At 33.1% G+C, this 71,295-nt stretch overlaps 7 protein-coding genes and 1 long non-coding RNA gene across 9 annotated transcripts; 4 read left to right on the top strand and 4 right to left on the bottom strand.

Moving 5' to 3' along the window:
* Positions 1-9,122: 9,122 nt before the first annotated feature.
* LOC123889835 (protein DETOXIFICATION 21-like) lies at positions 9,123-12,977 on the bottom strand. The gene is made up of 8 exons (XM_045939341.1): positions 12,655-12,977; positions 11,716-12,254; positions 11,304-11,390; positions 11,002-11,058; positions 10,251-10,489; positions 9,590-9,708; positions 9,394-9,480; positions 9,123-9,312 (listed from the first exon to the last, which is right to left on the bottom strand). The coding sequence occupies exons 1-8, from the start codon at positions 12,907-12,909 to the stop codon at positions 9,229-9,231; spliced, it is 1,467 nt and encodes a 488-aa protein (XP_045795297.1). The 5' UTR covers positions 12,910-12,977; the 3' UTR covers positions 9,123-9,228.
* A 5,610-nt stretch (positions 12,978-18,587) lies between these two features.
* On the bottom strand, positions 18,588-22,817 carry LOC123892514 (protein DETOXIFICATION 21-like). Its single transcript, XM_045942321.1, has 8 exons — positions 22,314-22,817; positions 21,394-21,932; positions 20,950-21,036; positions 20,628-20,684; positions 20,038-20,276; positions 19,377-19,495; positions 19,181-19,267; positions 18,588-19,098 (listed from the first exon to the last, which is right to left on the bottom strand). The coding sequence occupies exons 1-8, from the start codon at positions 22,566-22,568 to the stop codon at positions 19,015-19,017; spliced, it is 1,467 nt and encodes a 488-aa protein (XP_045798277.1). The 5' UTR covers positions 22,569-22,817; the 3' UTR covers positions 18,588-19,014.
* Positions 22,818-25,238: 2,421 nt separating this feature from the next.
* Positions 25,239-29,438, bottom strand: LOC123890150 (protein GrpE). Of its 2 annotated transcripts, none has more exons than XM_045939703.1 (3): positions 29,053-29,438; positions 26,783-27,301; positions 25,239-25,883 (listed from the first exon to the last, which is right to left on the bottom strand). In XM_045939703.1, exons 1-3 carry the CDS (start codon positions 29,305-29,307, stop codon positions 25,647-25,649), a joined length of 1,011 nt encoding a protein of 336 aa, XP_045795659.1. In that variant the 5' UTR covers positions 29,308-29,438; the 3' UTR covers positions 25,239-25,646. The 2 variants fall into 2 exon arrangements, with proteins under 2 accessions (XP_045795659.1, XP_045795660.1); XM_045939704.1 differs by having other exon boundaries at positions 25,239-26,300; positions 29,053-29,401.
* Positions 29,439-40,566: 11,128 nt separating this feature from the next.
* Positions 40,567-42,078, top strand: LOC123889223 (presenilin-like protein At1g08700). Its single transcript, XM_045938460.1, has one exon. It carries the CDS (start codon positions 40,567-40,569, stop codon positions 41,845-41,847), a length of 1,281 nt encoding a protein of 426 aa, XP_045794416.1. The 3' UTR covers positions 41,848-42,078.
* A 3,641-nt stretch (positions 42,079-45,719) lies between these two features.
* LOC123889224 (GDSL esterase/lipase At3g26430-like) lies at positions 45,720-50,629 on the top strand. Its single transcript, XM_045938461.1, has 6 exons — positions 45,720-45,836; positions 46,605-47,085; positions 48,838-49,053; positions 49,197-49,366; positions 49,450-49,720; positions 50,224-50,629. Exons 2-6 carry the CDS (start codon positions 46,830-46,832, stop codon positions 50,484-50,486), a joined length of 1,176 nt encoding a protein of 391 aa, XP_045794417.1. The 5' UTR covers positions 45,720-45,836; positions 46,605-46,829; the 3' UTR covers positions 50,487-50,629.
* A 3,569-nt stretch (positions 50,630-54,198) lies between these two features.
* LOC123890486 (eukaryotic translation initiation factor 3 subunit A-like) lies at positions 54,199-59,745 on the top strand. The gene is made up of 13 exons (XM_045940101.1): positions 54,199-54,257; positions 54,673-54,742; positions 54,838-55,319; positions 55,570-55,779; positions 55,872-56,207; positions 56,306-56,335; positions 57,192-57,410; positions 57,502-57,663; positions 57,888-58,109; positions 58,207-58,518; positions 58,692-58,772; positions 58,865-59,033; positions 59,117-59,745. The coding sequence occupies exons 2-13, from the start codon at positions 54,700-54,702 to the stop codon at positions 59,383-59,385; spliced, it is 2,535 nt and encodes an 844-aa protein (XP_045796057.1). The 5' UTR covers positions 54,199-54,257; positions 54,673-54,699; the 3' UTR covers positions 59,386-59,745.
* A 5,063-nt stretch (positions 59,746-64,808) lies between these two features.
* LOC123889846 lies at positions 64,809-67,047 on the bottom strand. The gene is made up of 2 exons (XR_006802652.1): positions 65,249-67,047; positions 64,809-65,168 (listed from the first exon to the last, which is right to left on the bottom strand). It is a non-coding gene; the product is annotated as an uncharacterized LOC123889846 (long non-coding RNA).
* A 131-nt stretch (positions 67,048-67,178) lies between these two features.
* LOC123888814 (eukaryotic translation initiation factor 3 subunit A-like) lies at positions 67,179-69,393 on the top strand. Its single transcript, XM_045938003.1, has 5 exons — positions 67,179-67,440; positions 67,566-67,644; positions 68,123-68,203; positions 68,288-68,414; positions 68,554-69,393. Exons 1-5 carry the CDS (start codon positions 67,217-67,219, stop codon positions 68,667-68,669), a joined length of 627 nt encoding a protein of 208 aa, XP_045793959.1. The 5' UTR covers positions 67,179-67,216; the 3' UTR covers positions 68,670-69,393.
* Positions 69,394-71,295: the final 1,902 nt, after the last annotated feature.

Below are 71,295 nucleotides of genomic sequence, written 5' to 3'. Positions count from 1 at the left end.
CAGACTAAGTCAAGTATGATTTATTAAAAAAATAAAATCAAATAATGACCAAAACGATTTCACCAAATCAAATATCATCGCAAATAAAAGTAATAAAATTATTTTTCTAATAAAACATTGCTTCATATAAAATTTTGAGACACAATTAATTAAAGACTTTCGGTTGGCCCAGCTTTTTTTAAGCTTATGCAAATAGTTTATGCAATTTAAATTAAGTTTTATGCTATTTTATAAGTTCACGCTAGTGAAAATTGTAATTTTATAAGTTATTTTATCATAACTACCTTGACAAAATTATAATAATATATAAAAATTGCATAAATTGTTTGCATAAGCTCTAAATAAAAGGAAAAAAGTCGGACCAAAGTATACTTTAATATATATAAAGTTTCATGGACACCCACCTACCTAATTTACGTCCATTTTTATTAATTTTTAAGCAAATTAAACAACAACCAGTCAACTATTTTTTTAGTGTGGACAATTGTAGCAACAACAACCAGTCAACCACTACTAAACATTTCCTGTTTTCTTGCAAATTTTGACCGGAAATTTACAGGAATACATTTTATGTGGATTTTTTCAAGGATTTTGGTTCTCAGCTAATATTTTTGTGCGTAATTGTTTCCTGTGATTTTTGGAATCTTTAGGAAACTTTCCTGCAGAATTTACCGTCGAAAATGAGAAAAAAAATCAGCAGCAAATTTTCTGCAGGTAATTCCGTGGGAAACATGTTTCTTTTCTGCAGCTAATTAATCTGCGGGAGATGATTTTTTTTAGATTCAATTTTTTTTTGTTTGACAAATATCATTTTTGTTTTGCTTTTATTAAATACCAAAATGCTCTTTTTTTTTACGTAAAATACCAAAATGCTTATTAAAAAACATTTTTACCCAAAATATTTTAACTTGTTGAATAGTTTGAATAATTCTATACATAACTTGTTAATTTACACCAAATATTATTTCAAAGTATATTTGAATCAATCTATTGAAAAGAACTACATAGTTCATATCACGTTTACAAACACATAGAAAATATATATAACCAAAAATTTTACTTATTACACACTATATCACAACCTAATTACAAATAAAAATACAAAGTAGTTGCTCAAATCGAGAATGCGAACATAGTCGAGGAAGGAGAGTGGCAACATATCTTGCAGCACTTTTGGTTCCCTTTGGTCTCTTGTCTCGTGGATTGGCTCCCCTTTTGTGCTTGCTCAGGCTATTCTAGATCACTTTGTTCAGTTTTCTAGTTCAGTTGGGGGTTCTCGTGCACGACGCTCTTTGATGCAGCTCATATGGTTTGCTTGCGTGTCGGTTGTGTGGACTGAACCGAACAATAGATTGTTTAGAGGCTCGGCAAATTCAGTACATCAGATGTTGGACAAGATGAAGTCTTTCTCTTATAGGTGGTTGAAAGCGACAAATAGCACTTTAGCTTTGAACTGCCATATGTGGTGGTCTAGTCCTATGCTTTGTTTGGGCCTTGTATAGTTTTATGGTTTTGTTTATTTGTATTATGTACTCTCTTATAACTTTCTAGTCTCCCTTGACACGCCTTGTGCTGAGGAGATTATTTTTTCTATATTTGCATATCTCATTTTGGCTTGTTAAAAAAAAAACTTTTTGTCCGAAATACAACTTTTTTTTTTACGCATCCACAATACAACTATAAAAAAAATACTAAAATACCCATTTTATTTTCGAATATAAAAAAATTATTGTCATATATCTTTTCAGTACAAGTTTATTATGTCATGTATTATCTTATTTTGTCCTGTATTATTTTGTCGAATTCTTACTATTTTAGGAATCAAACGCACCCATATAAGCTGCCATATACTTATTTCAAAATTTCTTTTAATTAATGTATAGTAAATAAATAAATTGTACTAGTACTATACAGAATACAGTATTAAATTGGATTTTGTTTGATCTATGATTTTTGTGCCGAAGGAATGACTTTGTCGTGTTTATAAACTAAACTAATTAATAGTATAGTACTAAAACCAAAAAAGTTAGTAGTATGGCTGATACTAGCTAGTCCCCTCTTGTACATGAATCTGTCGAATGGAACTGTAATAGTAATAGGCAAATAGTCCAATATACGATCAATAAATATAATGAACAGTATTCAAAATAAAATTTGGTACTATTATTATTCATTAATTATCATATGGAATTAAGGATAAAGTTAAGCTCTTAGAAAGTAACATATTGTCTCCATTGTTCATTTTACTACATACATGATATGAAAACCAACCATTGCTATTAATTATGTCAAAAAACTAATATAAAAACTATTGATAAATATTGATATAATAACTATAATATTGATAAACATTGATATAAAAACTATAATATTGATAAATATTGCTATAACGTGAGACTTCCCTATAAATACATTATTATAAATAGAGTCACGATCCGTTGACACCAACTAGTTTGACACCAAATGTTACACCTCTCAATAACGTTTTAACCGATATAAATTTTATAAAATCCATCGTTGGATTGAAAGTTTACATCATATAGATCATTTGTGTAAAATTTCAGACAAATCCAAAATCATTTGATATGCTATTGAGACACATAAAGATTAACGGCATTTAAAAAAATACAAAAACCGTTAATTTTGATGTATCTCAATAACATATCAAATGATTTTGGATTTATTTGAAATTTTACACAAATGATCTATATGATGTAAACTTTCAATCCAACGGTGGATTTTATAAAATTTATATCGGTTAAAACGTTATTGAGAGGTGTAACATTTGGTGTCAAACTAGTTGGTGTCAACGGATCCTGACTCTTATAAATATTGATATAAAAAAATTTACTATTACTTTTGTCAACTTATTTTTAGGCCAGAAAAAAAAAATAAGAAGAAGAAAGGAAAACAATAGATTGTTTATTAGGATGAAGATGTAAGAGCTTTTTTTTGAAAAAGCCAAATGAATAAATATATTAAAAAGTGTGGTTAAGCGCACAAGGTGTGCTTAACAAAACAGTTTACACAAGAAATAAAGAGAACAAAAAGCCTCAAAGCTTAACCAAGTCAATTTCTAACCTCTAAACAAGCTAAAGGGTTAGACCGCCACAAGTTAAAATCATAATCGAAGCCATGTTTTCGGGTCTTTAGCCACCACCAAGAAGTAATTTTCACTTTCTCTACCAATGCATATGGGCAAACAACCTGTTATTTCTTTCTTTCCAACCATACCAACAACAAGCTAACCATAACACTTGAAACCCAATCTGCACCTCTTTACCAACGGGAAAAATAATGCAAAATTGTGATACATGATCGGTTACAACATTCGGTAAAGGGCCAAAAATACCTAGCCAATTTAAAATTTTAATCCAAAGAGACAAAGACCTCTCAGAACCAATTATCAAGTGATCAATAGTTTTGGCGACTCCACATCCTCCTAGACACAACCTCGAATCTTCAAGATGCATCCCACGATGAGTCAGGTTGTCTTTCGAAGCTAGTCTGTTATTGAGAAGTCTCCACGCAAAGAGGGATACCTCCAACAGAGCAACTTTATTCCAAATAACATCCTTGTGTACTGTCATCATGACCGGAACCAGGTGCGTTAACAGATGGTATGCGCTTTTGACCGAGTGGGAGGACGATACATCCATTTAGTCAAACCATCAACCTGCAAAAATAAATTTTCCAAAACAGCACAACACTACAAAACCAAATCCTCCTCCCACGCGAAGAGATGTCTACGCCATCTCCATCCATTACCCCCAACAACCCAACCTCTCTGATGACAGTCAATTATATGATGTTTTTAGTAGTAATTTAGGGTAGTTCTAATAGCAATTGAAGCCCAAAAGCAAGCAAATACCTGGAAAAGTGAAGTTACTTGGCCTAGAGGCAAGAAAAGTGGAAAAAGCAGCAAAAAAAGCAAAACCATAATAAACAGCGCAATTCATCGTACCTACGATGAGATCCAGCGTGGTGCGATAAGAAGGCGGTTTAAATCGAAGAAAATCTGCAACAAATCTTTATCATCGTACCACGATGACTTGTCATCGTGGCACGATGAAAGGCGGTTGAAGAAAACAGAAAATCTGGAGAAGATCTTTCATCGTACCACGATGTGATCCATCGTGGCCACGATGAGGCAAAATTACACGACATCGTGGCCACGATGGGTGCGATGGACGCGCAGAAAAAGCCTAAACCCAGCTGAAAAACTATAAATAGAGTCTTCCTCCTTCACTATTATTCATTCCAAAATATTCAGAGACATTGAATATTCACTCTAGAGTTAGGAGAACAATAAGGAGGAGGCAAGGAGGACCAAGGAACTCCAAGGCCAATAAGGTTCTTTTCTTTATTGTTTTTGTAATTTATTTTTCCTAGGTTAGGTGGAGTCGATGAACTCCCTTACGAATGCTTGGTTTTGTATAATTTAGGTATAAATTCAGTTGTTGCTATTGAAACTGTTTTATTGTCTGGTTTTTATATTTATTTTAATACTGATCACATTAGAATAAAATCTAAGGAAATTAGTGGATATTAGATAGGAAACGAAGTTAATTATCCCGAACGAAGGACGGTGTGCTAAGGTCCAACATAAGACCATTAAATTCAGTATCAGAGGTCTTAGTATAGGATTAAAAGCTTAGTCTAGAATGATAAATTCTGCCTGAAGTCAGAGTTAGGACTAGTTTGAGGAACACGTGACAGCTTGCGACACATTGAGCCTTAAGGGTAATGATACCAAAGTTTAAACGAAAAAGTGGAACCGACTGGGGCGAGGATATTTAAGCAGAGTAAAGGCAACCCTAACTAGGCTCTGACCAATTTGTAATAGAAATAGGGAACAAGTGCTTCCGAACCTATTTTATAAGACTAATCCTGATTGAGGGGAACAATGGAATTAACCACCAAGAAGGAGTAAGGGAGAGATTCAAAAACACTTAACCACCCCGCGTGGATACACACACACTTTTACTGTATTTTTCAGTCATTTACTTTCTTGCAATTTACTTTTACCCGCACAACTATCTCCAAACAAAGCGAATGCAAAACCATTCATAAGCGAAACTAGTAATTTTGGCACATTCCCTGTGGAGAACGATAACTTATCATTTTATTACTTGGTTGTGATTCTGTGCACTTGCAGAGCCACCATCACTCTCCTATACATATCAGCCACCGGTGTAATTTGAGTAATATTACACCGCTCAATAACGCTTCAAGGAATAAAAAATTTACAAAATCCACCATTGGACTGAAAGTTTATATCATATAGATCATTCATGTTCAATTTTACAAAAATCTAAAATCGTTTCATATGTTATTGAGACCGATCAAGATTAACGCTTTATGTGTTTTTATTGAATACCGTTAAGCTTGGTCAATCTCAATAACATATCAAACGATTTTAAATTTTTAAAATTTAACATGAATGATCTATATGATATAAACGTTCAATCCAACGGTAGATTTTGTAAAATTTGTATTCGTCGAAGCGTTATTGAACGGTGTAACATTACTCAAATGTTACACCGGTGTAATTTGATCTCCTCCTCTATATATATATATATAGGGTTTTGCTAACGTACACACGCTTATTTTTAAGAAGGTGTGTATTAGCAAGTTATAACTAAAAAGTAGTTAAATACACCCTAAGGTGCATGTGGTTAATGCACACATTCTAAAAAATAAGTGGGTGTACGTTAGCAACTCCTATAGGCATTTGCTATAATACATCTACTTTATTTTTAGAAGGTGTGTGTTAGCAAATGATAACTAAAAAGTAGTTAAATACACCTTAAGGTGTATGTTGCTAATGCATACCTTCGTGTGTGTGTGTATATATATATATATATATATATATATATATATATATATATATATATATATATATATTTCACTATATTATTGTTATTATTATATATCTTTCTAAGCAGGTCGTTTTTAAACCCAGGTTGAATATTAATCCAAATTTTTTGTAGTGATCCTTTTATATTTTTTCGAAGAAGTCGGATAAACACAAAACGATCCAAGTCATTGTGTCGTCTAGTTTTTTTTTTTTTTTTTTTTTTGACCGAAGGAAACTCATGACATTTCATTAGCAATAATAGAATCGATACAAGAGGGTACATCAATGAAAATATGGAAACTAGCTAGAGATGAGGCCACATTTGCTAATATATGAGCGGCCTCATTGGCTTGTCTCCTAACAAACTCAACCCGAGAGTTTCTAAAATGAGAGTTATGAATATATTGACAATCTTTAATGACATCTCCTAACCCAGAAATATCTTTTGCTTTGCTATGAAACTTTGCAACAACATTCTTAGAGTCAAGTTCAAAGTCTACATTCTCCAATTGCAACTCTTGGATCCACTTCAAAGCATGGAGCAAACCTACCGCTTCTCCGGTGTCGACATCGAGAATGGGGGAAAACCATTCAGTTTTTGCAAGGACAAAACTCCCTTGATCGTCTCGGATACAAATACCAATCCCTGTCCTATTGCGCCTTGTAGAGAAAGAAGCATCAACATTACACTTATATCTTCCTACAAGTGGTTTTGACCATACCGAGTCAACATGTTGTTGTTGCGGAACGGTTCGTCGTTGTTGTTGTTGTTCCTGTGCTACATTCCACTCCATGATTAAGTTTCTTGCTCGGTCACACACCACATGTAGTGTTTCACTATGATTCTTCCATATTTTATTATTCCGTTGCTGCCATATACTCCATAACAACGCTGCAAAGAGAGAGCGTTCAGCTTTTCCAAGAACCTGCAACACAGAAAAAATTGTACCAGTAATTTCGGCATTATTATTAATGTGTTGTTGTATCATGTTCCACCAGCCCACATTCCGCCACAGAGATTCACTATTTTTGCACAAAAAGAAAACATGGTGACTGTCTTCTAAGCCATCATCACATAGCACACAAGAATTTGGACAATTAACCCCTTTTGCGTTAAGGCGAACTCTAGTTGGAACACAGTTACGACATAACCTCCAAAGAAAATTCCTTAATTTAGGTGGAGATTTTATCGTCCAGATTAAATTCCAGTGTCCCGGAATTTGTAGGTGAGAAGTATCAATAGCATCCACAACGCAGTAACGATAAGCACTTTTAACAGAATAAATACCATTCTTCTCATATCTCCAAATAATCCGATCATTCTGAACCGACGCAAGAAGAGGAGTTTTGAGAATTTTTGTTGCAGTATTGTCATCTACAAGGTCTTGAATTAAAGGGGCATTCCACCTTTTTTCATTGCCTATAAAGATGTCAGATATAGTCATATTTGCTAGTTCCTCATGCAAATTTGGTGGTGTTGGAATCATTGAACCATCTGAAATCCACCTATGATTCCACATAGGAATGTCATGCCCAGACCCAACCACCCATTGGTAACCATTTCTCACTACAAACTTTGCACTCCAAATGCTACGCCAAACGTAACTTGGGTTGTGACCAATGCTTGAACTAAGAAAATCACTTTGAGGAAAATATTTAGCTTTGAAAATTCTAGTGATTAAACTACCTGGATTGGTTAATAAGTTCCAGGCCTGCTTACCAAGCATTGCATAATTAAAAGCGGTAATGCTCTTAAAACCCAAGCCACCAACATTTTTGTGCATCGCTAAGCGTTCCCATGATAACCAATGAATACCTTTAGCCTGCTCCTGATTGTGGCCCCACCAGAACGAATTCATCATCTTCTCAATTTCATCACTAAGAGAGTGTGGAATTAAGAAAATACTCATAATGTAAGATGGAATAGATTGCAGAACTGACTTGATCATAACCTCCCTGCCTGCTTGAGAGAGACAACAGCTGCTCCAAGAATTAATCTTTTTCCAAATTCTATCCTTAATGAACTTGAAAGTGGCCTTTTTACTTCGACCTACCATAGAAGGTAGTCCGAGATATTTTCCAGTCCCCAGAACTTGTTGCACTCCTAATAAATTAGCTATTGAATTCTTGATAGGAGATAAGACATTTCTGCTGAAGTAGACCTCAGATTTAAACAAATTTATTGATTGGCCTGAAGCAATTTCATAAGTAGAGAGAATGTTCTTCATAACTAAAGCCTCATTTTCTTCTGCTCTAAATAGCAATTGGGACGCCCTTTTTGATAAAACCAAATAGGGATCTGTATAATGGAAAATTCTCATTTTATTTTGATGGAGGTTTTTTTTTTCTTCATAAAATTTAAACTAAATAGCGCAAAATTGTATTTATAGTCAGTTTGGATTTGACTTATTTTTTAACTTATGAAAATAACTTATGCAAATAAATAAACTTTTATGTTGATTCATAAGTTTTTAATGACAAAAGTTGTATCATTATAATTTGTTTTCTCATAAACTACTTTTAAAAGCTTATGATAATACATAAAAACTTATTTATTTGCATAAGATGTTTCACATAAGCTCAAATATAAATCAAGACAGACAACACCTTAATCAATCTCCAAAAAGGTGTAACAAAAAAATCTCCAAAAAGAGATAGAGACCTAGTAATCTATAGTTAAGTCGCGACCAATAATTATTCCCACCAAGAATCAAACCTAGATTCTCTCAAACTAGAATAAAACCTTGATGGAGTGGTCCATATAGTTACTCAAGTTGATTTCCAATTTTCAGTTTCTATAAGTCAAACCCCGACTTCCTTGAATTTTTTCGCTCTTCTACATTTTTTTTGAATAGTAAATTATATTAGTATGCTAATTGTCATGTTAGTATTTATTTTTCTTTTTGTCGGAACTTTGAATCCTGACGACCTCCAAGTTCGTAACCCTTAGTCGAACCAACTAAATCAGTAGAGACTTTCATTGATGATTTCAAGGTACTTTCAACGTGTAATGTATCATTTTAAGGTATTTAAAATCATGTAGTTTAATTTTGTTGATGATCAAGTTTATACTTATTATTACAACTTAATTTTTTGGTATATATATGATTTTCTATTTATAAATTAATTTTATTTAAGCCCCCTGCCCTCCATTTTTTGCTAGCTCCACCATTGCACTTAAATCAATAATTTTTTATTTTTTTTACAGAAAATCAATAATTTGTTGAAATGTAAATATTAAGTGTAAGAAAACAAGATACCGTTAAAAAGGAAACACAAGGAAAATGACGATATATTTTCTCTCCTTTTAATTAGACTTTTTTTGATTGAGTTCTATTTTTTCTTCTAAATAAATATCTTAATATTCTTTAACTAGATATCCTTGATGTGTTGTTTGATTCATCACTCTCCACTACAGCCCATTTGTTAACACGATTTCGAGCAATCTCAACCTGTAAAATTCATGTGTAACTTTTAGTTGCTTCTAAGAAACCATTAAACATTTCACAAATTATATATAGTAAATTAATTACCTGCTTGTCCCAGTCAGTTTTAAATGCGATTGTGATTAGAATTATGGTTTGAACAAAAATTCCAAACAACATTCCAATCCAAATTCCCTGCAAAAGTGACACAATTTTAGCACCAATATCTCTCTTTAATCAAGATGCATTAATCTGTCTTTAAATTATGTGATCTTGGGAATGAGATTAATAGTTTGGTCTTCACCTTAACTTGCAAATGGAGAAGATTACCAAGCACCACTCCAAAAGGAATACCAATGAGGTAATAGGAGCCTATGTTTACATATGCTACAATGCTCTGCCAACCAGCTCCAACAGCAACTCCTACTCACAAAAACATCATTAGCAGGTAAGCTAATTATTCAATTAGATATGGTTATTGAGTATTGGGTCTAACTCGATCCTACAAAATTAGCTTATAAAATGAGGATTGTCATAGCTTATAAACATATATTCAGGTCATCTCGCAACTGATGCGAGACTTCTCGCGCCTAGACTATTGGGCTTGGGGAGCGGATATAAATGGTGGAAGGCATGATCAGAAACCTGATAGCAGGTGGCCTAACGGATTATGAAAGAGATTTTGATACCATCTTAGAATTTAGTATTGAGCCTAACTCGATCCTACAAAACCAGCTTATAAGATGAGGATTACCCTAACTTATAAACATATATTCAGGAGTCTGGACATCTCGCAACCGATGTGGCATTTTTTAAGTGTTAACATACCATTTGTGATGTTTGGCATAAGTACTAAGGGTGCAATAGCATGCAACTAACATGCCTAATATTAGAGTATTCAGACTTCATAAAAAAAATTGAATCAATAAACAATAACAAATAATAATTATGATGTAAAGATTTACCAGAGAGCACAGGTTGGACACTATTCAACAGTATGGAGATTGACAACAAAGGTGATAGATCACCAACTGCATTAGCCACATCTGGATTTGGGGTGAAAATGTATGCAAGTTTTTCCCTTAGGAATAGAAAGATCAAGAATAGCACAAATCCAATGGAAAATGATGTGAGCACTGCTATCACAATGGAAAATTTTGCTGCCTTTGAACTCCCTCTTCCAAGTTCATTTGACACCCTAACACTGCAAAAAATAGAAGAAGTTTATCCTCATCAATCTATTGCTTTGTAAATGAAAATTGGTGTTGTATAAGGTTTGATTCCTATACATGAAAATTTTAATCAAGAGATAATACGTCTTTTTGGTAATAGACGAAATGGCAAATCCATTATAAACTCTCACACATAAGTGGAGGAGTCAGGGTTTAAACCCCGGTCTTGACATATGACCTAACAATTGCGGCAATTTTTTGTCACTCTATCTAGGACTTGTGGACAATATTTTTTATTTTCATTATGGTTTCAAGGAACCTAGCAACGAGACTCGTACTAAGAGAAGTGGAAAATTGCGAGTTTGAATTCAGTTTTCAACATATCAAATGTCTATGCAGTCTTTTATCCTTTGAGTTGTACTAGACAATAATATTTAATTTAAAGAAAATAAAATAAACTTTTCAATAAACTTTAGTGTAAAGAAAAAAATTGTTAATGTTAATGATTTTGAAGATAAATGAGATTGTGATGTCAATGAAGTACCTAGCTCCAGCCATGAAACCAAGGGATATCATCATTTCCCATCCATTGATGTTGAGGCTGCAAAAATTATAATTTCATCAACTCACAGTTCATTATCCCATAATACTATATGTTGACGCAAAAGTGTCATCGTGAACATAACTCAATTGGTAGGGACATTGCATGTAATATACAGGGATCTGAGTTTGAAGTCTGGTATTTCCACTTATTCACCTTAAAATTGAATTTCTAGCCACTAGACTATTTAACAAAAAAAATGTTGAAACAAAAGTAATTAAGAATGATATTGAGGGATATAGTACCATATGGCCAGAGCATCAATGGCAACCTCAGCATTTTTCATGTTCCCTGTTAGTAGAATCAAAACTGTGTTGTACCATATTTCAAGACTGTAAAAGTAAACCATAGCTTCATGTTAGTCTCATAGCTCTTTTATTGCAATAATATTTTCATTCTTTTATCCTGCATTATAAAACTAGTTATATCACGGTGGCATTTCCAAAATCGTTGTCAGCCACCGTAATTTTGCAAAAGCTACACTATGTAACTTTTATAAAATCAATACATCACAATAGCTCATCGTGATTCTGTCAAACTGACCACAATTCCAACATAGCCTAGAAACCTTGGTGTATGGCAAAATGTGATAAGAAAGTTTATTACAAATTATACATAATCTAAGAAAATGATTAGGAAAATTACTGAAACTCTTACCATAACATAGCTCCAGAAGACAAAGAAAGCTTGATAACAGGCCAAAGATCCTTAAAAGCCAAAAATGAGAAACCCTTCCATGTCTCAGGACATTTTGTCATGATAAAAACAAGTTGGCCCGAATTTGGTATCCAATAAGCTAAAAGGATTGATGTCATTGCACCATTAAGCCCAAACTTGAACTTAACAGTTAAAAGCCATGACAAAAAAACATGAATTGAAATTGAAAAAGCTGCAAGGTAAGCAATAATCTTGTTCTTGCTTTGTGCTTGTAGGAACATTTGACAAGTGAATGAGACTGCAAAAGAAAATATGATACCTATTGACCATATTGAAATGCTTCCTGCAACTTGTGCAATAATTTTATCTTGGCCAAGTGCCTCTAAAATTGGGGTGGTAAAAATGTATATTGGAAGAAGAAAAATTGTGGTTAGGAATAAAACTATCCATGATCTTTGAAGATATACTCCTAGCATATCATACTTTTTTGCTCCATATGCTTGTCCACATAGAGTTTGCAATGCACTTGCCATGCCCAACTACAATTTGAAAAAAAAAATTAAAAAAAAATTATTTTACTAGATTTCAGATTTTCCAATTAGATTGTGTGCATGTGACTTCACGCGTTATGTAGTCAGCTGCATCTAAATTGTACTATAAAAAATTAGATGGCCCAAATTTCAGAACAGATTTAATGAACTTCAATGCAGATTTGTATGTGCACACACTCCAATACACGATAACTTAAACAATTACTAGTTGAATCAAGGTTTTAAAAATTTGTCCTCGACCACAATTGTATCTACAAGTTTGTGACATCACGGTTTTTGATGTCTGGACAATTATGATGGAGGTCGCATCAATGATATTTGATCGTGATTTTTTCTAATATCAAAATTACATCCGCGATTTAAAAATTTAGGAACAGTATTGACTCACCAAAATACCATTTGCAAATCTGACTAGGACAGTCGTAACAAGGGCATAGGCAGCTAATTCAGTTGAACCAATATGACCAATGAAAGATTGAGCAACAACTTGGATACCAAAAGTTGAAAACCTATTGAATATTGCAGGACCTGCTACTATCCACATCTTCTTGCTTTCTTTCCATATCCTTTTGTTTAGTGGTACTTCTTCATCCTCTGAAATGTTTTGATGCTGCAAAAGGTTCTTCTTTAGCCCTTCTCCCATTTTTATTTCAATTTCTTCTACTATGGAGATGTAAATGGTTTAAATATTTTCATGAAAGATAGTGTATATGTTGAACACTTGCACTATGTCATATAAATAAATAATTTTTGACCAAAAAGAATAAAATATAATTAATTAATTAATTTTGACCAAAAAAATAAAATATAGATAACAAATTATTAAACTATTTTTCTTGACTAAAAAAACGAAACCGTTTAATTTTCTATTTTACAAATTCAATCTTTCAACAACCTGCTCATGGTTAGATCGATCGGTTTCCGGTCAAATCGGAAGAACTAGAAGATTCTACCTCTGAAAGGTGCCGCCCTATTCACCAAGGAATATTTTGGTTGTTTTTGGCAGATCGCTTAATACTAGGTTGGATCGGATGTCAACCAATGAGTTTCTGCCTTGTTGTAAAAAAGGGAGTTGGGTTCGCCCCGTTTTTTTTTTTGGTGTTGTAGGGGAGGGATTGGCCTTTCTAATTCCTCGGAAATGCACCTGGAGGGCAACCTCTCTTTTGACCCGGTCTGGTATGTCTTTTCGAACGATGTTTTTGAACATAACTTCGATAGACGAGAGGTGTAAGCACCGCGAGGTGTGAAGCCCACTGGGTCTAGTTTGTTGAAGAAAGTTAGTTAGGAAAATTTGTTTTTATTAGTTTTTAGGTACGTGATTTTATGTTACATTAGCAATTCACATAAACATTTAACTTAGATTAAATTCACGAACGATTAAAATCACAAGGAAACAAGAAATCCCATGAAAAATATGTTACATTAGCAGTTTACATAAACATTTAACTTAGATTAAATTCACGAACGATTAAAATCACAAGGAAACAAGAAATCTCATGAAAAATAGAATGTCATATAATTGAAAAAAATATAAATTCACTAACATATACAATAAAGCCTTAACAGAAGATATTCAAAATTCAATCTTTTATTGTGATTAATGACACATTAATAGAGTTTATGTGAGTTTGTGAGAGAACAGATTAATGTGGTTTATCAGAACGCGTGAAACAATAACATAAAAAGATGACAAATGGTTTTTAAGAATAGAACAACAATTTTGAGGGTGTGGTTATGGTGCATAAGCCCAAATTTATGTACCATGCATAAACTTGTTTCCTACACCCACCATATTTGCTTCATACACCAAAAGTCAACCAAAAGTCAGCCCAAGCCCAAAATTAGGCAATCCATTACTCGCGCGCCCCCCATATACTACCCCATTACTTGCGCGCCCCCCATTTTGCTTAGCGCACCCCCAGTTTTTTTTTTCCTTTTTTTCCTAGATTTCTTGTGAGCCCCCCAATTTTTTTTTCCTCCCCTAGATTTTTAGCGCGTCCCCAATTTTTTTCCCTCCTCCAAACTTCTAGCGCACCCCCCCCAAATTTCTAGCGCGCCCCCCGTTTCCAATTAAATAATAACTTTTGTTCCTTTGAAGTATATATTATAAAAATCCATTTTTAATTAATTTTCGTCATACACCCCCTCGAAGCCCAACATAATAACGAATGGTTCATGTATATATAAAGCATACTTGTCAAACATACAATTTAATTTTAAGTTTTATCAATCATAATCACAATATAAATAAAATCTGATACATTAATTACATATATATATATATATATATATATATATATATATATATATATATATATATATATATATATATATATATATCGATTTTTCTTTACAATAAAAAAATGATCGAATCCAATATCTCATGCATACTATCCAAATTTTTTTCAACTAAACTAACCCTAATTGCTTTATATGATTTTTTGCTTTATTTAGCATGGTTTTGTAAAATGGTTATGTGATGTTTTACTTAATAACAATGGTTTTAGTGTATAACATCTTGACACTAATGCCCATATGAAACCATTTAACTAAAATAATGATTTCAGTGTATAACGCTATGAAACCATTTAACTAGACTAATGGTTTCAGTGTATAACATCTTGAAACCAAATAACAACACTAATGGTTTCAGTGTATAACAGTATGAAACCATTTAACTAGACAAATGGTTTCAGTGTATAACATCTTGAAACCAATTAACAAGACTAATGGTTTCGGTAATAATCAATATTTAAACCATTAAACCATACTTATGGTTTCAGTAATAATCAATATTTAAAATCATTAAACCATTTAGTGTAAAACCATTTTACAATACAAATGGTTTCAGTGTATAACTATATGAAACAATTTAACCAGCATAATGGTTTCCAGGATTTTTAAAACCATAAAAACACAATATTGATTTCAATAAACACATAAAACCATTTTATAATACAAATAGTTTCACTTTTTAACTCTCTGAAACCATTTAACCAGCATAATGGTTTCCAGGATTTTTAAAACCATAAAAACATAATATTGATTTCAATAAATACATAAAACCATTTTATAATACAAATGGTTTCACTTTTTAACTCTCTGAAACCATTTAACCAGCATAATGGTTTCCAGAATAATTGTAACGAAAATTCATACTTATGGTTTCACTGTTGTAACGAAAATTTATATTCTTGAGGAAAACATACAACCAGAGAGAGTGACTGGCCTCAAAGGGTCTCAAAATATTCAAATAATTTTGTATAAAATTCTGCGAATTTTTCAAGAAATATTAATATTTTTAATAACATTTCTTCCTCATTTAAATAATTAAAAATAGTTACAGGTGTCCAAAAATTCCCAAAGAGATACCCAAATTTCAAGAAAATTATGTATTGTTTTTATATAAAACAAAATTAAAAAAACGGATTTCATAGGACCCACACGCGCCTCAGCTGCGACTGGGCGTAGATGACGCGCACTGTTCATCTCCACCTTCACCCATTTCTGCAATTCGCGGGTCACGCGACCCGGTTTACCGACCCACACGCGAAACCATTAGTCTTGTTAAATGGTTTCAATATGTTAATTCATTAATATTGACTATGAAGGTAAAATAGATTTTTTGAATCCTTAAATTTCAGAAACAAGAGATGCTTCTTGCCATGTTTCCCTGGACTCAAGTGCTTATAAAAGCACTTGTTCAAGTAAGCACTTATTTGATTAAGCTAAAAATATAAACATAAAAATTATGCAAGTAGAGGGGGTGCAGAACGTAAGTCAGGCGGGTGCAGAAAACAAATACAGAAGTCCAGGCCCAAGCCCAGTCCATTTTCAAAAAAAAAAGTAGAAAGGAAGAAACGATTCCGTGCGGCGCCAGTCCATGGCGCGTGATACAGATCTCAGATGTCGGCCTTCTGATCCATCCGATGGCTAGGATTTAACAAATCAAAAATAGATCTGAGCCTTTAGATCGTTTTATAATAATCTAACGGTCATGACTTAAAATTGGAGGGAGCCAATGACGCGTCGCCACGTCATCGTCTTCAACCTCCACCTTCTTCTTCCTCATGAAGAACATAAAGGGAAGCCATGAAAGCTTCAAAATACCTTCATGATCATAACAACAACAACACTAAATCTCAACTGAAAATTACGAGTGGGTATACCATTTTACTCGAAATTTAACGCTGATCATGAATCCATGCTTAGATTTCACAGTGGAGGTATAGATTTTAAAAAACGATTCAATCTTTAAAACCTAAAAAAATTGAAATCACTTATTTGAGCGAAATAAGCAAAATAAACTGTTGGAAAAGCTTGAGGACATGATTTGGAACATGAATCAATTCGAAACTTACTTAGTTTGACTTTTAATTCGAAACTTACTTACTTAGTTTGGGATTTTGAGATGATAACATGTTTCATCAAAATGTCTATGATCGGATGGTTGTGATTAACTTATGCACCATACATAAGATTGACCTTATGCATATTAACTTGTGCCCAATTTTGATAGTATGATTAAATTTTAATGAAAATTGAGTGTAGCTAAGTTTTTTTGGGGTGTGACTAGAAAATTTCCGAAAGAAAAATGAATATAAATTTTTATTGTTTACTCCCTCCGTACCACATTATATGTGACTTTGACACTTTTACCCATATTAAGAAATATAATTAATGTTGTATGGAAAAGAGAAATTATGAATTGATTTACAAAATAAATTGAAAAAATTGAAAGAAGAAAGTAATAAATGGTTAAGGGTATAATAGAAAAACTAGCATATTAAACGTTTCATTGATAATGTAAATTGACTTATTATAATTTGGTATAATTTTTTTCTCATATAAGAGCATCCACAATTGAGATATTCATTTTTTAGTACTTAATCGGACACCACGTGTACAAATCACTTATTTATAATTTTTTAATAATAGTACCTAATAAGTATTCAATCTCTCCGACCCGAATCTCTTAAAAAGTTTTAAATGGGTCCCGCCAATAACACATTCAATCAATAACTATACATCATTATAAATGGGACCCACAAAAACAAAATAGGTACCACTTCTTATCGTAGAACCAGTACCTATTAGGTACTTAAAAAAAGGGTAAATGGTGTTTTACCCCTGCAAAATAGGCGAAATTTGTGTTACCACCTGTAAAAAAAAATTTGGGATTACCCCCTCGCAATGTAAAGATTCCGTCAATTACCCCCCTCGGTGCCACTTGGATTTGGAATCTTCATTTTTGCTGATGTGACAAACCTAGGTGGCATATGACTGGACAAAAGTGATTACATGACATGACATGCTTACGTGGCCTTTAATTATTTTTATACTTAAAAAAAAAACTTTTCTATTTCTTTTTTCTTTTTTTTTTCTTCATCCTTACCACCATGACTTTACAATAATATCATCAATAAAATCCAGAAAAACAAAATCAAAAAGAGCAACTCATTACCATCAATTAAAGGAAAAGAACAATCGCAACAACTTCAAAGGTTGGATTTTGCCCACTAGAATGAACAACAAATTAAAAGGAAAAATTAGTAGAATCAATGATGGATTTTAGAAACTTTGGCATGAAGGCCACTGTGAATTTCCAGATACCGGCGAGCTTCTTCCAATTCAAAGATGTTTTTCTTCCTCTACAGAGATATCCGTTTTACACGAGACAACAACCTTTGTGACCTTAGTGAAGAGAATAACAAGTTATAGTGCCTCTCCGCCGCCACCTCCACCGTCTCCGGTCATCTTCTCCGGCGAGATGTTCGCCGGAAAACTCATAGAATCCTTCTTCAATCTCTCTGCCTCTCTCATTAAAGAAAAACGTGAAACCACAACAAGTAATCAACCAAAAGAATCATTCATTTTGTTCTTCAAAAAGTTCAAATATAGAAAACCACAACAACAATGAAAGGTTCAGATATGAAAATCACCACATCTATGTGTTCATTAATTTTTTGTTCCTAAAATTTTATATCTAAAAAAAGTAATAACAAGAAAAGTTTCAGATCTAGATAATCACAATCACGAAAACAGATTCAAGGTTCTGTCAATTGGTGGCTTCATCGCGATTTTCTCCGCCGCGCGCACCGCCGTCGAGCTACGACAACAGCAGCAATTTTCCAGCTAGAATTTTGTTTGTAAATTCATCACCTTCAAGTTGTTGCGGTTGTTCTTTTCCTTTTATTGATGGTAATGAGCTGCTCTTGTTGATTTTGTTTTTCTGGATTTTATTGATGATGTTATTGTAAAGTTATGGTGGTAGCGATGAAGATAAAAAAATAAAAAAGTTTTTTTTTTTAAGTATAAAAATAATTAAAGGCCATGTAATCACTTTTGTTCAGTCATGTGCCACTTAGGTTTGCCACATCAGTAAAGATGAAGATTCCAAATCCAAGTGGCACCGAGAGGAGTAATTGACGGAATCTTCACATTGCGATGGGGTAATCCAAAAAAAAAAAAATTTACAGGGGTAACCCAAATTTCGCCTATTTTGCAGGTACTACTTTTTATTGTAGAACCAGTCCCTATTAGATACTCTTTGTGTTTTGTTCCAATGGGAGTACCTATTAGATACTAGTACTTAAAAAAATAATAAGTACGCACTGTTAGAGATGATCTAATTTGTTAGGGTGAGGGAGTAGTTAATAGGAAAAATATGATATATTTTCTCTCCTTATAATTAGACTTTTTTTTATTGAGTTCTATTTTTTCTTCTAAACAAATATCTTAATATTCTTTAACTAGATATCCTTGATGTGTTGTTTGATTCATCATTCTCCACTACAGCCCATTTGTTAACACGATTTCGAGCAATCTCAACCTGTAAAATTCATATGTAACTTTTAGTTGCTTCAACTAATAAACCATTAACCATTTCACAAATTACATAGTAAATTGATTACCTGCTTGTCCCAGTCAGTTTTAAATGCAATTGTGATTAGCATTATGGTTTGAACAAAAATTCCAAACAACATTCCAATCCAAATTCCCTGCAAAAGTGACACAATTTTAGCACCAATATATCTCTCTAATCAAGATGCATTAATCTGTCTTTAAATTATGTGATCTTGGGAATAAGATTAATAGTTTGGTCTTCACCTTAACTTGCAAATGGAGAAGATTACCAAGCACCACTCCAAAAGGAATACCAATGAGGTAATAGGAGCCTATGTTTACATATGCTACAATGCTCTGCCAACCAGCTCCAACAGCAACTCCTACTCACAAAAACATCATTAGCAGGTAAGCTAATTATTCAATTAGATATGGTTAATCTTACAATTGAGTATTGGGTCTAACTCGATTCTACAAAATCGGCTTATAAAATAAGGATTGTCATAGCTTATAAACATATATTCAGACAATCCCGCAACCTATGTGGGACTTCTTAACACATCCAATCGCGCCCAACACTATAGGGCTTGGGGCGCATATATAAATGGTTTATGACACGATAAAAAACCTGATAGCATGCGGCCCAACGGATCATGGAAGAGGCTTTGATATCATCTTAAAATTGAGTATACCTTACAAAACCAGCTTATAAGGGAATTACCCTAACTAATGAACATATATTTAGGAAATCTCGCAACCGATGTGAGATTTTTTAATGGTTAACATACCATTTGTGATGTTTGGCATAAGTACTAAGGGTGCAATAGCATGCAACTAACATGCCTAATATTAGAGTATTCAGACTTCATAAAAAAAATTGAATCAATAAACAATAACAAATAATAATTATGATGTAAAGATTTACCAGAGAGCACAGGTTGGACACTATTCAACAGTATGGAGATTGACAACAAAGGTGATAGATCACCAACTGCATTAGCCACATCTGGATTTGGGGTGAAAATGTATGCAAGTTTTTCCCTTAGGAATAGAAAGATCAAGAATAGCACAAATCCAATGGAAAATGATGTGAGCACTGTTATCACAATGGAAAATTTTGCTGCCTTTGAACTCCCTCTTCCAAGTTCATTTGACACCCTAACACTGTAAAAAATAGAAGAAATTTATACTCATCAATCTATTGCTTTGTAAATGAAAATTGGTGTTGTATAAAGTTTCGAGGAGCCTAGCAACAAGACTCATACACACTAAATGTAGAGAAGTGGAAAATTGCGGATGTGAATCCAATTTCCTACATATCAACCGTCTCTGCAGCCTTTTATCATCTGAGTTGTACTGGACAATAATATTTAATTTAAAGAAAACAAAGACATGTGATTTAGCCTAACATAGTATTCAAAAGAAACTTTTCCATAAACTTTAGTGTATAGAAAAAAATAGTTAATGCTAATGAGTTTTTTGAAGATAAATGAGATTGTGATGTCAATGAAGTACCTAGCTCCAGCAAAGAAACCAAGAGATATCATCATTTCCCATCCATTGATGTTGAGGCTGCAAAAAGTATAATTTCATCAAGTCACAGTTCATTATCCCATAATACTAAATATTGAAGCAAAAGAATCCCGTGAGCATAACTCAAATGGTAGGGACATTGCATATAATATGCAGGGACCTAGGGTTGAAGTCTGGTACTTCCACTTATTCACCTTAAAAAATGAATTTCTAGCATGTAAAAGTGAATTTCTAGCCACGAGCTACTTGATAAAAAAAATGTTGAAACAAAAGTAATTAAGAATGAGAGTGAGGGATATAGTACCATATGGCGAGAGCATCAATGGCAATCTCAGCATTTTTCATGTTCCCTGTTAGTAGAATCAAAACTGTGTTGTACCATATTTCAAGACTGTAAAAGTAACCATAGCTTCATGTTAGTCTCATATCTCTATTTTTGAAATAATATTTTCATTCTTTTATCCTACAATATAAAACTAAGGATACAACTATAGATATAGAACATCATTGAATATAACTATTATATCACGGTGGCCTTCCTGGAATCACAGTTGGCCACCGTGATTTTGCAAAAGCTAACACTCTAACTTTTATAAAATCGTACATCACAGTAGCTCATCGTGATCCTGTCAAACTGACCGCAATTCCAACTAGAAACCAGGGTTTATGGCTAAATGTGATTAAAAAAATTGATTACAAACTATACATAATCTAAGAAAATGATTAGGAAGGTTACTCAAACTCTTACCATAACATAACTCCAGAAGACAAAGAAAGCTTGATAACAGGCCAAAGATCCTTAAAAGCCAAAAATGAGAAACCCTTCCATGTCTCAGGACATTTTGTCATGATAAAAACAAGTTGGCCCAAATTTGGTATCCAATAAGCCAAAAGGATTGATGTCATTGCACCATTAAGTCCAAACTTGAACTTAACAGTTAAAAGCCATGACAAAAAAACATGAATTGAAATTGAAAAAGCTGCAAGGTAAGCAATAATCTTGTTCTTGCTTTGTGCTTGTAGGAACATTTGACAAGTGAATGAGACTGCAAAAGAAAATATGATACCTATTGCCCATATTGAAATGCTTCCTGCAACTTGTGCAATAATTTTATCTTGGCCAAGTGCCTCTAAAATTGGGGTGGTAAAAATGTATATTGGAAGAAGAAAAATTGAGGTTATGAATAAAACTATCCATGATCTTTGAAGATACACTCCCATCATTTCATATTTTTTTGCTCCATACGCTTGTCCACATAGAGTTTCCAATGCACTTGCCATGCCCAACTACAATTTTCAATTTTTTTTTTTTAAAAAAAAAAAAGATTTAGCAAATTTCACATTTTGCATTTGTATTGTGTGTGTGAGACTTCACACGTCATGTAGTCAACTGTATCTAAATTGTACTATAAAAAATCATATGGTCCAAAATTCAATACAGATTTATCGAACATCAATGCAGATTTATATGTGCACACAACAATTACTAGTTGAAACAAGACTTTAAAAAATTGTCCTCGACTATAATTGTATCTACAAGTTTGCGACATCATGGTTTTTGATGTCTGGACAATTATGATTGAGGTGCATCAATGATATATGATCATGATTCTTTGTAATATCAAAATTGCGACTGCGATTTAAAATATTATGGAACAATTGACATACCAGAATTCCATTTGCAAATCTAACTAGGACAGTCATAACAAGGGCATAGGCAGCTAATTCAGTTGAACCAATATGACCAATGAAAGATTGAGCAACAACTTGGATACCAAAAGTTGAAAACCTATTGAATATGGCAGGACCTGCTACTATCCACATCTTCTTGCTTTCTTTCCATACCCTTTTGTTTAGTGGCTCTTCTTCATCCTCTAAAATGTTTTGATGCTGCAAAAGGTTCTTCTTTAGCTCTTCTCCCATTTTTATTTCAATTTCTTCTACTATGGAGATGTAAATGGTTGAAATAGTTTGATTTTCTATTTTACGAATTTTAATGCACACTTAGAAGGAATCTTTTCTAACCAGGATTTGTATTTTTGGTATAGTAAAAAAATGCAGCAATTACCGAGTTAGTCTAGCAAAGATGGCAAGAAGATTATAAAACATTTAATTGCACCTTTCAAAAAAAAAAAAAATTACTACAAATGAATTTTCTCAATTTTGTTATTTTTTTAATTTAATTTTTTTTCTCATTTTGGCTTTTACACACATTCACGGAATTCATCTCCTAGAATGATTAACTTATGATGGGTGACCCGTGAATAATCGGTGGATGACCTTGAATGCGTAATATCTTATAATTATACTCTCTGATTTTTTTTATAAAAGATGATTCATCTTTCTACAATCATTAAATAAATAATGTATTAAATATGTATTATAGACAATATACTTAAATTATTCACTGAATCTTGAAAGATGAACTGCCTCATATAAAAAATACCCAATCGAGTATCAAGTTTTAAAATGTCAGTTATATAACTTATATTTCATTGTCATCGTTGTAAAATCAACTTGCAAAATAAAACGTGACATTCTTTATAAATTCAATTCATACTTTTTTATAAATTCAGTTCATACATTATCTTTTCTTTTTTTAATCTCAGACCGATGATGAATAATTTTGTGAACCATTTCATATATTTTATCTTTTATTGACTTGATTTTTTTTTTTAATTAACACCGTACCATACCTTGCAAGATACCATAAGAAACTACAAAACGGCAAGACAGCAACATTTTTGTTTTTCTAGCTAGTTGTACATTATTAACTTGTAAGTTATTTAGTCAAAAAAAAAAAAAAAAAAACTTGTAAGTTATAATAACATTTGTCTGAGACACACACACAATACACCGGCTCAACATGCATGAATGAACCTGCTACACCACTACTTTGCTATTGACTTTACCTTCTCCACCTTTGTCCTTTCACAAGATTCCAAACCACAATTTTAATTTATAACAGAATGTGACATGTATATTTTTCGAAAGGAACAAAATTATTTTATGATCTCATCATAATAGAATTATGTACTTACCTAATAGTTATCCTTTGGATACCAAATACTGGAACAGGATTTGGTGCGGTAAATATTTCACGCAGTTTCACGCAATTTCGGATCTCAGTCATCCGATCATAAATGAATGGTTCAGATTACAAACAGCTGATTTTATTAATATATAATCTGAGCCGTTTGATTTTAATCTAACAATCGAAATCCAAAACCGCGTGAAACTGCGTGCAAATTGAACTGCAAGAAATCCAGATCCCCAAATACTAACAACTATCTTTGGCAGGACCAGAAGCATATGGCCAGTTGGCTACCATTAAGTAGTGGAAAACCATTTTAAAAAAAAAGTTTTTTTGCTTTTCTATTTGTGTGTGTGTCTATATTGGGCAATTAGTTGAACAATTAAAGTATCAATCAATTGATTGCATTTCCTTTTAGTATACAAAACAATTTTTTAATTGATTTTTGTTCAATTTCTTCTTATACTTATATTGAGAACTTTCAAATGAATTAAGTTTATGTGTGTCAAAAAAAAATTAAGAACTCACCCACACACACAAAAAAGTGCCTGTTAATAAAAAAATTAGGCAGAAAATTTCTATTTCATAAAAGTTTAAAAATTTGTTCAAATGTTAATCAAGAGACAAAAGTTAAGATAATTGTTATAAGAATTATGAGAATTCTCTCAACCTTATGAAGAATATATAATAATATTTTGGAAATTTCTATTTTGCTTAAGAACATCTCCGATGGTGTAGTGCCTATTAGGTACTCATGGTATTTATTAGGTACTACTATTGGAGCAATACTCATTTGAGTACCTAATAGGTACTAGTTCTACAATAAGTATCAATACATATTTTGTTTTCGTGAATCTCATTTATAATGATGTATAGTTATTGGTGAGATGTATTATTGGTAGGGCATATTTAGAATTTTTTAAGAGATATTAGGTTGGAGGAATTGAGTACTTATTAAGTACTATTATTAAAAAATTATAAATGAGTAATATGTACATGTGAGGTCCACTTAAGTATTAAAAAATGAGTATCTTCATTGTGAATGCTCTAACGGTAGAATCTAGAAAGAAGAGAATATGATGCCATCTTATCAAAGATCTTGCAACCATTACATCATGCAATACAAGTGGCTCTTATTCTCATTCCTATAATTGCATATAAAATATATTTATCATCATACTCGTAATGTCCATTCGTACTATGAATTGGAATTCCTAATTTAGGACATGACGTTGCAAAAGATCTGAACCATCCGATCTTAAATAGATGGTCGAGATTGTTTTACTATGAGAAACTAAATTTAAAAGGAGAATGTTAACTTGTGCCCTTAAGGGCACATTTTAAGGAGATAAATATAGAAAAAATTTATTGAACTTGTGATGTATTCAATTTTCTAAACATTAAATTCTTTGTATCATTAAATGCTATATTTCTATCATTAAGTGCTATCTCAAATCACCAACTGAGTGTTTATTCCGTAAGGCACGAAATCTAGGTCCATTCGTACTATTTGTACTGTGTTTATGTTAAGCTGTGGAGTTATCTATCTATATATTGGGTTTGCAGAGGGGAAAAACTTTCAGAAATTATCTTAAAAACCATTGGTGTACAACACGTAGAATTGCTTCTAGTTCTAGCTTAACCAAAGAATACATGTTCAATACGATGAAGAAATTATGAGTATAATAAAATCTTAATTTAAAAGTTCACACTGATTCTCCTAACTCCTGATTCCAAGCACTTGATCAATTGCAACTTACTCAGGGTCCTTCAAGAAATATGGTATCTCTGAATATTTAGTCATCTCTACCAAAGCCATGTAAGGACATAAATATCTGAAAAAATAATTCAAAATCTCATAATATTAATTTCCCTCAAGGAAGGAAACTTGGCAGGAAAATTTCTTGTTCCTGGAGATTAAACTGATGTACTTGTACAAAACTGAGTCCAGGCAGAGTTTTGTCCATTCAAGCAGACTCTGTTTCTGTGCTACCATCAATCTCTTTACCGTCCTCGGAAATTTCATTTGTGACTTGTTCTTCCTGTGATGCTTGTTCTGGCTTTGCTGGTCCTGGACCAGCTGATACCTTCACCATTGATGGGCGTAAGAGGCGGTCACCAAGTTTAAAACCTTTTCTGAATTCTTGAAGTATGATGCCTTCTTCAAACTCATCAGAATCCTCACGCATAATTGCTTCATGTAGCTTTTACAAGTAAAGTGAAAACATAGCTTATCAGAAAAAAATGCTCATGATTATCAATCTACTATATCATAAGAAACTTTCTAAAAAAGTTGACAAAAAAAGACCAAGCACGTATTTCATTTGAGGCAGTGGTTGAGGCAAAATTGTTTTGAGTCAAATAATCTTACAAGCATCCAACTGGAATAATTCTTTTTCTAAGAACATGTATTCATATACACATGTTGCTACAAAACAAAGCCTACTTTTTCTTGACTTTGTGACACATTCTTAAACTCACCAAGTTGGCTCGAAACAATCAAGAGTTGCTAAGAGTTAAAAGGGTATCCAGGTCTTCAGGAAACCTGAAGAAACTTGATATAGTGTTTCAAAAAGTTCAGCAAGATTGAATTTCGAGCCAACTGGTTTGCGGTTGCGCCCCTGCATAAATCATAGATGACAGCATTACGCCAAAAATGTATTCGAAGGAAGAGGTGGGCCAAAATATTAAAACAAAGTTAATAGATTTTTCAGAGAAAGGGAAAGATGCTTAAAATCTCAAATCAATATTGAAATAATTCAACTGATGACATGAATTATATTGCAGAAGGCAAAGATAACACTAGTGTAACTGTAAAGAGACATAAATTTGTAAACAATCAACAATCCTCCCAAAAAACAAATTTCCATCAGCAAAATTGCAATTTGAAAATTATACAGGCTGCTGTACAACAAGGAGACATACTTATACTAAGACAATGTAAATATCAACTATAAAGGTGTACTGTTTCCTTAAAAAAAGAAATTTATCAACTTCATTCTGGATAAATCATTATCACCTGCACTGATAATAAGATATTCTCTATCTAGAAAAGCAGATATATCTGAGTTTAACTATAAATTGAAATTGTTAATTAACTTACCATTGGATCAAAGGGGCTTCCAACCGTCTCCACTGGCTCAACTCCTAGTGAGTTTAGAATTTCAATGAACTGCTTGTATATGCTCTGATAGCTATTGTTTATTTTCTCCTCTCCCTCTGTTTCCACCTTAATCTGAGCTTTAGCTCTCTCAAAATTATCCAATACAGGCAACAAACTCTCCACAACTTCCCCCTGAGCATTTGTGACCAACGAAAGGCGATCTCTATCGGTCCTCTTCCGATAATTGTCAAAGTCTGCACCAATCCTTAGTTTCCGATCTTTCTCTATTGATAATTCTTCGGATAAAGAAGCTATTTTCCCTTCGAGACCTGCTATCTCGTCATCAATGGATTTTAATGATGATTCCAACTCGGCAACTTTGACTTCATCATTATTAACTAATGCTTCTTTGTAAGACTGCAGTAATACTAGCAAAGGTGAAGAAGGTATTTCAACAGCGTCGCTGAACTCATCATCACCTGTACTATCCTCCACAGCAACAGCACCATCTGAAGAATCCTGTTAAATTGGTGTATCAGAAAAGGGCAGAAAGTGAAATTATATACTCAGAATAGGGCAAAGGAGTGGTAAGAAAAGGTACCAAAATCAATAGAAGAAAAATACGGTGTTATTGAGCTAGTCCAAAATCTTTCAAAGACAAATCAAAACACAATCAAGAGTAATAGAATATAATAGTCACAAACAAGCCTTAACTAAGGCTTTAAGCAATTAGGACAAACTGAGAGATGTGACAATGGTGAATGGTGATACTACATATGCAAAAGAAGCAAATAATATAGGAACACAGTAACAAAATATGAAAAATGAAATAAAAGAAAAGAGATTGGGAGAGATGGAAATCAGTTAAATTATAAATATAGAAAAGATAATACCAAATGTCATAATAATTTCCTAAGGACTTCAGAAAAAAAATACAATTACAACAAAGAAAACACCAACTACCGAAGCCTTTTCCCACTAAATTAAGACGAGACAGTTACATAAATCAAACAGTGGCATAATGTTTTGTCATAATATTCAATCATGTATAACAACAGTCAATTTGAATTCAAATTTCTCATAATGATTTTGGCTACATGTTTCAGTTTGAAAACAACAATTATTTCTCTAAAAGAAGCTGAGGCAAACACGCACAATGCTGGAACGTCATGGAGTCTGGAAGGTCTCGGCATGCACTATAAAAGCTCAAGCCAAATTGTCTTCTTTACAAGACAGTTACGCCAAAAGAACCAGTTACACCAATCCTTCTCTACTCTTTGATAGTAGTTACAAGTTAGTAACCCCACCTAGACTCTATCAGTCTGTCACTATCCCTACATCACTCATGCACCCAATTCAAAATTTTAAACCTTGCATTGTTCACAGACCTCTTACAATACATAATGGTCAATGCAATATAAACAAAATATTAAGAAAAAGACAAACCAAACAATTAGAAGCACCTTCTACACTAATATTAACGTGATTTTCATTTCCATGTTTCCGTTTTAATCATAAAAAGAGGTTGTGAATCTTCTGCAAAGAGTTATGCATTGATGCATAGCAATGTTGTGTCTCCTAGGTTTATGGATGTACTCCCTCCGGTCCAATATATAAGAAAAAGTTTGCTTTTTAGGTTCATTGTAGAATTGATGTGTCCGAACTATAAGAATTGATGTATATAAACTATATTACTATAATTTAGTCTGGATACATCAATTCTATCATGAATCTAAAAAACAAACTTTTTCTTATATATAGGACTTGAGGGGGTAGTTTTTAAAAGAATTGGTTTTGTCTTCCATAAAGGGTTAGCTGCACAACTTTTTTTTTTAAGTGCGGCGCAACTTGTTGCCCGCTTGCCTTTCACTCCTCGGTAATTTATCTTGAATATATACAAAGTGAAAACCATAGTTTTAAATTACAGTCCGCAACTGCAATTGCAGCTGCACTATAAAGCTTTGGAATCTCTACAACAGCATGGCAAATTCGCAATTGCAACTGCATCGGTTGCATTTTCGGCAATACTGAGGTTTGCGGCATAACAGAAACCAATAACAATTCAGAACAATTGTGAAAACAAGTGACACTTTAATTATCAATTCAAACATATCCTAAACTACTGAAAACAGAATCAGTCTTAACCTAATAGTTCATTCTGTAATTACCACACAGAAAACACAAAATTTGAAAACGAACTTGCAATCTAAAATTCAACTCGGTAGTGAACAATTAACGGAACAAAAACACGTTTACTTAAGAAGACTCACCAGAACCTGAACTTCAGGTTGTTCTTGAACTTGAGGAGCCTCGGTATCTCCGTCAAAAGCAAAAGGTACTAACTTAACGAACCGGAGGGAGGGAATTGAATGGAACCGGAGGGATTTAAGTGGCGATAGTTTCCTTCTGGAGGATGTGATAGAAACCCTAGAGGTTTTGGGGTGATTGGATGATGTGGCGGCGGTGGTGGTGGTGAGGAGGGTTAGGGATGGCCGGAATGTGGGAGTTTGGAGGACGGTGGCCATCGGAGGAAAGAGTGAGGAGTGAAGGAGAGAGAGATAAGGTGAAGGTTGAGATTGGTGAATGAATGCGCAATGGTTTTGGAGTTGAAGAGAAAACAAATTGGTGGGAAAGGAGGGTCCGTTTGATGGGTTTTTATGTGGTTTAATCTAACGGTCGTGGTTTTTCATATACTATGTTGAAGGTTGATTTTCGATAAAGAAAAACCCTTTAGAAAGATCTGGAAAAGGGCTTCCGCTAACATGCACGAGTGCATGGTGCACGGTGCACAAGTTAGCGATTTCATTATAACGAATACGAATTTTATAAAATCTACTGTTATATTAAAATATTATATCATATAGATCATCCATAAATTTTTTTAGAAAAATTGAAAATCATTTGATATGTTATTGAAATCGGTGAAAATTAACGGTTTATAAATTTCTATTAAATATCGTTAATTTTTATGAGTCTCAATAACATATCAAATGATTTTTAATTTTTTTAAATTTTTTTATGGATGATCTATATGACATAAACTTTTGATCCAACGGTGGATTTTGTAAAATTCGTATTCGTTATAATGAAATCGCTAACTTGTGTACCGTGCACCATATGGTGCACTTGTGCATGTTTGAACTTGCCCCCGGAAAAGCCTATTCATATTCATTCACTCTTGATTTAATATTTGTTTAATTAATTAATTAAGTTTTGTCCCCAATTTTCGTTAACTCGCGAAATTGATCTCTTATTTTAAAGAGTTTAAAGACTACGCACCGTTGGTGTAAATTAATTTTACACTGACAGCCAATAAGAATGAAACATTATCATATTAAGAAAGTGATGTTTAGTAGGGTGATGTGGCGGAAAACGTGGTTGGTATTAGTTGACAGTACAAAATTATTTTACACTGTCAATGATATTCTTTTTTCTCTATTTAAAATCACTCGGTCTTTTTAATAAATTTTTATACAGAAAAAACGTGAATTAATATTCTCTCTGTCCTAAGCCACTATGTTTAGTCTAGTGGTGAGGGATTTGGGTAGTACGTTATAGGTCCTGGGTTCGATTCACAGCTCATTGTAAACAAAAAAAATATTCTCTCCGTCCTAAAATAAATGATCTAGTTGACCATTTCATATACTTTAAGAAAAGTGTATAAATAAAAGAGAGAGAAGTAGGCATAACAACGGGCGGAATGGATTTTGCCCTCCTCAAACCCATAAAGTTCGAGTTTCCCCAAACTCATATCCAACGGAGATCGGATATCTCTGTTACACCTTTTTTCTATATGAATTTTTATTGTATTTTAATATTTTTTATTTTAAAAAAAAAGTAAAAACCGCAAATTATTTTGTTTCAACAATATTTTTTTAAAAAAAGAAAATAAATAGAGAGAAAGGTTTATTTATTACTCAAATTAAAAATAAACACTCAAATTAAAAGATTGTTTAAGGGTTTCTAATTTAAAAGAGGTAAAATATAATGGAAAATGGGGCACTAGTTATTAAAAAGGAAATTTTATCTTAAAACTTGTGCATTGAACAGGGGCGTCTCCGAGTTTAATGAGGCTCTGTGCAAAATATAAAAGTGGCCCCTTAATAAAAAAAAATTATCGATTTAAATTGCATATAATATAAAAAAACATTCTTGTAAACATATAAATTATCAATATTAAATCTTACATTAAATTAAATGGAACAAGAAATACAAAATAATTATCTTTGAATATACGTCAAAAAGGAACATCATAATCTAAGATTAAATTTTATGCAAAGATTAAAATGGAGTGGAACTATATTTACGAGTATAGATAACTAATATATTGATACTCATGATATTTATGAACATTAACAATATATAACTATTATTTTAGGGCCTAAAAATTAATCTATTAATATACATCTGATATTTTATAGGCATAAATAATATATAAGTAAGGGTAAATAGTGTTATACCCCCTGCAAAATAGGCGAGTTTTGCGTTACCCCCCTGCAAAATATTTTTTTGAGATTACCCCCTGCAATGTCAAGATTCTTTGCGTTACCCCCCCTGGCTCAACAAGTGGGCATATGACATGGAAGAATCTTGACGTGGCATGACACGTGGAAATTAATTTATTTTTTATTTATTTTTAATTGCCAACTCATTAATTAATGTGGGTTTTTAATTAAAAAAATGAAAAAAAAAAAAACTTAAAAGTTGTTATATTTTTATGAACTTACTTAAAAGAAAGTTTTTTTTTTTTTTTTTTGACTAAAAGTTGTTATTATATATAAAAAAAAAATTCTTTTATATATATATATATATATATATATATATATATATAATAACTAATAATAGAGTAACAAAAAAAAACGAAGATGAAAAATAAACTAATAATAATAATAGTAAACAAAAAACTAATAATAATAATAATAACTAATAATAATAGAGTAACCAAAAAAAAAAAACTGCAATCACATAGTAACGCAAGAACAATCGTTTTGCCCTAACCCCGAAATTGAAATTGAAAACGAAGAACAATCGCTGCATATGAAAGGAACGGAAAAAAAAAAGTTTCTTTAAAAAAAAGTTTTTTTTTAAAAAAAAAAATTCTTTAAAAAAAAAAGTTACCGTAAAAAAAAAGTTTTTTTTCATTTTTTTTTAATTAAAAAATAAATAATTACTGAGTTGCCAATTAAAAATAAATAAAAAATAAATTAATTTCCACGTGTCATGCCACGTCAAGATTTGTCCATGTCATATGCCCACTTGTTGAGCCAGGGGGGTAACGCAAAGAATCTTGACATTGCAGGGGGGTAATCTCAAAAAAATATTTTGCAGGGGGGTAACACAAAACTCGCCTATTTTGCAGGGGGGTATGACACTATTTACCCTATAAGTAATATTATAGGACCTCAAAATTTTGAGTTGAGGCCCTCAAAATTTTGAGGCCCTATGCCGTCGCACATCTCGCACATGCCTGCGAGCCACCTCTGGCATTGAATACCTTGAAAACGTAAAAAGCTACTCCCTCCGTCCCAAATTATAAGGGAAAAACTCAATTTTTTTTCCCTTAATCTCATAAAACTAAATGCAAATTGCATTTAATTTTCTCTCTCTCTCCCTTTTTCTCAATAAACAACGATCAATAAAAATTGTTTTTACATCTTCCCATGCAACTTATTTCAAGGAAAATTCACAAAAACATATTTCAAATTATCATGTTTTATTTTTCTTAATAGCTGTGATTTTTATTTTTTCCCTTATAATTTGGGACAGAGGGAGTATCTTTTCAATATTAATTTTGTCTTTTATTTTTTTTTTTTAGTATGTTTAACAAGTGCCTCTGGGACACTATTTAGTATAACCCAAATATAATTTTAATATAAGTTGGTCGGGTTCGGGGACAGATTCAGAGTGGGTATCAATGTCTCCATTATCCTCTTAACCCCGTGTTTTTATGAAGTTAGAAACTTTAGAGTTTGAAAAGAAATTTCTAATATGCTAAGAAAGAATTTTTTTTTTTTACTTTGGTTTAACAAAAAATATGGGGTTAAGAAATTCTTAACATGCTAGAAAATAATTTACTTTATCCGTCCCTAATTATAAGCACCCTTTCAAAGATAAAATTTGTCCCAAATAGGCGTTTACCCTGTTGCAATGTGAGCGAATTTTGATTTACCACCTGTAAGTTATTATTATTTTTATTCCCCCCTTCCAAATTGAAATTTGGTGTTGATGCTGATGGTGAACTTTCATGTAAGATATCTACTCGTCGGGGTAATTTGTGCACCGTCCATGGCGTGGCTAAGGGTGATAAAGTTACATTTTTTGTGTTACCGAACATGCCTATAATTATGTGATGTATGTCTCTGTTTATCATCAAATAGGAATCCAAACAACTCTAAATTATCCTTTGAAAGATGGCATCTAATTTAGGAGATTCTTGAAGTCCTGGAAAGCTAACAAAATTCCCATCATTTTCGTACTAATTTCATCAAATTCGGTTAAGAATTGAGGTGTGTGGGCGGTTTTGAAGTTGCATCTAATGGAAAAATCATTACCCTTAAATTATTAGCTTCAAGTAAGGTAAGAATTTAGTCAATCATCCATTTCTCTCTTCAAATTCGTGCTCTTTCTCTCTCTGAAACCAAGGTTCAAATTCTCTAATTTCCATCTTGCATGTGAAGGATTCTAGCTCATCTTGGATTGGGTGTTATAATATAAATAGAAATTGGAAGATTTGGTGTGGAACCCTTATTTGGGAAAGAGCTTCAATCAAAAGGTAATTTCTCCCTCCGTGTAACTCCGATATATGGGTGTATGTGTGCCTTCATGTCACAAAAGCTTCACATTGCAATTCCTAAGTAACTCTAACCAAATCCATTTACAACAATTCAAAAATGACCTAATATAACCTTGAAAATACTCTTGCTTTGGAATGTTTAAGGGGTGTATCATTTTTGTAGTCTTTTTTATCCATCTATTTTGAAATTGATCACTAACTTTCTTTTTGTTTTGTTGTGGTGCTAGCTCCCTTGGATCCATACCCTCTTACCAATAAAGAGAAGCACGTTAATGACATGCGAGTGAATTGTCGCACATATTACATCGAGTACAATATTAACGAAGTGAGAATACTTTTCGTTTACTTTAAAAAAAATGAATTTCATTTTCTATCTTCTGTTGAGGTTGATTGCAATGTAAGTCTCACATTGCTAATGAAGAAGAAAAAAAAGGTCAAAGAAATTATATTGAAGAAGTCCCACATCGCTTAGAATGGTGAAGCAATTGGGGAATCAAGGCTATATAATGGACATAAGTTCTTTGTTTATAATTGCACCAGTCAGTAGCACTTTAAGCTTATATCTGACTTTTTTTATTTTTCTCTTGTACTCTTGTATTAGAGGGTTGAGAGATGTAGTTAGATATTTGCTTTGGAGAGTGTGGGTGTATTGGGGGCCAAGGGAAGATTGAGGGTAGTCTATGTGTGTAACAATTTTCACATAGTGTTTATTCTCTGTTTGTCGGTTTTGACAACGGCCGTGGTTTTTTCCTCCGGTTTTGGAGTTTCCACGTTATATGCTTGTGTTGTTGATTGCGTTCTTTTATTTTCTCTATGCCGGTTTTTCCCAACAACTGGTATCAGAGCTCTTGGTTTGATTCAGGAGGAGGGAGTTCCGCTGTGAAGTTTAGGCTAGAGAAAACTGATGGAAGAATCATGTTTGGCTTGTGGAAAATCAAGTCAAGGATGTGGTGATGCAATCTGGATTACACAAGGTCAGCATGGAGAGGCGGTGGTAATAATACTCAATATCATTCTGGAGAGGCGGTGATAAGAATACTCGGGTTACGTGTGAAACAACAACTTATTATGATGCGGAGGTGCTAGTGGAAGTTGGGAATCGGTGGAGTGTTGAGTCATGGACTTTGGAAGCTCCTATCACATGTGTTTGAAGAAGAAATACTTTTGAATCCCTAGAGCTAGTTGAAGGTGGAGTTGTTCATCTTAGTGACGGAAAGCTTGTAAGGTTCAATGTATGGGTGAGTTTCTTTTAACACAATGCGAGGTATTTTCTTGAACTTTGATGCATAGATAGTAGGTAGATACTTGTTAGATAGTTCTACTATTATTGGTTATGCATTTGTTACTAGTGTTGATTCTCAAGTTTTGGTTAAGTTGTGGATCTTCGGGTGGGTACTTGTTAGTGATATGAGTTTAGTTGGACTAGTGAAACAAGGTTTACTAGGTGATGTAACTAAACTGAAATTGTTGGAGCCTAACAATGGCCTGAAGGTGGTTTCACAGATGTTTGAAGTTGTTCAAGTGACACATGGGCATCGGTTGACATGGATGCAAGGTGTGTGATGATAGCGTGCAGGCATTGGTTGGCATTGATGCAAGGTATGCGGTTATCTCGATGGCTGATGAACTTCCGAAGAAAGCCAACATGGAAGTTGCACCATATATTTTCAGCAAGGTTTCGAGATGAAATTCTTGGGATGGCTAGGTTCCAAGTGAAGCAAAATCTTGGGATGGTTTAGTTCCAAGTGAATAAAATTCTTGGGATGGTTTAGTTCCAAGTGGAGTGTACTTTTTATGGTGGAGTATGATAATTTAATTTGTCGGTATAGACAATGAGAATTATGATTGCCGGTGAAGACAATGATTGTCGGTATAGACAATGGAAGCAAAAGATAATGATTGTCGGTGTAGACAATGAAGATTGAAGACCATTACAATCAAGGTGGAGATTGTTGAGGTTGATTGCAATGTAAGTCCCACATTGCTAATGAAGAAGAAAAAAAAGGTCAAAGAAATTATATTGAAGAAGTCCCACATCGCTTAGAATGGTGAAGCAATTGGGGAATCAAGGCTATATAATGGACCTAAGTTCTTTGTTTATAATTGCACCAGTCAGTAGCACTTTAAGCTTATATCTGACTTTTTTTTATTTTTCTCTTGTACTCTTGTATTAGAGGGTTGAGAGATGTAGTTAGATATTTGCTTTGGAGAGTGTGGGTGTATTGGGGGCCAAGGGAAGATTGAGGGTAGTCTATGTGTTGTAACAATTTTCACATAGTGTTTATTCTCTGTTTGTCGGTTTTGACAACGGCCGTGGTTTTTTCCTCCGGTTTTGGAGTTTCCACGTTATATGCTTGTGTTGTTGATTGCGTTCTTTTATTTTCTCTATGCCGGTTTTTCCCAACATCTTCTTCATATCAACAAACTCCTATAATTTTGGTAGGGTGCCATCATTCTCCCCAAGATGTTTGCCGATGATTTTGGGGACGAGATATGTGGCATTGTGACTTTGGTTGATTGAAACGGCAATCATTTAGAGATTTTGGTTTAAAAGATTAATGAAAATGTATACTTTACCAGTGATTGGGCTTCCATATTTGGGACATGACAACAATCAAAAAGTAATTTCTCCCTCCCTGTAACTCCGATTTAGGAGATTCTTGAAGTTCTGGAAAGCTAACAAAATTCTCGTCATTTTCATATCAATTTCATCAAATTGGATTAAGAATTGAGGTGTCAATGAAATGAATTAAGCTAACATTTGACCAATAATAAACTTTAAAACCCAAAACTAATCAAGCTAGACATAACATCAAACACCTTCAATGCAATATCTAGTTTTTGTTTCCTCTCCTACAATTGAGTCAATGAAGCCACTAACACAACCATTCAAGAATCTAATTTCACTTAAGCAGATAAAATCATATTTAAGAAGAGAAAACAAAGAAAAATTAAATTCATATGAACAAACTAAATAGAACAAGGTTTCATAAATGAAACCTCAATAACGTCTACACCCAAGGATTGATTTAGAAAATTAGCCTTCCATCAACAGAAAAATTAAAATGATAACCCTATTCCTTTGCAAGCCTCTTTTCCTGATGAAGTTTTTAAAACACCTCCATCATCTCCACTTCAACATGAAACCGAACCTGATCCAACCATATTTGAACCAATCCAAAACCCTACTCAAAACTCTCCATCTCAAAATTCAATACAAGTCACTTATTTCTCTGACCTTATGTCAACCATACTCAAGGAAATTGGAATATTTGGGACAAAGCTTCAATCAAAAGGTAATTTCTCCCTCATTGTAACTCCGATTTAAGAGATTCTTAAATTTCTGGAAAGCTAACAAAATTACCGTCATTTTGGTACCAATTTCATCAAATTTTGTTAAGAATTGAGGTTTGTATGTGGTTTTCAAGTTGAAGATATGATGCAGTTTTGTGCAGAAAAATCTGGATTCTATTCCTGAGCACGTCTAGCGAGCATGTGAGCTCCCTCAACGAGGGTTCCTGGGAAAAATTGCCCTGCATGTTGATAATTTGGATGTTAGGAATGTTTATTGCAAGAGTGGGACTTAATGGAGGAACTAAAGCTTAAGAGATGATTTGGAAGTGGTTGGAGCGTGAAAATCAACTCATTATCATGTTCAAAGCTAAGAGGTGGGTTCCCTTAGAAACCTTAACCTTTAGTTAGTTTAGTACTATTAGTATTTCGAAATTAACATTTCTCACTCTCTTATACCAATATATTATGACTTTTAACTATTTTAGCTTTTAAGTATAATATTGTGTCTTTATGATAAAATGACTTTGGATCATCTTATGGACATAACAACTTATTCAAGTTCTTCCATGTATTCTTTTTACAAAGCATGTTTCTTGTATGTTTTTGCTAATACTAATAAATTTGTATATTTGTTACAGCTTAAAAGCATTGGCAAGAGAAAAGAATATTCCCTATTCTTTGAACAGATTAGATTAACTTGAAAGCAATGACAATAGAAAAGATCACGAGCCTATAAAATTACTTGGTGTAGTTTTATTATGTTGCAATTTATATAATTAAGAGGCATATTAAAACAAACACATATAATCCAAGAGTCAGTTCTATGCGCAACTAACAAGTGTGTCATTTCTATCCCGCACCCCTATGATCACATGATGCAATATGCATTCTATTGGCTAGATATGCAATCATAACTTCTATATCAATTCTATTGGTTGCATGCACTCTTGGAACTTGCTATCATGCATTGAGAATTAATCCATATGTCCATGTATGTTTAAAAATATTATTTTTATAAGAGATTCTAATTTTGACGAAGTCAGCGAACACATCCAATAATCGATGCTAATTTAGCGATGGCGCGTGACGCGACTAAATGATACTCAGTGCTTGATAGGTGTCTGAGATATCCAAAAGATTATCAACTTCTACGTAGCACTGAGAAATTATGCTTTAATTCTATGTCTTGAATTTTTAAAGTCATCGCTAATGTTACGCATTTAATATAGATGGTTGAAATATAAAACTAATTTATGATTTCTACGCCCTAATTTTTAAGGTTATTGCTATTGTTGTGGGTTTAATAGAGATGATATACATATAAGACGAAGTTATAATTTCTATATAAAGTGTGAATTGGGGATCGAGATTCAATGCAGTCGGATACATGTGACGACACTTCGATTGCACTGCAGTCGATCAAATCTAAAACGTTTAATTAAAATCATACGCTCCAGATTTTTAACTTACATTTTATAATTTTTTTTGACAATAACTTACATTTTATAATTAAAAACAGTTAAAATCGCAAACAATGAATTGATCCAAGTGGTAAGGGTCTTGGTCTTCTTAAACATTTGGTCAGATGTTTGATTCCTGACTCATGCGTACAGAGAAAATTCGGTTGGGAGAGAAGAACCCAACTCTTGTGCCCCATATGTTTCCAAACGGAAATTAGTCATCACTAACGGCACTGTAAATTTCATATTAATATATTTATGGTGTGTTTGGCCTGACTTTTTTATGATTTAAAAGTTACTTAATAATTAAAGTTAAAAATAAGAACTTTATTATTAAAGTTAAAGTTGTTTGGAATTTATTATTTTTTTCAACTTAATGGAGGCTTTTAAGTGGTAATCTATTTTATATATATATATATATGAGGGATCAAATTATACCGGTGTAACATCTGAGTAATGTTACACCGCTCAATAACGCTTCAACGAATACAAATTTTACAAAATTCACCGTTGGATTAAAAGTTTATATCATATAGATCATTCACGTTCAATTTTATAAAAATCTAAAATCATTTGATATGTTATTGAGATTGATCAAGCTTAACGGTTATTCAATAAAAACATATAAAGCGTTAATCTTGATCGGTCTCAATAACATATCAAACGATTTTAGATTTTTGTAAAATTGAACATGGATGATGTAAATGATATAAACTTTCAATCCAACGGTGAATTTTGTAAAATTTGTATTCGTTGAAGCGTTATTGAGCGGTGTAACTTGATTCATCCCCATATATATATATATATATATATATATATATATATATATATATATATATATATATATATATATATATATATTTAAAAGTATATAAAATATGACGTTTCTACCAAAGTGATAATCTATTTCATATTTTTTTATTGAATATAAAATACAATATTTCTACCGACTAAGTTAAACTTACGAGAACCGACTTAATATAATTTAATTGAATAAATTGTAAACAAATTTATATATGTAAATTAAATAAAAAATCATACATACTGAATGAATGAATCTGTCAAAAAAAATAGAAACTGAATGAAAGTTTCAATTATAAAAAATGGAAGAAACAAAAAAAAAACGGAATCTAATAACAAAACAAATAATACAGATGTGGTTTAATTTTTCTAAGCGAGAATGGCATGAACACTAACAAATTATAAGAAAAAAACAACAATAAAATAGAAAAACTGGTGCCGAGTGGATTTGATGGGTGGACTATAAAAATAAGTAGGCGCAAGTTGATATTAAGTTAATATTTTTGACTTTTTTTTCATGCTTCTTGTATATTGTTTTTCTTCACTAAAATAAAGTCCTTAATTTTTTTAGTATTTCTTTCAAGGCTTAACTACACATTTGGTCCCTTACGTTTATTTTAGGTTTCAATTTGGTCCCTTACGTTTAAAAAGTATCAATTTGGTCCCTTACGTTTATTTTAGGTTTCAAGTTAGTCCTTTCCGTTAGTTTTGTCACTAACACCGTTTGAACAGTACACGTGTCAGCATGTCAAAGTGCCACGTGTCAGTCCACGTATGCAAATTGACTGCCACATGTGACAAAATTGACGGAAAGGACTAACTTGAAACCTAAAATAAACGTAAGGGACCAAATTGATACTTTTTAAACGTAAGGGACCAAATTGAAACCTAAAATAAACGTAAGGGACCAAATATATAGTTAAGCCTTCTTTCAATTTATGTTTGGCCTGACTTCTACTTAAAGTAATAAGAAAAGTCATAAAAAAGTCGGGCAAACGGTACCTTAGTAACAAAAAAACAAAAAACAGTTAAAATCTGAATCATCTGATAATATGATCAAATGGTCCAATTGTTCTAATTCTAATTGCATGCTGTGTACTGTACACAATACAATTCCGTGAATTGTTGGCTATGAAAGTAAAAAGTAAAAGTACTAAAATGAAAGTTAACCGTAGTTTTCATAAACCCAAATCTGATAATAAGTCCAAGTTAATAATAAGTTAATAACACGCTTAAACACTAATCCAGAATAAACTCAAGCACAAGCATGGAAGAAGAAGTTGCTTAGAAAAATCCTCTTTCCCAATTCAATATACACTACACTACACAACACTAGAGAGCTTCAAAAGAAGAAGAAAAAAGTCTCAAAACATCAATGGATCAATTGTGACTTGTGAGAATCACTGAACCAAAAACCAAATCACCAAAAAAAAAAAATGGAATCAAGCGTTCTAGAATGCATCGGTGTAGAGATAATCGGAGTAATGTCACCGGTATCAATCTGCATGTTCCTCGTCGTCCTCCTCGTTTACTCACTTTCCACTTCCTCCTCCCCTGAAACCACCATCACCACCGCCGCAAATCTCGTCTACGCCGAAAACCCCTCCGACACCACCGCACAAAAACTCGAAGGCGCAGTTCTAAACGCCGTCGTTTTCGTCATCCTAATCGCAATCGTAACTTTCCTTCTCGTTCTCCTTTACTACTATAACTGCACTTCCTTCCTCCGTAACTACGTTCGTTTCTCCGCTTTCTTCGTTCTCGCTTCTATGGGCGGATCCATTTTCCTTTCACTAATTCAACGTTTCTCAATTCCGTTAGATTCAATTACTTGTTTCATTCTTCTCTTCAATTTCACTATTATTGGTGTTCTTTCAATTTTCGCTTCTGCTATTCCGATTATTCTTCGTCAGTGTTATATGGTTTGTTTAGGTATCATCGTTGCCGCGTGGTTCACGAAGCTTCCTGAATGGACCACGTGGACGCTTCTTGTTGCTCTTGCTGTTTATGATCTTGTTGCTGTTTTAGCTCCCGGTGGTCCGTTGAAGCTTCTCGTTGATTTGGCTTCTAGCCGGAACGAGGAGCTTCCTGCTCTTATCTATGAAGCTCGCCCTACCGTTGCCCCAACCGGTAGGGCTGCTGCATTAGGGTTTTTGGTTGCCGGAGTTGCTGAATCAGAATCATCGTCGATTGAGCTTCAGGTAGTCCCCACTGAGAATCATAGTAATAGTAATACTCATGCTGCTGGTAGTGGTGGTGGTGGTGGTGGTGGTGGTGGTGATTCTGTGGCTGTTGTTAGGGTTGACGATTTTCTAAATGATGAAGGGGAAAGATCACCATTGGTTGGTAACGCGATTCGCCACGAGGAAAGGTCTCCACTTGTTGAGGTGATGAGGAATGAGAGAGAAATGGGGACAATGAGGAGGGAAGAAGTTGAGGAAGTTGCTGAGAGAGGGATTAAGCTTGGACTTGGTGATTTTGTATTCTACAGTGTTCTTGTGGGTAGAGCTGCAATGTATGATCTCATGACTGTTTATGCTTGTTATCTTGCAATTATATCTGGACTTGGTTGCACTCTTATTTTGTTATCGGTTTGTCGTCATGCTCTGCCTGCTCTTCCGATTTCGATTGCGTTGGGTGTGCTTTTCTATTTCTTGACTAGATTGTTAATGGAACCTTTTATTGTTGGAACTGCTACAAATTTGATGATGTTTTGAGTCTTATGAAAGTGGGATTGACAAGGAATTTTATGATGAGGTTAGGGTTTAGATTTGTATGTACTAGTGCTTTTGTTGACAAGGAATTTGTGAATGTAGTTAAGAGATAGTGCTTCATGAGTCTTATTGTCCTTTGTAGTAACAATACTTGTTCACATCTTCTTGTTATTTTGAGCTGATTGTTTAGTAACTAATGGTCATAAATCATCAAACTGCAAGTTTGAAATGCAATCTCTTTCATTCCCATTGATGTAGAGTCTGTAAATTTGAAAGCTAAATCGAATATCAGAATATTACCACTATTTTATTGGTGCAATAGTTTTTCTTTGCTTTTTGACAAGCATGAGTTGTGTGAGAAAAATTAGTGGTGGCTAAGCATTTGTTGAGTATATCACTTCTACCCGAGTATATTTTCAGATTTTCCATATAAATTGTAGTATTATTACCTTTCTCTCATTCGTGTTTTACAATATTGGATTATGTCCTGTTCAAGCACATAAATGGGCATTATCCAATTTTGAGATTAACACATCTCTCAAAAACCAGAAAACAATGACTGCTTAATGTATTTTCTGTATTGTTGACTTGAACTCTGAGGGTAGTGCTGCTGGGCGGTGTGGATTTATGTATCATATGTATGTTTAGATGTGCATGAACAGGGCATAATAATTTTTTATATTCGGATCTGTTCCTCCTAAGTATCGAACCAAAATGAAATGACGATCTAGTAATATAAACTAAATCAGATTTGTAGGTTCTAATGCTATATGTATTCTGATAGTCATGGTAGGGTGTATAGAATCCACTACCACCAATATAGCTTCATAGCCTCTTGACTTGGGCAACCCGTAATAAAATCCATCTACACTTCTTCCCACACAGCTGAAGAAATGGGCAGTGGCTTTTACTGCCCATTTCTTCAAAGCACACAGTTCCCGGTGATGTAGCTAGTTACTTTTGTCTCTGACAAATATCACATGACTTGACATACTCTTGAACTGCCGTTTTCATACCTATCCAATAAACATTGGCAGCTAAACACCTATAGGTACGATAGAAACCAGAGTGACCTCCTAACGGAGTCATGTGAAATTCAGCTAACAACTTAGGAATAAATCTGGATTGAGCTGACAGTAGTAAGCGATCTTCATCGAAAAGTACCTCCTGCGTGTACACAATGCCTGGTCTTGCACCCGGTTTTGGTCTCAATCTCTTCAATGATTTGGAGTAGCACCTTATCCTTGTGAACCTCCTCTTGGATCAGCCTCCCTTCCTCCCATATGGGGTAAGATACCAAAGCACACAGTTCCCCATTTTCTGGGAGTGTCGACAGTACATCAGCACCTCTGTTCTCTACCCTTGGTTTGTATACTATATCGAATTGGTAACCCAGCAATTTCGTTGCCAATTCTGCTGATCAGGGGTGGTAATCTTCTGCAGCCAGAGCTGTTTGAGGCTCTTCTGATCAGTCGTAACAATGAAATGTCGTCCTAAATAGGGACGCCAGTGCTGTACTGCTAGAGCCACAGCCATCAATTCCCTTCCTTTGTTTTCCCTTCCTTTAGGCTTCCAACCCAAGTTATTCACCTTGTGGATCATGTTTGCAGAATTGAGATCGTTGGGTTTGAAAGTATCTTTCTATTTTCTTTATTGTTAATAATAGGCTTAGGTTATGTTTCTTGGGATGTGATTTTTGTTGAGATTTGTTGGGAAATTGGTTATGGAATTCACTGGTATTTTGGATAACATATAGAAGTGGGTAATGGGATGGTGGTCTATTATTTGTAAATCTGATGTATAACTTTAAGAAACTGTAGCTTTATATTTGGCATTGGAGCTTTTAAGTCTTACATGGTTGTTGGTGAGGTGAAGAAATGCAAAAACATCGACACATCACTTAGTATTTTGTTGTTTTGAGCAAATCATTGTCCAGTCCAGTAGAATCAGAACATATTTTTTTGTCTTCAATTTCCTTGGTAAAATATGAAATTCATATATGACTATTAATTGAAAGGTGCATCAAATATGATAGAGGTTTAGGATTTGAGATATTTGGGGTTGATATGATAGTCCAATACTGTTACTCGCATACACTTTTTTTACATTTTATTCTTGTTCCCTTTATTTAGTGTTTTACTTGTTTTTCCCCCGTCATATAAGTAGTTTTATATTTGTGTGTATATACGTGACTATAACTCAGAACCCCAAAGGAAAAAAGTTTGTCGCATTCGCATACATGTCATGTCTTGTTGCAGCTGTTGTTTGATTCAAGTGGTGAATGGAGATGATTTTATTTGTCATGATTTGGATTTATTTGCATTTAGGTGTATACATGTATCATGTATGTATGCATTTACATGTTTTTTTTTTTTTTTGACAAAGTATGCATTTACATGTTTATGTACCAGGAAAATACAAAAACAGAGTATAAAACTTTTTACTGTAATTTAAACTCCTCTTTTACTTTTAGCCATGCTTGCTGTCTGATATCTGATAAAATTAGAAAATAGTGAATTTAAAGATTACAACTGCATTTAAAGATTCTGGTACCTGAGCTGCTCTTTTGGATGCTCTTAATCAAGGATTACAACCACATAATCTTCCATCAGTTGATGATCAGTTTTTGGATATAAGAGCTTCTGATGTACCAGTGTATACAACATGTTACCATTACATCATGTATTGGTTATGAAAGGATAGAAATTCCCAATTCATTTACCAGGAATTCAGTAAAGATGGGAAGCAAGACAATGCCCCTGTTGGTGGGTTTGATGAGCAAGAGAATGCAGTGATCCACTTTTGATGGTGGCTCAGGTGGTTTGTGATTTCAGATTGCTTGAGATTTCTGCTATTTCAAGTGTCATTCCTGTTTTGATTTTGCTGTTTGCTTGTTTATATTTTGTAGTTATTTCTTCCTTCTTTCAAGGAGAGGTTCAATTCAACAAAATGAACTTTGCTGTAGATAAGCTAATCCATGTGATTATCCCTATCATTCTGACGTTGAGCGCAATGATATGGTATGGTACGTCATGGACTATGAATAGTCTTCCAGTAACTGATTATACATACTAAGATTGTGTACCTATCGTGCAAAAATCACCTTCCTTATGTTTTGGTCTTGTTTTGTTGGTCATGACCTCATAATTCCTCCGATCACAATCTTGAAGTTTCTGTGTTTTATTAAGCTTTTCTGTTTTGCTTATGACATTTAATTTCAGATTTATAGACAGTTCATTTTTTATAATTTTTCCATTAAAATTTGTTGCAACTTGCAACCCCAATCCCAGCAGATTTTCTAGGTAGTTTATTTTTTTTAAATCAATAATTTTTGTGGATTCTCTACCTATTCAGTTATATTAGAAGAAATGAGGACCAGACCAACAAATAATACTGGAGAGGAAGACCTTCGCTGAGAAGAAAGGGTCCCCATTTCATGAATATCATTGGCTATGAAACAAAGTAAAGCTATATAGGGCATGTATTAGCTTCACCACATGGATTCTTTGCTACGAATTGAAAAGAAGAAAAAAGTTGGCCTCTATGTGGTCCTATGTAAACTTCATTATCAAGCAAGTGAAGTGACATCATATTTATTGCATGCCAACATTGAAAGGTTAAGCTGGTCCACTGGGTTTCAGACTTCCAGCTTATCAGAAGTGCATTTGTGATATATATTATGAAGTAATGTAATAGTAATATCAGAAGGGGGGCAAAAATAACTCTGAATTATCCAATAGTAATGTAATACATTAAGCTGGTTTATTACATGCAACTTGATTTACATCATTAGGATTGAATAGGGTCAACGCTTTTATAAACTTATTATACACATCTTGTGTACTAAACATAGATTACAACGACCCTATTAAAAGTTTGATTGAGAAAATTCTGATAGTATGGTGTCTTCTTTTCATCTGTCTTAGCATATTGATCCTGAGTTAATTTACAGGAACGTCCCGATGCAGAGAGACAGATTGCTTCTTTAGGAGGTAAGGTAATCCCTTTGCATTGGATTTTAGTGCTTTAATTTTGATGATGTAAAATAATGCATATCCTGTTGCATTACGGTTGTTTCGTACTTGCATCATACTGTTTATATTTTATGGTTTTCAAATACATTGCAATTGCTGTGACACAGTTGCGGCTGATGGCAATCACTATGGTATGGCTGTGATGTGGTCTACAATTTGAATTGATACTTGTTATGTAGTATTATTATTTTTCATTTATAACATCATGATAGATATAAAATCTTAATAAAAATAATATGAATATTATCAATTTTTAATAAATTATGACTAGGGTGATGTATGATTGGTTATAAGGGTGATGTTAATTATTTCCTTCAAGTTATCATCAATTATAGAATTTCATATATGCAGAGTCTCTAAACCCCTGTGATTTGAGTGTGTATTGACTATGCCTTATGCATCAATGATTCTTCTTGCCCTCGTAAACTCTGGATGTCACATGTCACACTAACAATCACCCTCTATGATTACTAAGTAACCTTAAATGATTTAATATTATGACAATCAACTTCCTTGTCAATTAATTCAATTTGATTTATTTCATTTCATTCTAAATTAGTATGTGTGATGAACACATATCCAATTCATTTTATCTTTTCATGACTATAAAATAGTTTGGTGGTTCTTTTCATGAATACAAGGTACTATTTGAATAAAAAAGATAAAAATAAAAAAATGTGTATAAAAATATAAATGTGATACTGTATTGTTTATGAATTTTGACAGAAAAAGGCAAAAAATCATTGAAGGGCTCCCAATCCAATACAGTTTTCCACCCACTTGTTGATAGACTCCAAGCATGCGATGTTAACAGTCCATACCTTTTTAGCTGCTCTGTAACATCATTCTATATATAGACTTAGCATGTGACTCCACAGTCACTATCTTAATTTCATAGCTCTTCCCTTTAATTGCATTCTGCTGCTGCTACAATAATAATACTAGTAGTACATGAATATGAAGCCTTTGGTCAACAGTACCCTTTGGCTAGTGGTGCTGTATTGTGCAATTATTACTACAAATTATTCAGTAGTAGCACATTCAAGGAAGTGTGATTTTCCAGCAATATTCAACTTTGGTGACTCAAATTCAGACACTGGAGGTCTTTCTGCTGCCTTTGGACAACCTGGTTATCCTTATGGAGAGTCCTTCTTCCATCACCCTGTTGGTCGTTACTGTGATGGCCGTCTAATTGTTGATTTCATTGGTACTAACTAATTCCCTTCATTTTAATTAACTTCTCCTACTTTCAGTTATTACAATTATCTGCATTATCAATTACTAGTACTTTCTTTTCATTCTTTCTTTGTCTTTGGGTGAATCTAATCTATAATCTACGTAGTAGTTTGTAGAACTTAGGATAAGATAAGATATTTGTTTTGAAGCTCAATCTAGATACTCAAGTAAGAATAAGAAGATCCCCTCAGTAGTGGTAATTTACTTTTTAATTTTGTTTTATTCTCTATAATATATTTTTTTTTTTCGTAAATCCAAAATTCTAAATATACTAATTTTTTGTTTAGTGGTTGGACTTAATCTTAAAATTTGGGGAAATGTAAAATTTCAGATTCAAACTTGAGAGAATATACTGTTTCTTTTATAGCATGAATATACTTTTTTTAAAAATAAAAATTAAGGAGGGACCAAGGACCCACAAATATACTTTTTTATTAATACGTAGTACTAATAAAGGTTATCTAATTCACTTGTTGTTGGATTGAGATCTTTGGAGTGGTTTCTTTTAATGACTTCAGTTCGATTTTCTGTTGTGTTAAGTTCAATTGGTTAGTTTATAAATAGTTTAAAAAAAAAACTCCGGCTTTTAATAGGACCTTCAAAAGTGAGGAGTAGAATCGGTCCTCTCAAATTTGTTGGTCTTGGCCGGATACCTAGTTTCAAGAAAAAAATAATTAATGTTATCTTTTGGGGAAAGAATAAGGGGTTTATTTTAGAAGAAACTCGATTATTTATTTTCTCATGTTTTTTATTTTTTACCAATTTATTTCGATTTGGAGTCAGTTCTGACATTAAATAGTTTCAGCTCCTCTAATTAGAGTTTAATCTGGTTTTGTTTTAGAAGAAAATCGTATTTTTGCTCTCATGGTTTTATTTGGCTTTTGAAATATCCACCGACAGTATCCTTGGATGATGATATGCTTTATGCTTGTCACCATACTATAGAAAAATATTATAGTTTAATCGTTAAAATAATTTTGTTTTTGGCATAAGGATCTATTCCTTAAAATATTCTTCTTCCAATTTCACGGGCCAGTCGAATCTAATAATCTCAGTTTGACTGATTTGCTTAGCATACACTAATTGCAAACATAATCTAAGTATGCAATCCAACCACTTGTTTAAGTTAACAGAGGTTGATCAAAATTATTAAAAACAATTGAATGGTTGAAATTTTCAAAAGACTCTCATCTGAAAAAGTCATAGGAGAGAACTCCAATCTAAAAATTACGTATTTATGCATAATAGTTGTTGTTTAGAAAATCGGTCAAATTAAGCAAAAATGTCATCACACCATTTATCAAATTTTACATGTAGATAAAATGTCTAAAATTTTTAAATAAATAAATGGTGATTAAAATCACAAATTTAAAAATAGATTAATTCAAATCCCAAATTTGGGGATAAAAATAAGGGGATAAAAATGCAATTGAACAAAAAATGATCCATAACACAGTACTGTACAAATTTGTTAATGCAATTTCTATTATTTATGGTCACCAGTAGGGCTGAGAATAAATGAAGTTGACCAATGTACCTGTACGATCTAACTTGAGGTCGTATTTAATTTTTATTTTTTTAAAAAGGAAAAACTAAGTTTTTTTAGAACTCTATTTATTTAGTTAAAATTGTCAATTTAGGTAATTGTTGTTTTGGACATAAACAAATATTTTTTAAAAAATATATTAATTTTAATGTTTATTTTTCAAATTTTGACTAATAGCCGAGAAGCTGGGTCTTCCATATTTGAATGCATACCTTGATGCTGTTGGCTCAAATTTTAGCCATGGAGCAAACTTTGCAACTGCTGGATCCACCATTAGACCTCAGAATACAACCCTTCATCAAACTGGTGGTTTCAGCCCTTTCTCTTTGGATGTTCAATTCAATCAGTTCAATGATTTCCAGCGTAGGACTCAATTTTTTCGCAATAATAAAGGTAATGACAAAACAATGCATATAAGTCTTCATATTTCCGTCTCTAATTTTTGTCGCTAATTAAACTTTTTCGAGTATGAAGAATTAACTATATGATGCGAGCAATTCACCTTAACAAGTCATCAAACTTTTTTCTTCTCTAAGGTGGAATATATAAAACATTGTTACCAAAAGCAGAAGATTTTTCGCGAGCATTATACACATTTGATATTGGTCAAAATGACTTGGCATCCGGTTACTTCCACAACATGTCCGTCGATCAAGTTAGAGCATATGTTCCTGATGTCTTGGCTCAATTCAAGAGCACAATCAAGGTCATAATCAATTTAGATTTTTGATGAAATTGCAATGAAGAGTATCAAATTAATGGTTGTGTAAATGTTTGCATTGTATGTAGAATGTATATTCTCGCGGGGGAAGATCATTTTGGGTTCACAATACTGGTCCTGTTGGTTGTTTGCCATACATCATTGAACTTCACAAAGTAACACCAGATAAAGTAGACAAAGCAGGATGTTCAACCCCTTATAATGAAGTGGCTAAGTTCTTCAATCATGAACTCAAACAAGCTGTTGTTCAGCTCAGGAAAAAGCTTCCCTTGGCTGCCATAACCTATGTTGATGTTTACTCCGCCAAGTACTCTCTCATTAGTCAAGCACACAAACATGGTAAATCTTAAGTATTTTCTCGGAATTTTCTGCGTGTCTTAATCAGATCACACAACTGCTATTTATAATTGTGTTACAATAAATACATTGAATGCTTAATTAGAATAAACCATCAATTTGATCTCTAAACTGTCACTTTCTCATCGATCAATTTGGTTTCTGAACTATAAAAATATAATAAGTACTTCCTAAGCTTTTTTTCTTTGGTATTAACCCTCTGGTTCCCAGCGGAAGGGGCCCAGTAATCCAGTGTCCGGCCGCGAGGTAAGTAAAGTCTGGCCAAGACTTGTTCCCACCATGAATCAAACTCGGGTTCTCCCGAACGATCCGTCCTAGGGGAAGTTCATTAACCACTTGAGCCCAATGTCTTAGTTACTTTCTAAACTATTTTTAATTTATCAAGATAGTCCTTGAACTATTTCTTCTCCTAAATTCTACGCTGTTGGGTATGTTTGGTCCATGAAAATGTGTTTTTATGGTTTTCTGTTGTTGGATTAAAACAGGTTTTGAGGAACCTTTGAGAGCTTGTTGTGGACATGGTGGAAAGTACAACTACAATCTACACATTGGATGTGGAGCAAAGGTTAAGATTCATGGAAAAGAGATTTTGATTGCAAAACCATGCAAGGATCCATCTGTTGTGGTTAATTGGGATGGTGTTCATTTAACTCAGGCTGCTAATAAATGGGTGTTTGAGCAAATTGTAGATGGTTCTTTTTCTGATCCTCCTATTCCTTTGAACATGGCATGTCATAAGCACCCTTAATTGAAGGGTTGCCTAAAAAATGTTTCACCTCTATTAATTGAGAGAAACTTGTTTCTTAGTTTGATAGGATTTTGTTGGAGAAATAAAATTGACAAGAGGATTTTGAGTTCTAAATAATAATGTTCACTGAGTTTTGAGCTTAAGATCTATTTGTTTTTTATTAAATGCAATTGTTGTTTTGACGGGGTTGTTATTGGTTGTCTGTGTAAAACAACAGACGGTGCATGTCCTTTAATCTCCGATTCTCTATAGGATGATTAAACAAAAAATCATCCTAGGATGATGAAACACAAAATCAAATAGGATGATGAAACATAGGATCAAATAGGATGATGAAACACAAAATCAAATAGAGTTGTTACAAAGATAAAAAAATAGAGATTGAAAGAAGCTGTAATTGAATGAACATAATCATTATTATGATTGATATCAGCTATGTATTTATATATGTGAAGTATACATTCAACATGTACTTAAATCTGATAACTGCTGAAAGAAAACTTATTATGTACTTTTAATATGTTTACTAATCTTCGTAACATCAAAATGGTACATGTGATATCATAGGTTATTTCTTGAGAAAACTTATTTTCTTAAAAATTCTGATACCAAATAAACATATTATGAACTTTAGTACTAATTAGTAATTATATAAGCACCAAATAAACATATTAAAAGTCAACGAATTATCAAATAAACATAATTTTTTTTGTGATGAAGCTATTTACATTAACTTTTCTAATTTTTTTTTTTGGAACAATTGTTTTTCTTCAAAAATCCATAGTAGCTGCTATATTGTATATTGCTAACTATCATTTTAATGTGTACCTGCAACAATAAGGACTATTTTATTCTCAATAAGGACTATTTTTCGTCAAAAATCCTATTATATAATACATTCTTCATATATTACATACTATTTTTATTATCATAATACATGCTTCATGTATTATCATATACTATTATATTTTTTATTATCAATATTATTATTATTTTTTATTTATGTATTATTATTATTATTGTACTACAGTTGACCATTTTTACTTTTAGTATGTTTTCACAAAATCATGAGATAATAATTATAGAAGTTCATTTATACCTTTGATGTAAAATAATGAAAACCTGATTTATATTTCCATTTTAAAATTTTCAATTTCAAATTCAAATTAGATTTTATGTTTGTTACCTCCAAATTCGTGAACAGTACTTGGGCCCAACTTCCAACATGAACCAAATTAGGGTTTACTAATGGAGTCTATAAATAGGATGCTATGACAAATACATTTTTCACACAAATCCCTCGTTCCTTCACACAAAACCCTCTTACTCTTTCCAAAATGTCCCAACAAAACACACATCTCATTTCTGAAATCACTTCTGATAATGCTCAAAATGATGTTTGTCAACTCCTTGCGAGAGTCATTCGACTCTAGGTAGTCAAAGACTACAGTTCAACTAAAAAATCTCCAAGTACAATGGAGATTGTTTTAGTTGATTCTAATATATACATTTCATTAAAAAAATGTTATCTTTATGCAATTTTTTTTTACTATTTTATTTCTACTTTTTTTACGTTGGATTTATTTATTTTTTGTAGGGTCAAGAGAATCCATTGTTTCAATAAATAAACCCTTAATTTATAAGTTTGTTAAAGAAATTTCTGAAAGATCTGTTTACATACATAGCAATTTTAGTATGAAAAACGCTTTTGGTAAATTTCAAACTACAATGAATCTGCTAATCATAAACATAGAGTTCAATACAACAATTGTTGTATTGAACTCTATGTTTATGATTAGCGGATTTGTTGTAGTATGAAATTTACTAAAATTAGTAAGTGTGTAAACAAATCGTTTGAAATTTTTTTTAACAAACTTATAAATTAAGGGTTTCTTTATTGAACAATGTATTATTTGGCCCTACAAAAAATAAATAAATCCAACGTAACAAAAGTAGAAACAAAATAAAAAAAAAAACTTGCATAAAGATAACATTTTTTTTATGAAATCTATAACATTAATTGAAATCAAGTAAAACAATCTCCATTTGGAGATTTTTTAGTTGAACTCTAGTCTCTGACTACCCACAAGGAGTTGACAAACATCATTTTGAATATTTTCAGATGTGATTTCAAAAATGAGATATGTGTTTTGTTGAGCCATTTTGAAAAGAGTAGGAGGGTTTTGTGTGAAAGAAAGAGTATGAGGGATTTGTGTGAAAAATGTATTTGTCATATCATCATATTTATAGATTCCATTAGTAAACCCTAATTTAGTTCATGAACTTGGAGGTAATAATCACAAAATCTAATTTGAATTTGAACTTGAAAAATTTAAAATGGAAATATGAATCGGGTTTTCATTGTTTTACATCAAAGGTATAAATGAACTTCTATAATTAGCTTTTATCTCGTGATTGTGTGAAAACATCTAAAAGTAAAAATAGTCAACCGTAGTATACAATAATAATAATAATAATAAAACATAAATAAATAATAATAATATTGATAATAAAAAATATAATATTATATATGATATTTTTAAATACTAAATATTATTAAAAAAATATAAATCTAAAATCTTAATAGTATTATCTTATTTTAAATATTAATCTAAATTAGTATTTAAATCTAAAATATTCAAAAGACTTATGCAAAAAAAAAAAAATATATTCAAAAGATATTTAGACATATTATTCTTCACGACTAAAAATAGTTAATTAAAAAAAAAAGTTAAAACATACGGCCCACACTAGTGTATATGAGGAATTTTTTTTTCTACCCCAACAATTGTCAATCTACCCCAACATTAATTTTGAATGGACGAATTTACCCTCATATATAAACTAAAACCATGAAGAAAAAAATTTGATTACCGGAACACTTTGGAAAATGTGTTCTGATATGTAAAATTTTTCTATTTTTTTTGTTACCTAAACACTTTGAAAAAAAGTGTGTAGATATGTAAAATTTTTCAAAATTTATTTTGTTACCTACACACTTTGGAAAAAAGTGTTCAAGTATATAAAATTTTTCTAATTTTTTTTTACCTGAACACTTTGAAAAAAAGTGTGTTGGTATGTAAAATTTTTCCAAATTTATTTTGTTACCTACACACTTTGGAAAAAAATGTTCAGGTATATAAAATTTTTCTAATTTTTTTTTGTTACCTGAACACTTTGAAAAAAAGTGTGTAGGTAACAAAATAAATTTGGAAAGATTTTACGTACCTACACTTTTTTTTTCAAAGTGTTCAGGTAACAAAATAATTTGGAAAAATTTTACATACCTACACACTTTTTTTCAAAGTGTTTAGGTAAGAAAAAAAAATTAGAAAAATTTTACATACCTGAACACTTTTTTCTAAAGTGTGTAGGTAACAAAATAAATTTCGAAAAATTTTACATACCTACACACTTTTTTTTTTCAAAATGTTCAAGTAAAAAAAAAAAATTAGAAAAATTTTATATACCTGAACACTTTTTTCCAAAGTGTTCCGGTAACCCAAAAAAAAAATTTACATATCAGAACACCTTTTTCCAAAGTGTTTTGGTAACCAAATTTTTCTTCTTCAGGGTTTTAGTTTATATATGAGGGTAAATTCGTCCATTCAAAATTAATGTTAGGGTAGATTGACAATTGTTGGGGTAGAAAAAAATAATTTCTGTATAAGAATATATAAGCCCATACTAAAGAGCGAACAAAACCCTAATTCTTAGTAGCGTGCGAACCAAGAAACAAAGAGACCAGAACGAGAAGAAGAACTTGATTAGGTTAGGAAAACCTCTTCGTTTTGCCTGAAAATTTGCTATCTTGTTATTTGGTTGATGATTTTCATGTTTTGGTTGATGATTTTGCTACCTTGTGAAATTTCTATCTTGTTATTTGGTTGATAATTTTGCTATCTTCTTGTTATTTGGTTGTTGATGATTTTGATGTTTTGGTCTATGAAACACGGACACTGATACGTCGACACCGATACTAATTTGAGAAAATTATATAATTCAGTGTAATCATACTTGTAATCATAATTATCGGAGTCTGACACCTAGACACGTCTAATCTGAGAAGTGTTTGTGATTCATAGATTTCAGTTGGTGATTTTGCTACCCTTATGAAATTGCTATCTTGTTATTTGGTTGATTATTTTGATGTTTTGTGTAATTACTATCTTGTTTTCTTTTACAGGGGGAGTTTGAATCTCTTGAATTCACAATGTCGTTCTTGAAGCCTGAGAATGCTCTCAAAAGGGCAGAAGGTTTGTTCACGAGATGATTATTTACTCACTTTTTATGTTCTTTTTATATTGGCCGTTGTTTGATGCAATCGAATCACTTAAAATTTGATATGCAGATTTAATCAAGGTTGGGCAAAAGCAGGAAGCTCTTAATACTTTGCAGGGACTTATTACTTCGAAAAGACACCGATCATGGCAGAACACACATGAACTGATTATGTTTAAGTATGTAGAGCTATGCGTAGAGATGCGAAAAGGACAGTTTGCGAAGGATGGATTGATCCAGTATCGTTCCATATGTCAGAATGTGAATGTTAGTTCACTGGAGGAAGTGATTAAGCATTTTATCAACCTATCAACAAAGAAAGTTACACAAGCTTGTAGCGAGGGGCAGACATTAGAACAAGGCATCGATGTAGATGACTTAGAGGCATATAAAAGGCCAGAGGATTTGATGATGAGTTATGTTAGTGGAGAGAAAGGAAAGGATATATCTGATTGGGAGCTCGTTATCCCACAGTTTAAATTCCTATGGGAAAGTTACAAGATAGTGCTTGATATATTGCGGAACAACTCAAAATTTGAAGCCGTATACGCTGTATGTAATCTTTTCTGTATTCCAAGTTATCTCTTGTGTGTATGTAAATTGCCGCGTTTTAGAGGTTAGACATTTAACCGTGATAGGTAGTATTCTATTCCTGATAAATGGAAATTAATTGCTTGAGCTCATCAACTTATTGTTCTTTTCCATTACCTGTCATTGTATGTTTTATTTGTAAAAAACGATATTTTAAGACGCGTATTTGTTTTATGTCAAACTTTTTAATAGACTCTATTGCCATATGCAGATGACTGCTCGTCGAGCTTTCCAGTTTTGTAAGCAGTACAAAAGAAAAACTGAATTTAGAAGACTCTGTGGAATCATAAGACACCATTTGACTAATCTGATCAAATATCAGGACCAACCAGACCGACCTGATCTTTCTTCTCCTGAAAGCTTACAATTGTATCTTAGACTTGACCAACTTGAAATTGCCGCTGAACTTGAACTCTGGAAGGTTGGTAATTCTCATTTTTCTTTACATCTTCAAGGTGTTTGTTTTATACTTAGTTGACGTTGTCGGCAGACCTGATGTTTTGTTGCATGCAGGAAGCCTTTAGATCTGCTGAAGATATACATGGCCTAATGTGCATGGTCAGTAAAACACTGAAACCATCCATGATGAGTTCTTACTACGCTAAGTTGACCGAAATATTTTGGAGATCTTCAAGTCATTTATATCATGCATATGCATGGTTCAATCTCTTTTTGTTACAAAAGAGCTTCCACAAAAGTCCGAGTCAGAAGGATATGGAGTTAATAGCTTCAGCTGTTGTTCTATCTGCACTTTCAGTGCCTCCTTATGAAAGCAATTTAGAACTAGAGCAAGAAAAGGAGATAAATTTGAGGAGGGCTAACCTCGTATGTTTTAATAGCGAAATAACGGTATTTTACTTTCCCTCATTCGCACTCCCGGTAGTATATAGATATTTGTTTTTCCAAATCTTACTATCTGCTTTTGTTCATGTTTTGTCTCTATCCAGCTCTCAAGGTCTTCACTTCTTGCTGAACTGGTAAGATATTTTCCCATTATTTGAAGCACAAAGCGCTATATATATTCTTTTTATGCTGTCATTGTAATTTACTAATTTTATATTATTATGAAATGTATTCTTATGGAGTTGGTCATATTGATTTGAATTTCTTTCCTCGTCAACTTATCGCCAAATCACAAACTTATAGCAGATTTTGATATTTGCATTTCACATGTTGGTTGTGAATATTTTTTGTGTGGTAATTATTTTAACCTCGATTTACCTTCATTAGTATGATTGTCGATATTTCATGTATTAAATGGAAAATTATTATAATGATTAAAATATTTCATTGAGCTTTCACCTTTGTGGAAGCCACGCGCAAGACCACCGTGTATGCCAGTGATTTCCTAAGCACAAGTTGCAAGGCAGTCATGGTATCCATTGGCTCACCTAGAATTCCAGCAGCAGAACGGCCACCGGCTCAGCTGCAATAGCAGCTTCCTCGCCTGACATTTTCCTTGTAGATTTAAAAAAAAAAAAAAAAAAACTTTGTTTCTGTTTCTGGCTGCTGACGATGTACTCGTCATTATGTTGATTTAATCAGTCAAAAACTAGTATAGTGCAATTATTTTAAGTACATGTGCAGCCTAATACAAATTACAGGCATTGTTAGACTCTTTAAACAATGAGAATCTTGATATTCAAACACTTTCCAAATCCTGAACATTGTATTTTTATCTCAGTAAGTATATTGTAGATGTATGTTGTGCATTGATGATCTAATCAGAGTCATGTTACGTTTTACATAGTAGACTGATGCGGATGTTTGATATCTGTCTGATGCCGATGCTTTAGATTCGGTCTGAAGATTCTATGTTTGGATTGATTGCAGGAATCAGAAGGTGTAATGTCCTATGCTGCACAAGAAGTGAAGGACATGTACTATCTTTTGGAACAGACATTTCTTCCCTCGGATCTTGAACTTAAAGTAACACCCTTGCTAAATAAAATTTCAAAAGTAGGGGGTATCGCTTCATCAATTTTAAACGTGCAATTATCAACATATGTCCCAGAACTTAAAAAGTTAGCTACCCTGAGGTTGCTACAACAGGTACATTGTCTTTTTTGTTTTTATTTGTGTGTTGTTTATTTAACTCTTCTGCTTGATGTGTACTAAAATTTGTTGTCCGTCCCTCTTCTAGGTGTCTAATGTGTACCAAACGATGAAGATTGAGAACTTAGCTGGGATGATACCTTTCTTTGATTTTTCTGTAGTGGAAAAGATCTCTGTAGATGCTGTTAAACATAAATTTCTCTCAATGAAAATTGATCACATGAAAAAAGTTGTAATTTTTGGCAAGAAGGTACATTTTCCTTTATTTCAGTTCTATTTCCTTTGTTAAATTTTGCTGTACCGGAAAATAATGAGTTATTCTGTTTGTACCATTACCAAATACATAGAATATGTTGTTTACATAAACTCTTGTCGAGGTTTAGGTGGGGAAATTTTATAGTTGTTTATACTAGCCCTCGTAGTACTCCGTCTCATCTTACCAAATGTTATGGCCTTTTCTTGGTTTCATCACAGAGTCTTGAGGCTGATGACTTAAGCGGTCACTTGGCCAATTTTGCTGAACAATTGAATGTGGCAAGGCAAATGATATGTCCTCCTGTTAGGAAACAATCAAAACTTGAACTATTGCTCCCATCTTTGTTAGAGGCTGTGGACAAAGAGCACAAGGTTCACCTTGCTCGAAAATTAATTATTGAGAAGAGGAAAGAAGAACAAGAACAGCAACAACTTGAAATGGTATAATCCTTTTAATTATTATTCATATGGCAATTTGGATTTAATGAATTTTGACATGATATTGAAAATGATTAAACTTTCTTTTTGATGTTTGAAGGAACAAGAGAAGGAAAGGATTGCTGAAGAGGCTGCAGAACAAATGCGGCTTGCAACTGAGCAAAACAATCAAAGGATCCGTCAAGAAATAGCGGAAAGAGAACATGAAAAAGCTGAAGAGCGTAGAACTGCGGAGTTGAGTTTGACTAAACAACTCCGGAAGAGACAAGAAATGAAGAATAAATGGCAGAAATTAGCTACAACCCTGGATTATCTGGAAAGAGCAAAGAGAGAAGAGGCTGCTCCGTTTATCGAAGCTGCATATCAACAACATCTAGTGGAAGAGAAGATTCTTCACGAGCATAATCAACTAGTATGTCTACTTGTGTACTTCTGATGTTGGGCTTTGCATTTCTTTTTTCTATTAGAAATAATTGAATTTTTGCATATTTTTCATCTCATTTTTCATCTGGAAATTCAGTTGTAACTTTCTATTTAACCAGTTTTTGTCTTGTACTAACTGTGTTAAACCATGGTTTGATGCAGCAAGAGATTGAACTGAGCAAACTGCGCCATGCTGAAGACCTCAATGAGAGGAAGCGGTTCAGTCGTATGGCAGAAAATAAAGTTAGTATCATAAACTCTCATTCAATATGTCTTGGCCATCGTCAGTAATGACGACCTTTTAACAATTCATGTTATTTGTCATCATAAAACAGGAGATATACAAAGAGATAGTTGTCAATCGTCAGCAAGTAGAATTTAACCGATTGAAGAGTGAAAGGGAACAAGAGAGGGAAAAGATGAGAAAATTGAAGTATTATCTTCAGTTGGAAGAAGAGAGACAACAAAAATTGCATGCGGAGGAAGAAGCTCGGAAGCTAGAAGGTAAACATTATTAATTTGTTTGCCTGAAACATATAAATGCCATTCTTTGTATTTACCTAACTTATGGTGTTTCCGAGTTCCAGAGGCTGAGAGAAAAAAGAAGGAAGAGGCTGAACGCAAAGCAAAGCTGGATGAGATTTATGAAAAGCGGAGGCAAAGAGAAAGAGAAATTGAAGAAAAGGCTGAGAAGCAAAAGAGGGAAGCATTGTTGGGCAGACCTATTGAACCAGCTTCGAGGCCTTATGAGCCTCCTGCCCGTCGTCCATTGGAGTCTGGTACTGCTGCTTCTTCAACTTCCAAAGCCCCGGCTCCAGGGAAATATGTTCCCAGGTTCCGGAGAGGAGGAGCTTAAACCACAAAAGAACAAAATACATTATTCAAAAGAATAAAAAAAGAGAGAACAAATTGCATGGAGGAACTCATATAAACACTAACTTTTTATCTGATTTGAAACTTTTTCTGCAAGGAAATGCTCACCGGTTATAAATCGTAATGTTCTGCTTATTCCGGGATATTGATGTGTTGACGTTGTTAGAATCTTGAAAGGAACCGATTAGTTAACAACACTAGATTTTGGAAATATATTTAGCTTTCAGGACCAATAATTTAGAATTTCTCTATCATCATGTTATTCCACATTGTCAAGTGAATTTTCTCTGAGACTCTTCTGATTAATATTTATGCCATGATTCTTGAAATAAAACCTTTGAATGTGTATTTAGCAATATCATAGTTAGCTAATGAAGAAAAGTTATTAGAAACAGGACTAACGATCTTTATCGTCTTTTGTCGTAATGTTCTTGAATCCAAAATGCATACCTTGAGAGATTCCAAGATGGCATATGTAGTATACATTTGTAAAATTTTAAAAATATCTAAGAGTGTTTCAATAATTTCCCATTTTTTTAGGGGTGGCCGTGGCCCGCTCCAGCCACCCCTAATTCCGCCATTGACCCATTCTTTTTTGACAACTTACGCGCTATTGTGAGAAAATCAATTCTCAATCTCTAACCTTAAGTGTTTCCTTGAAGAGGTTTTAAATCTTCACCAAAATTATCTCTAAAGTTCTAACCAAGAGAATGGGGGAGGTGCTGACAAGCATTGTTGGCCAGAACCAAGCTGCTTTTGTGCCAGGTCAGATTATTCATAATCATATTCTATTGACTTATGAGCTGATTAAAGGGTACAATAGAAAAGGGGGAACCCCTAGATGCATGATGCATGATGCAACTTGATATTCAAAAAGCGTATGACACTATTGATTGGAAAGCTATGGAAAGTGTTCTGCATGAAATTGGCTTCCCGAAACAGTTTACAAACTGGATCATGTTAGCTGTGACTTCTGTCTCTTACAGGTTCAACATCAATGGGAACTACACCACCTTTATGAAAGCTAAGCGTGGCCTTCGTCAAGGGGACCCTATCTCTCCGCTGTTATTTGTCATCATGATGGAGTATTTAAACCGGTGTTTTCAAAGAATGCAAAATAATCACAACTTCAATTTTCATGCCAAGTGTGAGAAACTGGGTCTCACCAATTTATGTTTTGCTGATGATATCTTATTATTTTCTAGAGGTCATACAGGATCTGTTGCTATTATGATGGAAGCCTTTGATAAGTTCTCTCAGTCGACTGGCCTCAAAGTCAACCCTGCCAAATGCTTCATCTTCTTTGGTGGTGTAGACCAAGAGACTAAGAATGATATTAAAAGAATCACTCAATTTGAAGAAGGTAAGCTTCCTTTCAGATACCTTGGAATTCCCATGACTAGTAAGAAATTAGCTATACACAACTACATGGACCTGATTGATAGAATTGTTGGAAGAATCACTCATTGGAGTTCTAAACTCCTAAGCTACGCAGGGAGAATTCAGCTTCTCAAAAGTGTAATTTTTGCTATGACGAATTATTGGATGCAGTGTTTGCCTTTCCCTAAAGCAGTGATTCGTAAGATTAACTCCATATGTCGGACTTTCTTCTGGACGGGTAGTATAGAGAAAAGCCGTAAAGCCCCCGTTGCTTGGAAATCTGTGTGCCAACCTAAGCGTAATGGTGGTCTGAATCTCATTGACCTTGAGGGTTGGAATCATATTTCTTTGCTGAAACTGTTATGGAATCTTTGTGGCAAATCAGATAGCCTTTGGGTAAAATGGATCCATGCATATTATACTAAAAACCAGCAGATCATGGAGGCTTCTATACCAGATAATGCCTCCTGGATAATGAAGGCTGTTATGAAGCAACGCGAGTATACCCTTCAAAATCCGGTGTGGACAGAGATGTTGAATGCCCAGAAATTTAATATGAGAAAGATGTACCTGGCTAATTATGAAAGAGCTCAAAGTGTTCCGTGGAGAACTTTGTTCTATGGAAACGTGGCCCGTCCTAGAGCTCTTGTCAACCTCTGGATTGCTTGTAATGGGAGGTTGGCAACTCGTGACAGCTTACACAAGTTTGGGATTACTGACACAACTTGTTGTTGCTTCTGCAGTGCTGATGAAACTCAGCAGCACCTTATGTTTGATTGTAATGAAACAAGAGATATTTGGAGGAAAGTCCTTGAATGGATTCAGATTGCTCATTATCCACTGGGCTGGTGTCAAGAAGTGGAGTGGAGTATGAAGCAGACTAAAGGTAAAGGAGGTCGTGCAAAGATCCTAAAATTGGCCTTCACTGAATGTGTCTATGAGATTTGGAGGTATCGAAATGATATTAGTTTTGGTAATGCTGTACAGAACAATCATACTGATGAGAAAATTATTGATACTATTGTCTATAGGGGCTGGACCAATAGAAAATTAAGGACATGCCTAGCTAAACTCATGACGTAAATAGTCCTTTTCTTTGGTTGTTTTTTTTGTCGTTTTTGATCCTGTGGGCTGGATCCGTGCGATCGCCTTGTACCTTTGGTTTTTGAATTAATCAAAGTTTTCTTTTTGATTCAAAAAAAAAAAATATGATTGAAACACTTCAATTACTCATTACTTCCATGAATCTAATTGTTGTGTAAATTTATTGATGACGAGAATTATGCATACAAAATCTTAAAAATACTTTGAAATGTTAAAAATGCGTGTTTTAAATTTATTAAAATATTATGTTATTTTTTTTTTGACAAATGTGTGAAAATTTAAAAATCTATGAAGAGACTTTTAAAAAAATAAATTTTAAACTCTCATAAAATTAATACAATCTCACAAAATATTTTAAAATCTTTAAGATTGTAATATTTTGGCAGCTAACAACTGAATTAATCTAATAACACAACTACTTTTTTTTTACCACTCATATCCGGCCCACTAAACCGTTGTTTAATGTGATTCGGAGTCAATTATTTGAGTAATCAGTAAATTTAGTCCCTAAATTATCACTCTGTCACCAACTCAGTCTCTAAACTATTAAAACCAACTAAAAGGTCCCTAAACTATTTTTCATCCATCAATTAGGTCCCTAAACTATTTTCCATCAACTATTTTCCATCCATCAATTAGGTCCCTAAACTATTTTTCATCCATCAATTTAGTCCTCCATTATCTTTTCTGTTAACTGTTCTTTAAAACCCTAAAATCAAAAAGCTACATTTACGCTTATCTCTCTCTTCTCGATCAACTCTCTCAACTCCAGTTTTTAAACCAGTAGTTGCTGTCAAAAATATCGTAGTTAGTCCGGAACTTGTAGATCCAATGAAAGCATACAACAACACAAGGGAGACAACATCGATGAGATTCATGCCAACTCCAGGATTAAGCCGAGGATCACGCAATAAAGGACCTTCTACTTAGTGCTTTTGTTTGATTGTTGCTTATAATATTTGGTTTTTTGTAATGATGCATGCTAGTTTTCTAGTAATGAAATTATGGTTTATGATTAATATTGTTTTTTGGGATGAATTTCGGCGTAGGTGATTAACTATGGATTGTGATTTAGTTAGTTCTTTTGATGGATAATGGATTTGTTAACTTATGTAATGAAGATTATGGTTTATGGTTTAAATTATGGTTAAGTTTGTTTTTTGGTTTATGTTGATTTAGCAGTAATGTTTCATTTGGTTTAAATTTGATTTAGCAGTAATGAATTTGTGTTGTTACTAGGTAGTGAACGAGACAAAGGATTTGATTTAATAGCATGGTTTAGGGACTATTTGTTTTAGCAGTAATTTGATTTAGCAGTATGATTTAGCAGTAATGATTTAGCAGTGTTGTTACTATTTTGTTATTTTTTAAGATAGTTTAGGGATTAAATTGAAGTATTTTCTATAGTTTAGGGACTACTAACGGTCACTTAACGGAAAAGTTAACCGAGGGACTAAATTGAAGGATGTGAATATAGTTTAGGGACCTTTTAGTTGTTTTTAGGTGACAACTACGATCGAGGAATTTGAATTTTTTCAATCATACCGTTCGATATTACCTAATTGAACTAAACATATATAAGACATTTGAATTTCATAAATCAGACAATTTGGTCTCACATAGTGGAAATCACGGTGACTTAAGAGGACTAGTTCATATACGAGGGATTCGGCTGATATAACTGGCTACGATCGAGGAATTTGAATTTTTTCAATCATACCGTTCGATATTACCTAATTGAACTAAACATATATAAGACATTTGAATTTCATAAATCAGACAATTTGGTCTCACATAGTGGAAATCACGGTGACTTAAGAGGACTAGTTCCTATACGAGGGATTCGGCTGATATAACTGGCTACGATCGAGGAATTTGAATTTTTTCAATCATATCGTTCGATATTACCTAATTGAACTATGAAAATTAGTGGGCCGGCCCATCGGGCCATGTAGACTTTTGCTTATCGGGCCGGGTTAATCAGGTCGGGCCATGAAGTTAACGGACCGGCTGGGCCGACCCTTTTATTTGATCGGGCCCCTTCAGGCTGTGCCAGACCGGGCCGACCCCTTTGACAGCTCTATTCCTATATGAGGGATTCGGCTGATATAACTGGCTACGATCGAGGAATTTGATTTTGTTCAATCATACCGTTCGATATTACCTAATTGAACTAAACATCCACTTTATTAATTTGGTGTTACCACTATAACTTGACACTTATAAAAAAATGGATAGTATCACTTAAGATAACTATTACAAGCGGTTAAGTAGTTTGGGAGGAGATCATATGACATCTGATTGTGGTGGTTGTAGTGGTTTTGTTGGTTTAAATACATATGTGTTACGCGAGTTCGAGTCGTGTCTGCAACACTTTTGTTTTATTTTCTTCATTTTGGTAGATAAGAACCATTTCAACAAGTGGTTACTATCCTCAAGGAAAAATTGGTTTTTTGTTTTATTTTATTAATTTTAAGAGATAAGAACCACTTCAACAAGTGGTTACTATCCTCAAGGAGAAATTGGTTTCGTTATTGACAAAATTGGTTTCGTTATATGAATTTTTTGACAATCTGTTATCATACAATTTGATTTCTTTGGCTGACCTATTAAATAACATCAAAACACCAAGTCTTTTTTCATTAGTTATCATACGATTTGATTATTTTCAAAGACTCATAGTATAACTTTTTTTATAAGGAGAAGAAAGAGCCGCATAAGTGAAAAAACATTATTTCTCTATAAAAAAAAAACAAACCAGTATTTGGTGTTAAAGAAGATTGAATAGACCATCAACAATATATACCTGATATTCAGATAAATCTTGTATGATAATTTGGGTATATGTAAGTTAGGTTTATTTGAATTTCTTTTTCAAACCTTGGCAGGATATTGCTTTTAAACTAACCGGTACAACAAGAATTAGGATTTTCAAACCTTGGCACGACATTGCATTTAAACTAACAGCCACAAAAGAAATTAGGAATCTTAGTCACAATTGACTTAGTAATAAACATCCTCCAATAGTAACAACTACTATAACAAATCAAAAGTTTTCTATTAAAGTAATTCATGATGGTGGTAATCAAAGTTTTCTTTCAAGCTCACTAAATTCAAACTTTAAAATTCAAAATTTCACCCCTTGACAAGCATTCCTTTCCAAGCATACCATATTAGGATCCAATGGAAACTCGAAATTGTATCAAATTCTGAAGTAGGCTAAACATCTCTCTTGGAAGCCATTTTTGCCAAACGCTCAACCTCTTCCAACACACCTAGAAACTGATATGAAAAAAGAATTTATAAGAACTCTTATTTTTCCTTAAGTGCACAATTAAAATATGAGTGTTGTGTTTACCCACCGGTGTATACTGAGGAAAATTCTGTCTTCCATGATACATAGCAACATTCGAATGTGATGAGAAGTTGACTGCCGGTGGAAATTGGGGAAATATTGGAATACTTTGACTTGCGGGTGGAAATTGTGGAAATATTGGAACACCGTTGGCACTGGTAAAATAATTTGGAACATACGTCGAACCATGGTTCCATGTTACATTTTGGGCTTCCATTTTAACAGGGGATTTGTTATATACAAGATTGTGCTTTTAACCATGGTTCCAAGACTAAAGTTTTATTTTTTCACATTCGTTAATTCTTTTAGTGCTTGATTGATTGAAGAGAATTAAGCATCTAAGGTAGCCATGGTTGACACTGAAATTGGTCCAACACTTAGATTGCACACCACACCACCAACAACTATGAACATTACACTTGCACACAAAGATTTCAACACAAGGGAAAAACTAAAGTAAAGTTATACTAATTGTAATTCTAATCAAAAGATCACAAGACTAAACTTTTCTACTTTAGAAAGTCATCAACAACAAGATGAAAGCAATAATTGGTTTGATCATGAAATAATCAATATGATTCACATTTTCATAACGTGATAGCTGGCAACAAACAATTCGAGTTACAAAAGAATGTGACATTCACATTGCATTGCAAGTTCCACAATCCTTAAGCGGTTAAGCCAATACACTTAAAGTAAAATTAAAAAAAATAAAATACAAAGACCTTAAATCCAACTAATGCTATCTATGATCTTCTCTTCTCCATTGTAAAGAATAATCAGTTAGATCTAACATATCAAATCATTGAATTCTCACAAGCATCAAAATTCTAAACTACACTTATTCAATCACTATGTTCATGAAACAATTGAGTTAGTAGGGTGTAACAAAATTAAAAATCTAAACTTTTAACTAGTTAGCATCATCACTGTCTAATTAAAATCATCATAATCATAAAAACAGAACAAAATGCAACCAGAAGCAGAATCAGAATCTTTCCCGACAACTTGTTATTGCTTAGGTCAACATATCATAGTGAGGTTAAATTATTCCAACAATCAGGCAACTCACCCTTTAATTCATTGTTTGATAAATCCAAAATTCCCAAAATGTTATTAGGTTTACTTTTGCTGCAGATAAAGGGACCTAAATCTGAAAATTTATTATTGGAAAGATGCAACAACACAGCAGGATACACACACGCGCAGGATTTGTATTAAAACAACAATATACACACAGGATTAACTCAATATACACGCAAGATTAACAACAACACAGCAGCAAAAACACAATATATACACACACACACACACACACGCAGGATTTGTATTAAAATTAAAAGAACCCTAACAACAACAAGTAGCAATGTCAACCTCAACTATGAATCAAAAAATTAAAAGAAGAAGAATAAACTTACTTGAAGAGATGAACTCGTGCAATATTTATTGGTAGCGGTGGTCGTCGCCGTCGACGGTGAGGAAGGAAAAAAAGGGATGAACAAAAGAGGAAAATTAAGGAAGGAGATGGAAGGATATGTCAAAATTGTGTGGTTACGTTGAAACTTCTGATGTGGTGGTCGGGTTGGTCTTCGCCGTGCTCGTCGGAGGGTGTGTCGAAGAAGGTGGAAGGTTAGAAGAAGGCAACAACAACTGAGTGAAAAACATCGTAAAATCCTATATTAAACAATTAATACATTTGGGGTTAATTTGCAAATATTTAAAATAGTAGTAATTAAATGACATTTTCAAAACTAATGCCACATCAGATGGGTTGAGTAGCCCATTCTCATGAAATGGGTAGATAAGAATTTGCCTTGTTTTTAATAGTTTAGGGACTAAATTGATGAGAGAGTGATAGTTTAGAGACTAAATTGATTCATTACTCCAATTATTTCATCAAGTTTTGTTTGATTAATTTTATAAACCCTACCGTATTGCAAAGGCGATTAGTTAAGGCTGATAATTAATCCCGAAAATGTCCTCTCTCCCAGAAGAACTATGGACCAAAATTCTCGAACTCGGAATCCAAAATAGCGGTTTAACCTACGAGGACCTTTGCTGGATCTCCATCTCATGCCGTCTCCTTCATCGTCTCTCCTCCGAAGACTCTCTCTGGAACCATCTTCTCTCCACCGACTTCCCTCTTTTTCCTGCTTGCTCTTTTCCTTATTGGTCTTCCAAATCCCTTTATCTTTTAAGGTAATTGTTAAATTATGGGTTTATGCTTTTTTCAACTTTTATGTCTTTATTCTTTGATTTTCTCATCTGGGTCTATCAAAAGTTTTGTTTTTTTATTTTATTTATTTTGTGTTTATGTTTCTTAGAATCAAGGAGAGGATTTTGATCGAAGCTGCATATCAACAACGTCTAGTGGAAGAGCAGATTCTTCACTACCAAGAGCAAGTATGTTTATTTGTGTATTTCTTTTTCTATTAGAAATAATCTAATTTTTGCATATTTTTCATATTCAGTTGTAAGTTTGTAACTTTTTATTTAACCGGTTTTTGTCTTGTACTTATTGGATTGTATAAGTCAAACTGTCTTCATGTTCGCTTAGCGAGTATATGGTGGATAAGCGAGACATGGTCGTGTTTTCTGGCTAAGCGAGCTTATCAGTTTTTGAGTCTGTTATAGGAGTTAGTTTCTGTTATAGTTAATTTGTTAGAGAGGTTAGGAAGTTGTTAGTTTACTTGTGATACAAGTTTCCTCTCATTGTGTTATAATATAACTTTCACCTATAAAAGGTGCGATTGTGATTAATACAATTGATGCTTTTCCCATATTGATTTTCATAATTCAGTTTTCATATTCTTCATTAGTGTTCATTGATTAAGGCTTAACTCCAACAGTACTAACTGTGTTAGACCATGGTTTGATGCAGCAAGAGATTGAACTGAGCAAACAGCACCATCCTGAAGACCTCATTGAGAAGAAGCGGCTCAGTCGTATGGTGGAAAATAAAGTTAGTATCATAAACTCTCATTCTATATGTCTTGGCCATCATACTTTTAACAATTCATGTTATATATTTGTCATCATATAACAGGAGATATACATAGAGAAAGTTGTCAATCGTCGGCTAGTTGAATTTAACCGGCAAGTAGAAGAATTTAACCGATTGAAGAGAGCAAGGGAAAAAATGAGAAAATTGAAGTATTATCTTCAGTTGCAAGGTAAGCATTATCAATTTGTTTGCATGAAACATAAAAACGCTTAAACTTGTATTTAAGTCTCACCAAATCAATCATGATTTTGTTATTCAATTCCATCCTTTGATTTTACCTAACTTATGGTGGTATTTCTGAGCTCCAGAGGCTAATAGAAAAAAGCAGGAAGAGACTGAACGCTTAGCAAAGTTGGCTGAAATTCATTATAAGCAGAGGAAAAGAGAAATAGAAATTGCAGGTCTTTATCATAAGAAATGGTAATGATACTAGATTTCGAAAAGACAAATGCTAACTAGTGCACCGCACCTGGTGCACTAGTTAAGAGTACAAATTTAGAAAATTCCAGACTTAAGACTTGATTGGCGGCATCTGTCTTATTCCTTGGTGAAGTTTATTGTTCGTGATATCTGTTTAGTCGTGTACATGGATCATACCATTAATAGAAACTCTATCTATTGAGAGTTTCCGTCGAGTGGAACATATAAAATCAATGTTGATGAATTTTGTGATTGGTTAATAACTCGGCCTGTGGAGGCCTTATTGATCACAACTCGAGTGGCAAATTCATCAAAGGATTTACCGCAGTTTGTGGTATAACAATGTTATATGCGTTGAAAGGTGGCTCTTCTAACTATTAAATTGAAACATAGAGTGAATCTCTCTCATGTCATATTTGAATCGATTCTTTGATATGGTAGCTTTCGCTATCGTAGATTGATTCTCTTACCTTAAATTTGTCGTTGAAGAGATTTCAAATTTTCTTCATCTATCATATTGAAACACCTCAATTTGTCATTGCTTCAATAAATCTAATTGTTGTGCAGATTTATTGACTCATCACAAGCATCATGCTCATGCACCATCTTTTGTTTTTCTTTTAACACGGCCAGCGCCTTACTAGACAAGACATTTTTCTGAAGAATAATTGTAATAGTTCCTCTCTTATTTGAGTGCATTAACACATCGCCCTTTCTATAAAAACAAATATTATCTTTTTATTTTATTTTTTAAAAGAAAAAGTAAAAATAATATGGTGAATAATTGGGGTGTATTGGATAGAGACTTTAAATTTTTTTATTTTTACAATTAGGAATTTTAAAACAAAAGATTTGTAACATTAATTTTTAAGATTTCAAAGGACTCAATGAATTTTTTTTTAATTGAAAAAAATGATAAATAAATTCTAATTTTTGAATAAATAAAAAGCCATACAAATTTTAAATTTTTAACAACAGTTATTATTACCTAACTTTATGTTTTCTAAATAGTACATATATTGAGAAAGGAAAAGAAAATATCAAAAGGGATACATGGAACTATGTAAAGAAAGTTTTTTTAAAAAGAAAGTGCTTATATCATATCATTAATGTATTCGGTATAATTTAGAATATCAATCAGAATCTAGACACCAACTAAAAATTGGGTTGTCGTGAGTAACCTCATTTGTTTGTGTTCTTAGTTCAACATTAAAATTTACATAAAAAGAGAAGGAAAAAAAAAACTTTACAATTTCGAATAACATCAAACTATGTAAAGTCTTTCATGTGAGAACAAAAATTTGGAGTCTAGTTCAAAATTAACCTGACTTAAGTTGAGTTTATGCATCTACCGTAAAGCAAAGAGCAACCCAAGAGCTTCTCCAACATGAACCGTCCGTCAAACTTTTTCATGTTGTTGATTCCATATACTCCATATGATTGCAGCAAACTCCCCAGCTTTGTCCTTGTGTCCAACTGATGCAGCAAGGCAAAAATGACAGTAGTAGCATTCGACTACTCTTATGATGCGTGTAGAGCCGATTGTGCAAAACTAGGTAAGGTTCATATGTTCTTACCATACCTGCAATTAAAAAAGTATCCTCATCTTGTTTCTCACATACCGATACCCGATACGGGTACCAGTACGGGGTACAATATTTTTAGGGTCTGTTTGGTTCGGGGGTTTTGGAGGGGAGGGGAGAAAATATTTTAAAAAAATTGTGTTTGGTTCAATTTTTAAAAAGGAAGAGGAGGGGAGCAAAATCCCTCCAAAGACCAATTTTTGAGGGGAAGCAATATTTGATGTTTATATTTTTATTACAATTCCCAAATTATCCCCAATTTTATTTTAAAATTCCAAAACTATCCTTTTTAAAGTTGTTAAAAATTAGGTCATCGTGTTCTTCTTCAGCCGTTCATTTTGCTACTTCTTTTGAGAAGCTTTGTTCATTATATTTTTCTCTCGTCATCACCCAAATTGTAAAACAGTGCTCAATCTCAAACAAATCAACACATTGAAGCACTAATAATAACAACTCCAACAATTATTCCCTCCTTGCTCTTAGATTTGCAAACGACACATCTGCACCTCTTTGGAGAAAATTGTTAAAGTTGTTACATTATATGGACCAATTTTTTTTCTTAACTATACATTTGGTCCCTTACGTTTATTTTAGGTTTCAATTTGGTCTCTTACGTTTAAAAAGTATCAATTTGGTCCCTTACGTTTATTTTAGGTTTCAAGTTGGTCCTTTCCGTCAATTTTGTCACATGTGGCAGTCAATTTGCATACTGGACTGACACGTGGCATTTGGACACGCTGACACGTGTACTGTTCAAACGGTGTTAGTGACAAAACTAACGGAAAGGACTAACTTGAAACTTAAAATAAACGTAAGGGACCAAATTGAAACCTAAAATAAACGTAAGGGACCAAATGTGTAGTTAAGCCATTTTTTTCTTCTTTATTTTAACTGTATATATAGTGTATTATGGGTGCATGATCGTTATATATATCTGGTTCATCAAGATCAAAAAATTGCTATCAAAGAATTTGATGTGACAAAAATTATAAGGATAAAATTGTAAATGGATTGTAAATCTCCTCCCCTCCTCTCGTGAACCAAACA

This window comes from Trifolium pratense, linkage group LG6 (assembly GCF_020283565.1).
Source record: "Trifolium pratense cultivar HEN17-A07 linkage group LG6, ARS_RC_1.1, whole genome shotgun sequence".
Taxonomy (NCBI): domain Eukaryota; kingdom Viridiplantae; phylum Streptophyta; class Magnoliopsida; order Fabales; family Fabaceae; genus Trifolium; species Trifolium pratense.
The sequence above is the reverse complement of the archived record's forward strand: the minus strand, read 5'-3'. Positions and strand labels throughout refer to the sequence as shown.

Bases quoted from the DNA above. Each gene is read 5' to 3' on its own strand.
- LOC123889835 (XM_045939341.1), bottom strand. From the start codon at position 12,909: ATGGGAGAAGGGCTAAAGAAGAACCTTTTGCAGCATCAAAACATTTCA. The intron at 11,391-11,715 runs GTAAGAGTTTCA...TTACTTTTACAG, and splicing joins TCTTCTGGAGCTATGTTATG to TCTTGAAATATGGTACAACA. The intron at 9,709-10,250 runs GTAAATCTTTAC...TTTTGTGAGTAG, and splicing joins TGTCCAACCTGTGCTCTCTG to GAGTTGCTGTTGGAGCTGGT.
- LOC123892514 (XM_045942321.1), bottom strand. From the start codon at position 22,568: ATGGGAGAAGAGCTAAAGAAGAACCTTTTGCAGCATCAAAACATTTTA. The intron at 19,496-20,037 runs GTAAATCTTTAC...TTTTGTGAGTAG, and splicing joins TGTCCAACCTGTGCTCTCTG to GAGTTGCTGTTGGAGCTGGT. The intron at 19,268-19,376 runs GTGAAGACCAAA...TCACTTTTGCAG, and splicing joins TTCTCCATTTGCAAGTTAAG to GGAATTTGGATTGGAATGTT.
- LOC123890150 (XM_045939703.1), bottom strand. From the start codon at position 29,307: ATGGCCACCGTCCTCCAAACTCCCACATTCCGGCCATCCCTAACCCTC. The intron at 27,302-29,052 runs GTGAGTCTTCTT...CCAATTTAACAG, and splicing joins AACCTGAAGTTCAGGTTCTG to GATTCTTCAGATGGTGCTGT. The intron at 25,884-26,782 runs GTAAGTTAATTA...TACTTGTAAAAG, and splicing joins GAAGCCCCTTTGATCCAATG to CTACATGAAGCAATTATGCG.
- LOC123889223 (XM_045938460.1), top strand. From the start codon at position 40,567: ATGGAATCAAGCGTTCTAGAATGCATCGGTGTAGAGATAATCGGAGTA.
- LOC123889224 (XM_045938461.1), top strand. From the start codon at position 46,830: ATGAATATGAAGCCTTTGGTCAACAGTACCCTTTGGCTAGTGGTGCTG. The intron at 47,086-48,837 runs GTACTAACTAAT...TTTGACTAATAG, and splicing joins TCTAATTGTTGATTTCATTG to CCGAGAAGCTGGGTCTTCCA. The intron at 49,721-50,223 runs GTAAATCTTAAG...GGATTAAAACAG, and splicing joins TAGTCAAGCACACAAACATG to GTTTTGAGGAACCTTTGAGA.
- LOC123890486 (XM_045940101.1), top strand. From the start codon at position 54,700: ATGTCGTTCTTGAAGCCTGAGAATGCTCTCAAAAGGGCAGAAG. The intron at 56,336-57,191 runs GTAAGATATTTT...GATTGATTGCAG, and splicing joins CTTCACTTCTTGCTGAACTG to GAATCAGAAGGTGTAATGTC. The intron at 58,110-58,206 runs GTATAATCCTTT...TGATGTTTGAAG, and splicing joins AACAGCAACAACTTGAAATG to GAACAAGAGAAGGAAAGGAT.
- LOC123888814 (XM_045938003.1), top strand. From the start codon at position 67,217: ATGTCCTCTCTCCCAGAAGAACTATGGACCAAAATTCTCGAACTCGGA. The intron at 67,441-67,565 runs GTAATTGTTAAA...TATGTTTCTTAG, and splicing joins AAATCCCTTTATCTTTTAAG to AATCAAGGAGAGGATTTTGA. The intron at 68,204-68,287 runs GTTAGTATCATA...ATCATATAACAG, and splicing joins GTCGTATGGTGGAAAATAAA to GAGATATACATAGAGAAAGT.